This window comes from Catharus ustulatus (assembly GCF_009819885.2).
Source record: "Catharus ustulatus isolate bCatUst1 chromosome Z unlocalized genomic scaffold, bCatUst1.pri.v2 scaffold_29_arrow_ctg1, whole genome shotgun sequence".
In the NCBI taxonomy this organism is placed as follows: Eukaryota; Metazoa; Chordata; class Aves; order Passeriformes; family Turdidae; genus Catharus; species Catharus ustulatus.
The window spans coordinates 1,073,124-1,145,212 of NW_024879446.1; the positions used below are offsets into that span (position 1 = coordinate 1,073,124).

Here is a 72,089-nt window from a genome sequence, read left to right on the forward strand (position 1 = left end):
ACAAGAGAAACAAAAAAATGTGGAGAAGAAGCCAGCAGACCACAAATGAAGTGTTGTGCTCAGGTTCCCAGTGCTGGTCCCTGGTGAAACAGAGATGAGGATATGCCTGGGGGTGCTGTGGCTGAGTGCCTCACACCCCACCTCCCACTCCAGGCACAGAGCAAGGACTGCTGAAGGGCTCCTGTTGCCAGTGAGAATAACAACGAAAGAAAGATAACAGGATCATCCAGGGATTCAGCAGCGGAGGAGAGCTGACATGATATTTATCTGCTGTCTGCAGGAGAGAATCATATTTCTTTTGCACAGATGGATGTGCGCACAATCAACTTCTGAAGAAGCAAAACAAGGGTTTCTGATTTCCACCTAGGCTTACCTAGTGATTACAGTAAAGCCAGAGATAGCTGTACCTGCATCAGAATAATTTTAATTAGCAAAAATTAATTAGTGATCTTATACAGGAGTAACTGCAGGTATAGTGGACTTTCTTAAGGTTAGTTAAGGTCTAGTTAGGATTTAGATTCTGTGAAAACAGTTTGCATGACCTCCAAAATCACTTGCCAATTTCATCCAAACTTGTCAATTAGTTTCCCCATAAGAACTGTGAAAATCTGTGAAAATGTGTGTTTGACAATGAAGGCAGAAACCGTGATAGTATCTCTCCAGCTGCACAACCTTATTCCACTGGATATTGGTGCTTCCATGCAGACAACCACTCTAGGAATTGGAGTTTCTTATGTTCATTGCAAACAACAATTTGTTTGTAGATGCACTTATTATATCTCATTTTAATACTCCCTTACATACCTCTCTTTAACAGCAGGAGTATTGAACAATGGTTAAACAAATTTGGGGCTTTTTTAGTAGATATGCTTTGACTGTGAGGAGTTATTTCTGATGGATGCGTTTTTTCTTCTTATCATCTTATCCCGAAGCTTTCATAAAAGTCTAAAGTCCAGAAACAATCCTGTAAAAGCTATTTATGAACCAACAAAAATCAATATTAATCTGAAAATGCATGTCTTGGGCTTACCTCTCTAGTCCAGGACTTTCACAGAGTAATCATCACGAATACACAGTGGGAAATATGTCCCTGGGGAAATCCTGAGGATGGGTTTTGCTGCAGTCCCAGATTTGGCACGGCCAGTTCCTCCTGTGTATCCTGCCTGTCCCTGCCTCTTCTTCCAACCTGTCCCAAGCCTCCAGACAGCCAGAACATTGTTCTGAATTAAAAGACCCAACATTTCTGTGGCTAAACTCCCCAGACCCTAAGAATCCCTGCTTGTTGCTGACCAGTCCATGCCTTGCACCCAAAGGCTCTCCCACTGCTCCTTATGCTCAGGGGCTATTTCCCTGTGGTGATAAGAACAGAGACATGGCACAGCCCAGGCAGATGCTCCTGGCAGAAGTGCCAGCTTCTCCCCCAGGGCTGGAAGCATGGCTGGCTAGACAGGAAGAAGTGGCCTCTTCCCTCATTGAACCAATGTGTGCCACCAGACTGTGCCAGCTAGCCATGTCTAGGTCAGAGAGGCACTCAGCATTTTGTCCTGGCTAGAAAAGAGCAGCTGAAGAAGAGGGGCTCAGGGGGAAAGGCAGCCAAAGGTGTCCTGGGGATGTAAAGCTGCCAGCTCACTGCCTGTGATGGTGGTGGTGGTGCTGAGCAACACGAACATTCCAGGACAAGGAAAAGCCTGTTGTGTTGGGGCAGTACCTGCTTACTGCAGTTGCCAGAAGAACGTGAATAAATGGCAGTATCTTTTTCTTCATTGATCTGAGCACAGAAGGCCTTCAATGACTCAGTTTTCTCATCAAGAGAACGTTGGTCTGATGAATCATTGCTTGGCTGTTTGCAATATTGAGAGATGTAGGAGGCACTGTTTTGCATGTACGTGATCGAATTAATAGATCAGATCTACACATCCACATCCAACTACAAAAATCACACCAGCGCTTTTGCTGATCACCCACAAACCCACATTTGCCTAAAGCTTTGCTTAACAGATTGTACTATGGGGACATTGTGATTTCTTTTCTGAACAAGACACAGAACTATCAACATCTTTTTGCTGATGTGCTCAAATGTGCTGATCCAGACTGTAGATTAATTGCCCACAATCTTTCAGTCCAAGACTCAAACAAACTTCTTTCATTTTAATACATTTACAGTTTCCACAGCTGAGTTACGTAATATTAATCAAAACTTGGTGTGGACACATTAAAAACAGGCTATGCCTTTTTTGTAAGAGAGGAAGCAATTCACAACTAGAGAACAAATGTCTACATTCTGGGAGATGAATTTGTGGAAACAAACACTAATTTATTGCAATAATCTTAGTCCTAGAGGAAGAATCTATTTCCTTGAGCATATAACTTTCTATTTAAAAGTATTCTTTGATCCATTTGGGTTGCATACTAAAGAAGAGGGTTTTCTCAATTAGGAAAGAAGATATAGCTCTTATAAGTAAGTCCATTTTGCACTTTTCTTATTTGTGTCTGTCTCTGTGTGCATGCAAAACAACCTGTTAACCACCCTGCTTATAAACATTCTGTGATACTAGGGACCCTCTATGTTATTCTATTCTACATTGCAAATTCTTTTCTCATTGTTGTGCATGCCTGTGACCTTTTGCCTTTAGATTCAGCTGAAGTCCTCTGGGAAGTGACAGAAAGAAAAAAAAAAACAAAAAACTTTAACTTGGCTAGTTATAACAGTGGAGAGTCATTAAATCTTGGTGACCAGCTATTCAGTTACAGTCCATTTAATCATACAGCAGCAAAATAATTGGCAATGGTTCAAGGCAAACTAATTATTCCAATCCGAAACTCGGCAGGGTAACAAGTAAACTGTGGATGAGGTGTTGATAGATTTTGCACATCTGACAGGCCTGATCTGTGAGGCTCCTGACAAGGAGACTAATGACAATCCAGGAAGTGTTTTCTCTTCAGAAATGTCAAAAAACGAGGAAAGACTGGGAGCAGAAAAACATCTGCTGGAAGGAGAGGAAAAGACTACTTTCAGGAGGAAAAACAGACCCGAAGAAGAGTGAGCTCTTAACAAGCCTCAAATCTAAACCTTAAGGTTGCATGGCCACAGGGCACAGAGGCAGACTTATGTGTGCATTTTGCTCTTTTTTTTTTAATTATATTTTTCTCCCCTATGTATTGTCTTGCATCAGCCAAAAATTAATTAGGCTTGCTGGCAATCACATGTGTCCTGGGAAAACCATGTGGCAAGCTCAGAGAGCTCTTGGACTTGCAGCTTGGGGAAGGAATTAGCTGTAACACTCTAGGCTGGGAGGCTGGCCTGTGAAATCCCAGCCACAACGGCTGTGGAGTGTCCAAGAGACAGAGCCTGAAATCGCAGCAATGTCGGCTCAGCCCATTGGAACTCCAAAGGCAATATTTGGGTGAGTATTTGCAGGTTTGTGACAGCACAGCCTCTTCCTCTGCAGGAGGTAATCTGTCTGATGAGGCCCTAAAAGGCTCCAGGACACTCTGGGGAAGTAAACATTATTCACTTGTGGAAAAGCATAGTAGTCAGCTAGATATTGTGTTGGTGCAGGGTGGGAATTCAGATATTCCTCACTAAGACCTCAAAAATCAGGAGATCTGCCAAAATGTTTGAGGGATAGCTTTGAGGACAGAATTTCCTGGAATGGAGGTACAAAAGCGTGCCTCCTTTTTATGTGTGGTAGCACTAAAACTTTCCAAAGAGCAGAGAGGGGTTTACTAAAACAATGGAGCAACAAAGTGGAAATTATTCAAGTGGGAGCTGTGAAGAAGTTATCACATCTTGCTCTGTAAGGCAGAACCTGGTGAGCAACTGCAAATCCCAGAAATTGCAACAAAATTTTATCATTAAGAAAAGTGGTTTTGCACTGACCCTTAAACAGAAGTTAAGAGGTAATGACAGAAGCCAAAGCTCGAAGATTATGAGCAAATAATTCAGAATAAAAATTTCAGTGCTTTAGGGAAAAAAACCCTCTCTCTCTACAGGTACTTCTGCGATCTTTAGTGCAGGGGGATAGGCCTATCAAACATGCAAGAAAAAGAAAAATGAAGTTTAAATTGAAGGAATAAGCTATGCACAGGTGTTTATTTAAGTCACCACTAGATATGTACAACAGGTTTGTAATCAGACTACAGTAATTTTACGACCATAAGGCGCACCGGACTATAAGGCACACCTCTGGGAGTCAGCAAATTTCGCAACTTTGTACATTATATAAGGCGCACTGGACTATAAGGCACATTTTTTTTTTGCAGCAAGACTCCGCCCCCCGCTCCCCCTGCGCGGTTGCTGGCCGAGGCCCCGCCTCAACCCGGCAGCCATGGGCCCCCGGGCCTGCCTGTACCTGGCGGGGCTGGGCTATGCCCGCCGCAGCTCGGCGCCTCCTGCCTGGGGCCAGGCTATGCCTGCTGCCGCTCCATGCCACCTCCCCGGGGCCGGACTATGCCTGCCACTGCTTGGCCCCACCTCCCCGGGGCCGGGGCATGCCTGCCGGGGTGGTGTGGGTCTCCGGGCCCGCCTCCACCTGGCAGCCGTGGCCCTGCCGGCTCCCCCCGCAGCTCGTGGTTCACACATCTGAGTTGGCAAATTTCCAAATTTTTGCCCATATATAAGGCGCACCAGACTATAAGGTACACTTCCAGGTTTGGACGAAAATTTTAGTCAAAAGGGTGTGCCTTATTGTCGAGAAATTACTGTACTTGTTTTTCATTCATTGCAATTCTTCTGCAGAAACCAGAGGTGATCAGATTTGAACAGAACTTCAAACTTCCACGGAAAGCAGTGCCTTAGATTAAGTTCTTCATTCTCTGTCTCACTGTTTCTTGAATACCTTCATCAAGAAAAGTCCACCTCTTTACTGGGTACCATGGCTAACTACTCTCATGGTGATTTTTTCCCCTCTGAAATCAGGGAAGGTATCTACAGATGTTCAATTTGTGGTGAGGGTCCTTAAATGAACTCTCTGACACATTTGTTTGTCGTTGTTTCTCAGCATCAAGACCCGGGGGCTGATCTCACCCACAATGACTGATGTAAAGAGGGTACAGAGTACTTCTGTCTTTTCTGTGGGCATTTTTAATTAACCCTTCATCCCCATTCAGCAGCACACCTGCAGCTTCGCCGTGCTTCCACTCTGTAACACAGCAATAATTTGCTGTGTTTGACATCATTTGCCAATTTGAGCTCTGGCTGAATTTTTCCTTTGCTAACTACATTACTGCATGCAGGAGCACTATTTCTATATTTCTTTGTGGTACGCTCGCCTTTTCCATCTCTCTCGTATCTCTCTTTTGCATTAGAGGTCCTTCAGTAACTCACTGTTTACAGGATGTTCTCCTGTTATGACTGTTTCTTTCTTTGATGAAGAGTGTAGGCAAATTTTATGCCTTGAAACTGAAAATATTCCAGTTCTCCTAAGCTCCTTTGCCCTCCAAAGGGCACAGAAAGATTAGTGGCTGGTGCAGCACTGTGCTGTTTTCCCAGTAAATACTGAGTTAGCTGCAAGAGGGACAGCGGCTTGCATGTGCCATTTGAGTGAGCTGCTGATAATTGGATGAAGCCCCTTTTGACAAAGGGGAGGTTTTCTTGCACAAAAGCATGAGAAGAGAGCCTGTCCTGCCCATGCAGGATTTGCTGTGAGTCTGTACACCATTCTTCTAAAAGTTGAGACTGAGAAACAAAGAATCAGAGGGGCATTTCTGAGAGCTGGTCATTCATACCTAAGATAGGCTTAAGGCAAATTTATGGCTGTGGGTGAGCACCTGAGACTTCAAAACATGCAGGAGAAAAAGATCCTTTCCATAGACAATTAGGGAGGAATAGAATTATGAACCTGAGCCTGAGCTACCTGCTGAAGGAACAGAGAAGACCTTTTAATTGCCATACGCAGTGGCCACAGAGACAATGACAGCTGACTAAACCTTGCCTCCTAAGCACAGTTACAGTCCTGCTGCACTGCCTCCACGACAAAGAAAGAGGCTGAGGACACCACTACAAGTGATCTTCACCCCTGTTTGACCCTCCCTACCACTTCACTGGCTTTGGTGATGGCAGAGAAAGAGCCTGCAGATAAAATGTGCTCACAAACCCAGTTTTTTTCCTCCTGCCAGCAGAACTGGCAATCTGGGTATTACTACCCTGAATTTCCTAAAGAATTGAACCTCTGAGGAGATTCACTGGAGCAGGAATTCTGCTGGAACAACACCAACACTTTGTTATTTGTACTGCAGCAGCACTAGGGGCTCAGATGGAGCTCTCTGACCATTCTCAGCTGGTGATACCCATGTCCTGGAAAAGCAGTGAGTGGGAGGATGAGGAGCTGCCCTGCCAGAGTCACACAGTACTTGGAGCTCAAACGTTTCACACAGACCACTGGCAGTGAATCCAAGCAGTGAGGCCTTGCCCAGCAACCTGAATCAAAACCTGGGTCAGAGAGATTCCTCTCACCTGCTATTCCTTCTTTTTCACACCTGCATTTTGCTCTGAGAGCAAACTTTGGCTTCTGGTAGCAGAACACTGAGTCAGCCACATGATCACTTAACTTGGCAGTCCTCAGTACTTACTCAATATTTGACAAGCAGCATTTCATATTATGCTTTCTACAGTTGTTACTTTTGTTTACCTCAATGGCGTAGTATCAATTACATTATTATGTCTTTAAGTAAATTATTAAATAAAATTAAACATTTTGAGGCATCATTCAAGAAGGAGTATTATTTGTCTTCTTGGGAATGTTATTCAAGTATGCAACCACGCAGATTTGCATTAAATTAATCTTATTAACAACCAATATACTATTTATTTGCTAAGAATGTAATAAATTCTGTCATATTACATATCTGAAAATAACTATTATTAACCAGCATGGATAACCTCAGTGAAACAGAATTAAAAATAGGGAATTAGAATAGTTTGTAAGAGCGGAGTCAATAACATTAGATTTAGAATTAATATGAGCTGTAATTTTTAATGGTATGGGAAACAATCACAGAGGAAGACACTTGAATGTCCTGTATAACCTAAAAAATCCACTACCCAAAATCAAAGTAACACTTCAAGGACTCCTTAACAAATACCTTTATCACAGAATCCATGCCACTGAAGGGTGTAAAAAGTTGTTGATCCAGAGGTTGCTGTTTTCCCAACATCAGTAACTGAATTTATAATGGATAAACCGGAACAGGCAAAAGTTACTTGTCCAAAGTCTACGTACATCTTGAACAATCCATAATTATGATAGTCAAGAGAAATCCCATTGGCAGAAGAGGTTAGATTTCTATCTCATTTAAGGCCAAAGGCACTTCATTTTCGAAACTTCTGTTATCTATTTTGTTGTTCATATCAGGTAGACACAAAAGTACATTTGAGTACCACAAATAATGAGGGATGAGCTACAATTATTTCATCCACAAATATTTTAATCAGATAAATGGTTCAATAAATTTTTTTCCCTAAAACAAAAAAGAAACAAAACAAAAAAAAAAACAAACAAAAAAACCCGCAAAAAACTATTTTCTGGATTTCTGAAGAAAATTATTCTACCATACTTAAGTTCTGTTCAACTAAGAGAATTATTTGGACTCCCTCCTCCTGTGGAATTTAGTAGTCCTGTTGTTGGCAGTGTTGAAATGGTTTTGCTAAAAAGAAGAACAACAGGAAAAAACCCTACTAATTTAATACTTTTCCTTGTTTAAAATGCTTCCTAGGAAAGAAACTGGCACAAGATACTTTCTGTGAAGACTAGTGTATGTGGGATTAGACAGAGACAATCAACTGTCTTTTTCCATCCTGGAAATGGAAAAGCAAATGTGTTACACTTTACTTTTCATAAGAACTGAAATTATAATTGCAAATTCCTTTCTTCTAATGAAGTATAGAAATCAGAATCAACTTTGCTACTGATTTCATTAGATCTTATCTATTCACAATGGACTTCTTGTATTAGTTTTTTTAAAGATATGTAAGCAGTAGTTTTGCACTGAGTATTCATAAGTTACTGAATGCTATATACAAATTGTGAAGCCTAACATCAGGAAGAAATACAATTAGAAACAATATTATTTTAATACATTTGATTAATATCTGCTCTTTTACCCAAATCAGCATTCATAATAGCCAAACTTCTGGAGAACAGATATTATTCTAAAAAATTAACTTGAGAAATCAGACTTAAAATGAGAAATAAAATGAATCCTCGCTCAAAAGCATTATAAGATAAATTTTTTAATTTCCTATAAGTACCCCAAAGGAGAAAAGTAAATAAAGCTTCAGGAGAAAGATCATCAAATTTAAAAATGTGTACATATACTACTATCAAAAGGTTCTTTTAATTAACAGCTTGCCAAATGGAAGCCTGCTAAAATAATCCTGTTTGGACCAAGATGTCAAAGAACCAAAAGAGCCTGGTCGGGATCCGAGAGAATGGTGACTTTTCTGGAACTTCGATGCCATCTGCTGTCCGGGTAAAAAGAGTGCAGTGATCCCGTCATCCACGCAGCACTCTGCCATTCCCACATGGAAAACTAACCATGCGCAGGTCCCGCAACTGCCGGCTCCTAACAAAATTACAGCAGAATTAGAAAAAAAAAAACCACCCCCAAAAGCTTCTTGGGACTGGGCAGCTCTCCAGGGAATGGAAAAAAAGAAGGATAAAAGAGGGACGTACGAGAGTAAACTGACACCTCAATTCCGTACAAAGAGGGAATAAGTATTTCAAGAATGAGGGAAGTGGGCACCGATTTCACAGGTTTTGAAAAAGTTTCTCCAACAAGATTCCTTTCAAGACAGTAACCTCTCTGTCCTAAAGTTAGGACAGGTGTCTATCTTTAAACAGACTGCTTACACTGTGAGGATGGGGGACATAAGAAGCTACAACAAAACTGCAAGTACAGATGGTCTAAGATTTACATCTTCATTGCAAATGGCAGGAAACTGACAAATAAAACTCCAGGGATAAAAGATTCCAAAGGACTTTATATCCTTTGAAGGCCCACAAAAGTGATATTTCTAGTCTATTTTACTGGAGCCCAGATTTCTGCTGTGGAAGTTTGGACTTTCACACTTAAAAATTCTGTGACATTCACAAAGCAGTAAGGTTTCTGTGACACTCCCACTTCAGAGAGCAAATGGCAATGTCACCTGGTCGAGAAAAATGAGACAGTGCAGTAAGTGAGCAGTAAGATTTGGGAGTCTCCTACCTGAAGCAGCAATCAGATACTTGAGAAATGAATGGTGAGGCATGAACTAACTATTCCCAACCCAATACAGTCAATATGTGCATATTGGAAAAAACAGCACTTATCATACTGCAATTAAATTTTTACTATAGAGGTGAGCAACATTGGCTTTTATAATTGTTTTCTTTAGGGAATGCAGACATGAATCCTCATGCTAAAACATAATCTCCACTGCAGTCTTGGCTGTGCAACTTTCTGCTCTTTTGGAGGGTCCTTTGCCCTGTCTATTCTCTTCAGCAGGATATCAAGAGTGTCTTCTGCTAAGCTGGAAGTTTCTAATGAGATCCCAGAACACCCTGAACCATGGCAACCAGCTGCAGCAATTGTGCATGGCTCTGTGCTGAATAGCTGGGGCTAATATCACTTGGGCTTCCATACAAAGGACACATCCTCTGCCCTGTTCTCAGCAGGTAGAGGATATTTAATGCATCCTGAGTGCATTGGGTGGCATGTGTTCATGGATAAGCAAGTAATTCATGTGAGCTGTCTGTCTCTTGTGCTTCAGCTGGCAACGTAAAAGCCCCATCTCTTATAAGGAGCAGCACAGCTGAGGACTGTGGTTTTTTGGGTCTTTCACCTCTCAATGTGAAGTGCTGTTGAACATTTACTAGCATTGTTCCGCTGCCAGGTTCTTTCTGTTTTCCCCATTCCTCTTCTCCTCCTTTTTGCAAGTGCGAACATCCATGGAAGCAGGGTCCTTTCAGTCTTTTTGCTAACAGCAACCATGCAACAGCAGTGATTAGGGGAACTAATAATTTGTAACTCCTGATAACTCCTTTAATTTCTCTCCTCAGTGCCAGTTAACTTGGACAACATGACCTCTCCATTGGGTCTCTCTGAAGCTTGGTTAAAGTCTACCTGCTTTGCCTGATCTGATGTTTGCCTTTATGGTCAACTTGAATGACTTTATGCTTAGTTTTTTTAAAGTTCTTATCTCAAGCCAATTATCCCTTTCAGGCCTATTGCACTTCTAATAATCTTATTTGTATGTGACAAATGTAGCAGAAATGAAGTGCCGCTGTAACTACCAATATTTGTAACCTGACATGCAAGTGAACTGCATAAATCCTGAAACAGAATTGCTGTTGTTTGGTCCTCTCCCTGATGTCAGAAAAACACCATTTAGCCAAGAAAGTATGAAGACAAACCCAGCAATACTGATCAAATTTGATTTTCTCCTTCACTGAACCTGTTTTCTGACAAACAATTAGTGAATGACTGTTACTTCTTGTTCTCGCTGACAGTAATCTAATTTCCTCTTTCATTTTAATTTAAAAAAAAAAATTGTGAAGCTCATTTTCAAGTCATTGCACTTTGCAGAGTCTGCCCTGATGGGAGAGGATTGAGCCACATACAGCTAAAATCAAAACTATTAGCTGATCATTTACTTTGGGCAGGATTAGCAGGCAGGACTCTTTGCCCCCAGTCAGGCATCCTACCCACTCCTCCCAACCACTTCCTAAACTTCCAGTTAGAAACTACAGAAAAAGAAAAGAAGAAAAAATTTCAGTCAGTTGGGAGTAAAGAGGAAAACACACGCTACTAAATCCCAAGGAAATCAGCCCTCTGCTTTACTCATATTTGATTTCACTGGTAACCATGGGAAACCAGAGCCAAACCTGGTACCCTATTGTGTACTGCAATCCCTCACTACAATGCAGACAGAGACAGAAGAGCAGTAATGAAAAGGGGCATGTCAGTTTAAGGTGGCTCAGTTACCACTAGAAAAGCTTTACCTGAGAGGTTCAGTAGGGATCCAACCCTAAATATGAAATGACCAGGTGGACTTGGTAACAGCACCCTTGGACACGGTATTTTGCAGGGACCTGGTGTGTACAGCCTGAGCACAAGTCCTGCTGAAAAGCTGGGTGTCAGAAACACAGGAAGTACCAACTGGAGACGTGGCACTGCAATGTGCAATGCAGTCTGGAGCATGATTCTGGGCTTTGGGAGAGAGGGAAGGCTTCTCTGAGTTAAGAGACTGCTGCTACCTAGAAGTTGAGCCTTTTTTCCCCACCAAGGCTGACAGGTAGAGGGAACAATCTGTTCATCTGTTTTACATTTCAGCCTTTCACAACTCTGCAATTATTCTGTCTGCCCTAGCTCAATTGTTTGCTGAACCTTGAAATTTGGCTGGTAAGTAGTGCTCAACTGGAATGTGTGCTACAGCCAACTAAGAATCTATGCAGATCTCAAAGATAGCACCCAGCACGCTTCTCAGCCACCTAATGAAGCAAGGCAGCGCTTCCCTGTGAGCCTGCTGCCCCATTAGCACTTGCTGTGGCAGTTGTGTGCAAATATGTGGGGATGCCTTCCTCAGAAATGACATTGACAACATAAAAGGAAAGTGCAGAACAGGGATGTGTGTGTCTCTGTTTGTGTATGTGTATATCCACTTGGGTGTTAGGAGTGTTCAGGCACAACAGCATCATTTAGTCCAAGTCAAATGAAGCAATCCAAAACATAAAAATAGTCTTGACTACAAAGAGCCATCAAAAAATACTGGATATTCTCATTATGCCCTTTGCACAAATGAAACATTAGCCACATAACTCAAGCCCATCTGAGAAATAATTAGCATTACTTGTATGAATGACAGTCAGTGACAACAAGGTACAGCAGGTAAGGAGCTGACTACAGGAAGAGTAGGAAGAGCAGGTACAGAGAGAGGAGCTCAGCTCAAGAATAAAATCTTTGAGAAATTCTCTGAGGACTCACTGCGAGTTTCCCTTTAATGACAATGTTGCAAAATGTAGGAACATCTTGCAGAAACGTAAGTGTATTCGCTCAAAGTTTACAGGCACTGTTCAGGTGGAAAACAATGTGCCTCTGAAAACTGTAAGAAAGCATATAACTATAAGCAGCACAGACTCCAAACCCTTTGGCAACAATAGTAAGACTTTCTATGAGATCAGCAGTTGAAAATTGCTGAAAGAGACAGGAAAGTGTGTGCAATTGTGTCCTAAATGTATTGACACATCACTAAGAGAACAGAGATGTGTGAAAGTCAAGTGGTTCCACAGGGCAGGTGCAAAGCAAGATGCAGAAGCACAAGCCACACTAGTGAGCAGCTGCGTAGGCTCCAGCTCAAGTTCAAGAAAGATTAAATAAATTCAGAAAAATTGCAGAGAATGACAACTAAAATATTCGTGAGAAAGAAGGCAAAACTACAGAAGTTTGGCATATTTAGTCTCACAAAATGCAAGCCAAGAGTAGTAGAATTACTGTACATGAATACAAATGAATGGTGAAAACCTTAGTGGTCGTGCTGGCCCAAGACCAAACAGGTTTATACTGATCACAAACACATTATACAGTAGACAGAAAGACATTCAGTTTCAGGAGATGCAGTTTCTGACTCATTATAATTAGTTGCAAGAGTCACATGGAGAAAAATGCCCTGAACAAAACAACACCACAAAACCAACAACAAAATCCACAATTTTATTATGTCTTAAGATATTTCTAGGAAATATAGATTCATATTTGATATGCTGGCCCTGTCTCATATTCCTGCATTCTACATTTGAGATACAGCACAGTGTGGGGGACAGAACTAGTGTTCCTGCCACTCCTGGTAGAATTTCTGGTCCCTAGAATGGTTCTCCTGGGGGAATTCATCCTCCCTGGCACCTGCAGCAAGGGAAAAGCCATTAGGGAGATTTCTGGAGGATGTCAGGGATAACACAGATGTTAAATGTACCAACTGAGATTATGCTTGTCTGGGTGTGCTGTTTAGAAGTAAGGAAGAACTGGTCAGGGCACAGCTGTAATGATCCACGCACAGGGGAGTTCAAGATCATGGGCCAGGGTGAGGAGCAGGAAGGCCAACAGCCCTGAATTTTACGACAGAAAGTTGTGGCTTACTCAGGGAAAAGGTAGGTGTAAGGCAGCTCTTATGGGAGCCAATTCTTGAGGGGTTTGAAGAAAAGTCCATGCTGATGCTCAAAGATGAAACACAACCGATATTTTAGGAGACTGGTTTGGCTAAAAAGAGACTTCATGGCAGAGCAATGAAAAAAGAAAAAAAAATTATAAAGCACCGTGGGAGTTAGGAGAGGTTATGAGGTTATGAGGTTATGACAGAGATTATATTATTATTTCTGCTGAGGTGTGCAGAGGTGCTAAGCTAGGGTTCAAGAAGTGCTTCTGCTGTTATGTAATAAGTAAATCCGGTAAAGAAATTATTGACATTGGCAGCAAATGCAGGCAAAAATGAGGTACTTGGTGCCTTCTTCCTCTCAGTCTCCACTGATATAGTTCCCAGGTGTTTTAGCTGAAAGGCAGGGATGAAGAAGTGGAGGAATTCCAGGAAAAGAAGACATTCAGCTCAGAGGTCTCCCAGAAAATTTCACTTTATACAATTCCATTGACCTGAGTGGGATTTGTCAGAAGAGGGTTGAGTGAAGTGGCTGATGACAGTGTGAGGCCGCTATGCCATTTTTAAAAGGTTGTGGAGCTGGGGGAATTTCCTGATGATTTTATGTGCACCTAGAAGGCACCTAATGATTCTATGACTCCCAGGGCTCCATCAGGTCACTCTGGCTGGGGCAGACAACTTCAGGCACATGAGGTAAGGGTTCATTGGGTAATTCCTCGTGTCTCCCTGGAAGGCTGCAGTGCAAAGTCCCACAGACTTTCCCCACACTTCAGCACTTCTGGCCCCAGCCCTCTGGGCTCCCCTAATTCCTCCCACAAGGAGATTTTCATAGAACCTTGGAAATGTTTGGGTTGGAAGAGATCTCTAAGATAATCTAGTTCCATCCCTCCCCTCTATCCCCAAGAGAAAGGATACCATCCACTAAATCAGGCAGCTCTGGGCCCCATAAAGCCTGGTCTTGAACGCTTCCAGGCACAGGGAACACACAGCTTCTCTGGTCCAGTCTATGTCAGGGCTATACTATCACCTGAATTAAGATTTTTCTCCAAATACCTGCCCTCTTTCAGCATAAAGCTATTCTCCCTCATAAAAAATCTCTCTCTAGGTCTCTTGTAGCCTCTTTAGGAAAGTGTGCCAAGGTTTCCCTTCACTTCTCCAGGCTGAATAACCTCAGCTTTCTCAGCCAGTCTCTCCTTAGCCCAGGTGCTTCAGCATTCTGAGCATCTCTGTGGCTTCCTCTGGGCCAGCTCTAAGAGGTGCCCATCTTTCTAGTATTGGAGAATCCAGAGCTGGATGCAGCTCTCCCAGTGGAGTCTCATGAGGGCCCCCATTGCTTTTGGTGCAGCCCAGGGTGTAGTTGGCCTTCTGGACTGCTGCCCACACCACTGGCTCATGTCCACCTTTTATATCCACCAGAATTTCAAAGTCGTTCTCCACAGGGCTTCTCTCAATGAATTCTTCTCCCAGTCTGTCCTCATGTCTGGGATTGCCCCAGGTGCAGCACCTGCCACTTGGACTTGTTGAACCTCACAGGCTTCTTTGGGCCTCATTCTCGAGCTTGCCCAAGTACCCCTGGATGGCCCCATCCTTCAGGTGCATCACTGCAGCTTGGTGTCAGCCACAAACCTGTTGAGGGTAGCCCTGCTCTCCCTGCCCATGTCACCTCTGAAGGTATTGAAGACTCCAGCTCCAGGAATCCTACACCCTTCAAACCCAGGCCTCTCCAAAGGCATGAAAAAAATCCAGGTGGATTACATTGGTCAGTCTTCCCTTGCTGACCATTGCAGTCACTCTATCACAGAGGACCATCAGATAGGCAGGGATAACTTTCCCTTAGTGAAGCCAAGCTGGATACCTTAGAAGATCCCCTTGTTTTCCATGTGCCCTACTACTCCTTCCTTAAGGTTCTGGTCCATGACCTTCCCAGGCACAGAGGTGAGGGTCATTGGTCTGTAGCCCCCTGTGTCTTCTGCCAGTTTTAAAAATAAAAATGATGCTTCCTCTTCTCTAGGGACCAGAGAATTCCCCTGACTGCCATAACTTTTCAAATATGATGGAGAGTGGCTTGGCAACATCAGCCAATTGCCTCAGGACTGTGAGATCTATCTCACTGGGCTCCACAGACTTGTGTCTATTTTCTCTCCTATCCAGGGTGCAGGGAGGTGGGCAAGGATGATCCCTCCCTTATGAAGGGGAATCTAAAGGGTGGTTCCTCAGCACCCACCCAGCTTCATTGGGACACTGTGTCCTGTTTGGGGTCCCAGGCAGATATGACAAACTAGAATGGCTCAGGGGAGGCCACTGGAACTGAAATAATCACCCTGAGAGGAGGGTCGGTGGGGCTGGGGCTGGTTCAACATGGAGCAGAGAACGGTTTGGGGCAGCTCACAGCATGCCCTTGTGCCCATGGGGATGAGATCAAGTGGATGGGGCCAGGGTCTTCCCAGTGAAGCACACTCCCTGGCAGGAGGGCAAGAGATAATGACATCAGCAGAAACTGGAGTAGTTCAGCATACCATTAGAAGGGGGAAAAATGATATAGGATAGTTATGCACTATAGCAGGAGCCAGAGGAGACTGTGGGATCTTCAGAGGTTTTCAAAGGATGGACAAAGCTCTGAGCATCGGATCTAATCCATCCCAGAATCCATTCTTATTCTCCAAGTAAAAGTTCAGGATAAAGCTACCCAACTACAATGTGCCGACTACAATGCTTTAGTGGTCCATGACGTCGGAGATGGTATTGTTTTGCACAAGGTTTTATGCAGAGTAACAGAGTAACTACACCTCCAAGTGAATTCCTGTGGAATCCAGAGGGCTCAGACTCCCCAGCTGTCAGGTTCCACATATGCTAGGAAAGCAATGTACTGTAGCAGCTACATTACTCCACAGCAGATGGCCTGTACAAGCTATGAACACCGTGACAAAAGCTTCGGAGCTTGTTCTCTTTTATCTGGCAGTCAGTACAGAAAGTAAAGCGTTGGAAAGTGCATGCTCAAAATCTAGTAACGCAAAAGTCCCTAGGCAGGTCTCTGTAGAGAGATCTGTTTTAGTGTTCAGTTCCTCACGCCACACTGGATATATCGGTCTGTGTGTATGGCTGGTCAGCTTAGGCCAAATTTGTTTATACGAGCTTTAACTGCATTTTGATTAAATTAAAATACTTTCAGATAACCACAGTGATGACTGCAATATGATTAATGACTCATGCAAAAATTAATGGATCTAATGTACTCATAGTAGGCCCAGCTAGATCTGTAGGATTTGATTCACTATTTTTCAGATAAATATTATTCCTGGAATCGATGTTCCAGATTAACTGCTGGTGATTGCTGACGTCATTTTCCTAGAAGCTTTCTATAGAGCACTCAACAATCCATTCTGCAACTGCTCAGTCCTGTCCTGAAGCTGGGAAGACTCACCCTGTGACAACTTTCAACAGCAATGGGCTGCCGTGGCTGGCTGCAGTATTTGCCATTCTAATGGCTCAGGTAATTATCAGCCTTGGTTTAGAGGATTCAAATGTCTGGCCTTTCAGCTCTGCCACAGGAGGACAATGTACAGCTTCCGGCTCCCATTTGTCTTTGTTATTACAGGACAGGCAGGGACACAGACAGGACAGAAGCTCAAACAAAAAATTAGAATAGTTGGCAAAGAGTCTGCACTCTGAAACACTGTAAAACCCCCCTAGAGCCACGGCAGCCCTTCCTGCTAACAGACACAGACATCAGATAACTGTCTTCAGAGGCATATGTCAAATCCCAAACATTTTTATTCCCTTCCCTTTTAGCTGTCTGGCATTCCGAATAAACCAGTGATTAAATACGAAAACTTTTCATGGGTAAAAATATTTTTTCATTTCCATTTAAACTCTCTTGAAGCATACAGAATTCAATACCTCCCTCTCTTAGGTGACAAGTCATTTCTGCACACACAGATTTAAAGACTTTGATTCCAGTGCCAATCAATAGTATGTGCAGGGCACTGATACTGCTGGGATATGCTTCCAAAGTCACTAGGCATGGTTGTTAATGGCTAAACCTTTCCAAAGCCTGGAAGATGACCTCTTCTCTGAAATGCTTGGGGCAAGGAAGCACTATGCAGCCTGGTACTCAGCTTCAAGTCCCATTTAGCTTTCTTGGCAAACTTCATTTCCTGCAGTTGCAAAATGACCCTGACATGACGGCAAGGGAACCTATAAACAAACAAACAGAGAAACAAACAGATACTGCAAGCTCAGTGCTGTTGTGAAGCTGGACTATGCTCTAGGAATAGCTCCTGGAGGCAGCATGCCTTCCAGACACGCCCTGGACTGAGATTCCCCTCCCACCCCTTGTCCCTTACTTCCTTCATAAATGGTATAAAATAAATTAACAGTGATTTCAAATTAAGAAGTTAATATACTTATAGTTACTGCTCCTAAATCTCTATATAAAGGAAACAAATGAAAGTAAAAGGCTTTGCAACTGAATGAGAACATTTATTATATGTTTAAGGAAAAATTGCAGATTAGAGTCAGCTGAGAAATCTTTTGTGGGTTTCCCCATACTTGGTACTGATCTTACTGATGGAAAATATCTAGATATTCCTAATGCAATTACTACACCCACATAATTAGCATAATAAATATATAAGCCTGTCAAGATGATAGGCTAATGCATTTGCCATGCTGTTATTTTATAGTGAATTCCAAGTATTCTTGGCAGCTGTTTGAGTGTCATTCAGGCTAAAAAATTAACAACAGAAAAGCAATAGCTCTGAAAATAAAAGACTCAAGTGTGAACCTGGCATAAAAGAAATTTTAGTCCCTTTTATCAATAAAGACTGGGTTTCATTTTGATCTCATACTAACTTTCCATCAGTGTGTGTAATAAAACTGAACTTTAGGTCCTTCTCTGCAGACTTCAGTGCTAACATCCATGGCGCCCAGAGGGCTTATGGGAACTCTAATAGGAATTTCCATGCTTCTGAGCTTGCTGCTGAAAATGCACCCGATATTTTCCCTCATCCAAGCCAGTACCACTGCTTCAGTGTGGTGTCTCCAACTCTGAAGCATCCGGGTTCTTTTGATCACCATTTCTTTCCAGACCACGAGGCATGCAGACATAAGAGATTACAGATAAATCCAAAGAAAAGCAAGAGCCAGACCGTCTTCTTCCTGCAGCTAGTAGAGGCTGAAGTGGTTACAACCACCTTGCTGCATGTAACCACTGCCCCCACGGTCACTGCCTAACACCTCACTGTCTAATTAGCTGATTAACCTGCACAGCTGCTCTTTACTATTGTGACAAACTGTGAAGTTGCTTCAGTTTTAGTGCTGCACAATAAATGAGGATGACTGAGGAAGCATGGTAGCAGCTTCATGGCGCAAGTAAACCTCCAAATTATTTCTGTACCAAAAGAAACAATGCTGCCAACAGAGTGCATGAGGAATAAGATTAAGGGTGAATTAATGAGTTACTGCAAACTGGAAGCTAAGCAAGGTTCACCTTCTCCAGAGATGCACTTGCATTTGGTTCAGCCTTCATAAAAGGCCCACTGGTGTTCTCAACTAATTTGTGATACAGGGAAAGCCAGTGAGATATCTGCATGGAGACGTGTGGAACAGTAGAGACCAGTCAAGTCAATGGAAAATATCAGCCTAATGGCAAATAAACACCACAGCCTAGGACACCTTGCATTAATTAATTTCTGTTTCATGTCCACAGCCAGTGGGATAAACCTGCTTTTGAAGCAGTTTTCAGGGATAGGTCCCGTATTGTGAAATAAGTGTGAAGTGCTGCCTTTCATTAAGTGTAAAGTCATGTTACTGGCTGTAGTGACAGTGCTAACTTCCTCAACTATCCATTACCAGCATGTGTTCTATTTGATCCCAAGCCCCTCCAGACTGTGCTGCCCTTCTGGAGCTCTTCTACACATCTACCCATGTAACAACTCTTCCTAACCACCAGCAGCAGCTCAAAAGCTTGCCTCTTCCTTCCATTACATCTGTTATCCAGACTGACAAGCATCTGCCTGGAGTACTGCCCTCTGCATGCCTCCTCCCAGATCAACTCAGCCAAAACAAGTTGCTTTCTATACCTTCAGGGCCTTGTTCAGGCCATTTCTGTTACTGCTCTCTTGTTTTTGAAAAGCCTGCATCCATCTCAAATGGTCTGAAACAGAATGTGCTGCTTTCTTGCAGGCACCATTTCACCTCTTGCTTCCCTAAACAGTTCTTTGGGGTGAGAGTCACCTTCCTATCCTTTATCTGCCATCAGTCCTAGAATCTGGGTAGGACTTGTAAAAATTATGGCAATGTTAATAATGATGGGCAGCCTTAATTGCATACAGGCATGTAAGACAGTGGGATGACCCAGGTAACAAAGAGGGTGTGTGTACTTACTGCATGTTAGTGCAGAGGTTGAATTGACTTAGCAAGAGCACTGACTCGAGTCTTTGCCTTGGTGTTTGCCACTGAAAACCACAGAAACTTTTCCCAAGATAAGCAGACAAACTGCAGTACCATGCCTTCTCTTGTGGCTGGAGAGGACGTGTGCTGCTCACTGATACTGCTACAACAGGTTCTGTAACAATCAGGGTCCTTGAACCCAGGAGTGTGCTCACAGCTGTGAACACGTATGGGGAAAGCGCAGTTCCTGGGGAATCATGGACAATCAAAAAAGAGCTGAGGAGGACAAAGCAATGGAAGCACAAAGCTGGAGTAAGTGCACCAGAGAGATCAATTTACTTGGAAGCAAGAATCCAAAAGTAATCATTGTATGTATCTTCCACCAAAACACCTTCCTAAGTCTTTGGCTTCATTTCACATCTCTCTCAAATCAATCCAACTTTTTTTTCTCTTTGCACAGGAGAGGTTTGTATGCTTACTGAGTCAGCATATAAACTGTTGTAAATGAAATTAGCTAACTGTGATGCTACAGTCTGAACACAGGGCGATTACTCAAAATACTTCAGACACAGAATAAAAAAAAAAACACAACCACCAAGCACTGGCTGTCAAGGAGAAGGACCATGAAACTAAATGGTGAGAGTACTCTGGGGGAGAAATTCCAACCGCCAATTCTGCAACTGCAAGAAAGAACTGGAGAGCCAAGCCATGCCAGATTTTATGGAGCTGAATGGGCTGAGCTAGAGGAAATACCAAGAATCTGTTTATTTATTATATTCCCCATACAGTGAGTTGTCATAACTTCTTGAACCACTCAGAGGAAAAAAAAAAATCACAGCTTTATTTTTTTTCCTCATTCTATTTCAAAACTCAAATAAATGGTCAGGAAAAAACTGCATCCTTAGCTGTTCACAGCCTCTAGAGTTGTTTATTAAGCTCCAGTTATTCTGGGGCTTTTACAAGCAGAGCTAAACAGCCACTGTGCAAATGAACCCTTAGCCCTGGGCAGAACTTCTTCACGCACCAACCAGAAGTCAGAATGAGTAGTTTAACACAATCTGAGCAGAAAAGAGTAGTGAAACTGACACAACCCCTCAGCATGAGGTACTTTAGTTTTCATGTGAAGCTCAGCACTTATATATCTGGACTGCTGAATGAAAAGTTTTAAAAAAAAATCCCTTTTATCTTCAAAGTATAGACCTAGGTATCAGGCGATAGTGAAAGTGAGCAAGCAGCATATTCTAAGTTTTAACCACCCAAGCAAAAAATAGCAAGGGATATTTTCTCTCTCTCTCTTTTTTTTTTTTTTTTTTTAAGGGCTCTCCATGCAGAGCAAGCAAGTTATTCTGTGCTGTCAAGAATGCTGGATTCCTACTAGCAACAGTCAGCAGTTTCTTTTTAGTTGCAAAAGCTGCAGGAGGCTCTGGCTGTCTGGCAGCTGTGTGTCAGAGCATGAGCAGGACGTTGGCAGAAGCAGCACCTCCAGCCCTGTGTGTACGTGTAACACGTCCCCATTCCCTCACTCCTGCAGGGAAAGGGGTCTCCCACTTTCCCTCTGCCAGACAATGCCGTCTGCTGGCTGTGCTGCTGGGAGGAAATGGTGAGGAAACCAAGCCTACTGTAAAAAATGAGTTAGAAGATGGTTCTTATTACAAACATTAAGCTGACAATGTGGCAGGCTAGAAATTCTCCAGCCATTACACAATACTAGGAAATTTGGAGTTTAACTGCAATTAAGTTAGCCTGACATCAGCACCCCCTTTTGCAGAAAGACAGCCTTTATGTAAAAAAATTCCCTGGGAGATCCCACACCTGAAGAAGGAAGAGGTTATGAGGAGATTCCATACCTGATGATGTAAGAGGTTACAAGGTGCAGGGGAAAGGGTCTCTTTTACCAACACAGCTGGCTCAACTTCAAAGTTTATTTGTAGCAGCTCTCCTCTAAGGAGCACTAGGGCAAACACAGCTTAATAACCCATCAAATGTATGCCTCAACTACTAAAACACTAAACTGCAAACTACTAAACTCACCATGAGCCAGCAGTGTGTGCTCGCAGCCCAGAAAGCCAAATGAATCCTGGGCTGCATCCAAAGCAGCATGGCCAGCAGGTCAAAGGAAGCAGTTCTGCCTCTCTTCTCTTGTGACACACACACCAGCAGGCTGCATCTAGCTCTAGGGTCCTCAGGATGAGAAGGACATGGAACTGCTGCAATAAGTCCAGAGGAAGCCACCAAGTTTATCAGGAGCACCTTCCCTGTGAAGTCAGGCTGAGAAAGTTGGTGCTACTCACCCTGAGAAGATGAAGTTCCAGTATCTGAGGGAGCCTACAGAGAAGCCAGAGAGGAACACTTCGTTGGGAACTGCACTGATAGGACAAGGAGAGGTAGGCACAAACTGAAAGAGGGGTGATTTAGGTTGGATATAGGGAAGAAGTTCTTTATTGTGACAATGGTGAGACCTGGAACAGGTTTCCTGGGGAGGCTGTGGATGCCTCAACCCTGGTGGTGTTCAAGGACTGGTTAGATAAAGCAGCCTCGAGCAACCTGGTTTAGTGGGAGGTGTCTCTGCCCATGACAGAGGGCTGGGGACTATGTGATCTTTTATATTCTATGAAACCAGCACTGGGGGAACTTAGGTGCTATAAACCTGCCAGCGTGTATTAATAAACTTGTGTAAAAACTCATAAGCTGTATGTCTGTTTCACTCATTTAAAGAAGGACATTGAGAGGCTGGAGCGTGTCCTGAGAAGGGAAAGGGGCTGGGGAAGGGTCTGGAGCCCCAGGAAGGGCTGAAGGAGCCGGGACAGGGGCTCAGCCTGGAGAAAAGGAGGCTCGAGGGGGCCCTTCTGGCTCTGCACAACTCCCTGACAGGAGGGGACAGACGAGGGGTCGGGCTCTGCTCCAGGGAACTGGGACAGGAGGAGACGGAACGGCCTCAGGCTGGGCCAGGGAGGATTAGGTTGCATATTAGGGAAAATTTCTTCACAGAAAGGGTGAACTGGACATTGGAACGGGATACCCAGGGAGGCTGCAGAGTCACTGCCCCTGGAGGTGTCCAAGCGTCACTCAGGGCCACGGCCTGGCTGACACGGCGCTGTCCGGTCACAGGCCGGACTCGATGACCCCGCAATCGCTCGGTTTCTTCCTTACTCTCTATCTCTCTATCTCTCTCTCTCTATATATATATATTTTTTTGTGATTCTGCATCTCTGCCCGCGCCCCTCCCCCCTCCTCCCCGCCCTCAGGCGCGCTCGCGCCTGCGCCGTGCCGCTCGCCTCAGGCCGCGCATGCGCGCCCCGTCCCCCCCGGCCCGCCCAACCCGGCGCCGCCTCCCTCCCCCCCCTCCTCCTCCTCCTCCTCCCTTTCCCGGCCTCTTCCCCGCCACCTCTTCCCGGGGAAGGGACGAGGGCGGCCGGAGCGCGGCACATACCCGCCGCCATGCAGATCACGCTGAAGACGCTGCAGCAGCAAACCTTCCGCATCGACATCGACCCCGAGGAGACGGTGCGGCCATTCCCGGGCTCCCTCCCCGCGCCCCGTTCCCCCCCACACCCCCCCCACCCCCGGGACGCGGCCGTGGAGAGAGATGCGGGGATCTTCTGTGCCCTCGCCCCCCGGGGAAAAGGAGGGACAGACCCCTCCGGTGGAGGTGGCCAGAGAGTCAGTGAGGGGTTGTGGCCGCGGGGATGATGCGGTGTCCGCCCGGGGCGATTTTGGGGGGTTCGGGACCGGGGGGAGGGGGTGAGCTGAGCCGGGGGTGAGGAGGGACCCCTTTTCCTCGGGATGCTGATGGTTAAGAAGGGCTTCTCATCGCCGAAGGAAAGGGGCTGCCGTGGCCAAACCTCCGGCGGAAGGACTTTTCCCCACTTGTTTTTGAGGAGAACGCCCCGGAGGTGGGAGAGGGAATAGCTCTGAGGTGGAAAGGGGAATAGCCCGGGGAAATAGCCCAGAAGAGGGAAAAGGGAAATAGCCCGGGAGGTGGGAGGAGGTGTAAATATCTCACGTAGTCTGGGGGAGGAGAGGAGCGCTGTAGGAAACGAAAGTTTTTCCTTTCGGGGAGTGGGGTGCCGTGGGTTAGCAGTCAGTGGGGGACAGGTCGCTGCTGGTTTATAATGGGATCGCTGGGAGAAGGCATATTGCGGGAGCATCTTCCTCCTGGGGTGGGGCTGGGGGTGTGCAGCATGGTGGTCCTTCCTATCCTCCCACGGATTCCCACACGGGAAAAGCTGGGAGAGTTGTGGGGCTTTTCTACTGGGGCAGGAGCGTGATCTGCAGAGGGGCTGGTGTTTGCCCCCAGGTGCATCGCTGTGTGCCCAGGTGTGTGCTGTGGAGGTGGCAGAGTGCGGGGAGGGTTTATTGCTCGGCCTCACGGGGCGAGCTGCAGTGATTAATCGGTCTGCACTTAGGAGGGGAGGGAGTGCTGGAGAGACTACTGACCTCGATGGAGCTAGTGTTGTGGTGTGTGATGGGGTTCACAGCAGCCTCGTTCCCCCTCCCCGCTGCCTTTGGATGTGTCTGAAGGTGCTGAGTGAGGAGGAGACATGTTTTGCTTCCAGGTGAATGTTTTCTTCTGGCACACGGGAGCCTGCTGGAAAATCCTCGGGGAAATGCAGCATTCTGAGATGAGAGGAAAGGCCTTAAGTGAGTTGGCAGGGTTGGAAGTTGCCTTGTCACTTGCCTGAGCTGTATGGTCACTCTGATAGCCAAGTCCAGGCACACTTGTGGACTGGATTTGGAAGATCTTTAAAGGCTGGCAGCTCTCCTTTTCTGCAACCTTTCCTGTGACAGGTGGGCAGTGAAGCTCTAGAAACCATGGAACATTGTATCTGCTTTTATAGAGTGTGTTGGTTTACCCTCTTCCATTTTAAGAAAAATGAAGGATAACAGTTGAAAGCTGGAATAAGAGCTCATTTGGGTTACCATTGTGACTGAAGGACATGGCAAATGCCTAGGAGAAGCATGGGTCAGAAACCTTCAAATATTTAAAGCATAAGTCTTTGCTGTTACTGAGAAAACTCTCTTTTCTTTTTTCCTTTTTTTTTTTTTTTCTCTTGCTCTTTGCATTCAGTAAGGTCCTGGGAAGTAAATTCAAGGAGAGGACTGAAGGAATGCTGCCAGTCAAAGCCCTCACCAGTTTATGAGACAGCAGAATGCAATGACTACAAGTTGGATTGTGGGAAATGAGACTGCACCCTCTGTTTATAAATGTAGCTGCTACAGTAGCTCAAAATAAAAATGTTCCTCGTGAGCATAACTTCAGTTTTTGCCCAGGAATGGGTGGTAAGACAGAGGAAATCTGGTAAAATTTGAGGAGAACTGTGTTTTAAAAAGAGCAAGATAAAGACTTGATCCTAGTATTAGCTGCAGAGGTGAAAAATGTGTTTAAATTTCCATGGCACACTTTTAAGAAAATCACAAAGAGATAACTGTAGAAAATGTTAAAAAATCATAGAACTTAGTAAAGAGAAGTTCAGCTTCGAGCCTTTAGTTGCAAACTGAGTCTTAACATCAGAAAATGCTTTGAAGTATGCTGTGTTGGGGAAGTGCCTCAGAAGTGTGTGCTTTGAAGTTCGGGGTCAGATTTTTTGGAATACACAAATTTTAGCTAAGTTCGCTGATTTCTTAGGTTAATTTCCTGAGACCTTGAAACATGTTTCATGGAGTTTGGGATATATTACTTTTAGTCTTTGGACCATGTGTGTGTTTCTCAGAGGTAGGCTTGTTTACTTGGATTTCTGCCCCATGCTGTGACAAGGCCAAAAATCATGTAGTTGCGATAGGCACAGGAAACCTGTTTCTCCAAAGTTGGATTTTGGTTCTGTAAAATTGCTTTTGTGTTCCTAGCAATTTCTCCCCCTGCTCTCAGTACAAAATTAATCTGGAGAGATACTTAATGTTACTGTGCAAGGTAGCATTCTGGCAAGATTTAATGCTTGTAACTGAGAGCTGTTGTTGATAGGAATATTTAAGCCAACCTCCAGTGAGAATTTGAAGCAACATACTTCCTAATAACCAATTAGCCTTTCTAATTAGCTTTTTGCACAAGCAACTGGTCTTTTTTCCCCCTATTAAATCACACAGTTTTAAACTTGCCTTTAATAGTGTGATTCTAGTTTTGGTTTGTGTTTTAAAACGTTGGCCAGCTGAATATTTTGGGTGAGTGAAAACTATGTTCAAAGCTATCTTGCTTAGCAAAGCACTGGGTGAAGACTGTCAGGTACTCTGACAAAAGTAGACGAAAAGATTTAGACCCAGGTCCTATTATTGGGGAAGGCATGTTATCAAATGAAACTTTTTCAAGCCTGGCTGTTTTTCCTTAAGTTTTGTGATGTACCCATCAAGTTCCAGACAGGAGTGGGTTTACCCTTTGTGGTGATTCTGGTGTTCCCAGTGGGGCCAGGGCTTGAGCCTTCAGACTTAACCAGGGTGAATGAAAGCATGTATCCGTCTGCACAAGCTGCTGCTTCTTTTTGTGGGCTCTCTGTGAGAAAGTAAACATGTTAAACATTGTGTTAGGGGCAAATAATAAGCACTGGCTGACACTGATGCGGACCTGTGTAGCCACATCTCTTGTCTGAGGTGACGCTGCTGACACTGTAACCTTCTAAATGTAGCGCTTCTGTTGTAGTTATCACTATGTAGACATGAAGCAGGGTTCTAAAAATCTGAAAACAAACATTCTTAACTTTGAAAGGGAAACGCCAGGCAAAAGTTAAATCTGTTCTGTTTTGTTTTTGGCTCCCCCTGTGCCGTTAACCTAAAAACCTGGTTGTCAAAGTGCAGAGAAGTGTAAGGAATATTCAGGATGTCAGCAGTCTTTCGTCCACAGTCTCTGTGTCACATAATATGGGCTTTCACATTTCACTATCCACCACAGCACTTGAACACCCAGGAAAAGCCAGCTTGTTTTACACCAGGTCAGCAGAACACTTAGTTGTGGAAGTTTGAGCTTCTGCTGTGTTCTGGTGTGTCCTTAGTATGCTTTATTGTTCAATGTGTTCATGGAGCTTTCTGGATGCTAACGTTTACTGTGTCAGAAGAATTAACTTTGTAACAGTTCTGGAAGAATCAGAGACTATTGCTGAGTGAAATGGTGAAAGCTGACTCCAGGGCTTGTAACTTGTGAATGAGGATGAACATACTCCTGACAGCCTCCTCCCTACACGTGTTTCAGTGCAGGTTAATCCTACAGCAGCTGTGGGTAAGAGGATTTTTGTATTTTCCTGGGATTTTATAATTTTAGTTGTTAGAGGAGAAGTGCTCAGTTCAAAACCCAGAAGTACCTAGGTTAAAGATGTTTTTCTGTTTCAGGTCTTGGTATTTTTCCCAAATTGCTCTTTGGGTTGTGCGGTAGGTGTCTTTCTCTTCTTCTGGAGGATTGTTTTGTTGTTCTTGACTTCTTTTAGGATTTTATTGTTATTGGGGGAGGTGTGTGCTTGCGCAGGCAGAGGAGGTGTGAATTTGAAGGGTTTGTACTTGCTGCTTGTGGTTTGATACATGACTCTGCAAAATTGTAACTTCAGAGATCGCTGGAATAAGAACAGCTGCATTTTTTTTCACTGCTTTCATACTTTCTTCGCAGACTGTAGCATTTTGGACGTATGGTCTGTTACAATTCATATCTGTTTAATTAACTCTCTAGGGGCTTTCTGCTACTGCTTTTCTTTGGTGGATAGTCCTTTTTTGTTTCCTGATTACAGTTAGGATTTTCAAGAAAGGAAGTTGTTCTGATTCTTGGCTGAAGAAGGCTAGGCTTTCACATGTTCAAGAATATTTTCCTGATATTCTAGTGTGTGTTTTAAATATAATTACCAAAGAAGTTTGGGCGGGATGATACATTTAAAAAAAATTAATAACAGAAAGGATAAGATAGCATAAATTACTTGATACTAGTTGTATCAAGTATTATTTTGATCATATTGGAATATGTTTTTACATGTTATCCATTTTTCAAATGCCGTGGCTCTGCCCATAATTTTTCAACTATTTTATTGAGAATATTCTCACACAGTTTAACTGTCAGCAAGGAAAAGTTAGCTTTGTACTTTGAATAATTTGGCAATATTATGTACTGTATTTCTCAAAATCTAAACTTTCTTGGGCTTCTTCCTAAGATGGCCAAAATACTGAGGAGTTGAATATAGAGATTGTACATACTTAAGGATGGTCCTACACATATATTTAAGGTCTATTTTTCAGGTATGACTAGAAAACCAAGGTATCTGTCCTTTATGGATAGTAACTGGCTGGAAGGTATTCCATTTGAAAGTTGGTGAAAATGGAGAGAATATTTTAATTGAAAAGAATTAATATGAACAGATGATCCTGCTGCTGTCTGGAGTCCCATTGCTGCCCTTGTGTGTAAATGGCTGTGTTTACTGACAAACATTTCAAAAATATTTTCTTTGGATTCCTGAAATACAGAAAAGGAGGGTATGGCTGGCAATGTTTTCTACCACCAAGGTTTGTGTGTTTGATCACAGTTCCTGTGGGAGGAATGAAACAAATCTCGCTATTTCACAGCACAAGGTGATGTGCAGCATGGCTTACCTAGAACCTGTAAGGATGGCTGTCCTCTGCGTGCTGCCCTGCAGGGAGCACCAAAGGAGCAGGGAAAGGAGAGGGAAAGGCTTGCCGTGGCGGTGAGCACACACTGCTCTCTACACACACTCTGGTCTTTCCCTGTGTTTTTGTGTCAGAGGCACCCCTCCAACTGGCTGGTCAGCACACAGTGTTGGAAAAGGGTTTTTTAAGTGTCTTTTAAGAATTTATCAAAATGACTTGTCAGTTTTATTCATACTCAAACAACTGTGTCATTTTTATACATGTAAATCTGTTTGTGAGGAATATGCAAAAATTGTCTGTCCAAAGCTGCGGGAGGATTTTTGGAGCTAATCAACAAGACCTTGCAAGAGCCACCACTCAGAATGTAAGCTCTCTTTCTAATGCAAGCCTTTGTGGCTTCAGAGGCAGGACTGTCTGTCTTTCTAACTCAGGCTGCAGATAGCTGAAAGCTCTGCTTTAGGTTGAAATTTGTGTTAGTACAAAGCTGCATGAATGTAGCTCTTTTTGTCACCTTTTTGCATCAGAAAACTGGCCCCAGTGTCTGCTCTTTCAGACAGGGCTTAGATCAATTTTGAAATGCAGGCAGAAGTGTGTAGAGACCTGGAAGGTAGCTTTGAGATCAAAAATTATTTCTGTTGATCTATGGTCAGTGCATAGCAACCACTAGACTTATAAATTCCACTTGTATGTAGATGAGCTAGATTTTTTTGTAGAGGTAGTCGCAGAGAAAGTAGATGTGGGGGCTAAATTTGGATTTTTACCTTGACAGTTCCAGGCTATTTTTCTTCAGAGTATGCTGTTTCTTTCTTTGTATGTAAACTTCAGCAGCAGTGAATACAGGAAGTAAATAAAGGAGCTTATGAGTGCTTTATCCTGTCTGTTTTTGAGTGCTGGAGTAATTCTAGATGCCTTGTTTATTTGAGTACAACTGGGTTTTTTTCCAGGCATTTACTAAGCTCATAAACCTGCCTGGATTCACAAGGCCCTTCCTCTCCTGTGGTTCTTCCCAATTACTGTATCTGTTATGCCTTTGAGGCCTGAAGTAGGGCAGTGATCTGTTCATGTAACCATCATGATTGCCTTCTGACTAAATACGAGTGTCCTGTTTAAAAAGACAATGTAAGGGAGCACTGTAAATAGAGTTTTGTGCCAGAAAAAGCCACTTTTATAATTTGTAGAGAGAAGTACCTGGAACCAAATGCATCCTTACCAGTAAAAATACTGTAAAGCTTTGACTTATGAGCTTAGTATTTTCTTATCCTCTGCACGTTTTCAGTAGTAGGCACAATATTTGTCATTAATCAGTTGCTTATCATGGAGTTTGATTAAGGGTAGCAAAACCTGTTGCACTGGCCAGCTTGTTGCTTCATTAGCAGGTTTATTGTCTGATACAACTGCATTGTCCTTGCCTAACTTTGAGCAATGTCTATATAGCAGTATAACATATGGTAAATGCAAGGGCAGTGGGAGGAGAAAACTCAGGAATATTAAGCCTAAAATCTGAACAAGTTTTCAGGCTATGATGCTCTCCCTTAGCAAGGAGGAAAAGAGCATAGCCCCTTTTGTCTTTGTCTAACTATGACTTTTCCCAAAGTCTGGGAAAAACCTGTTAGCCTACTACAGAAAGAGCTGAAGAGTGGTAGAGCATTATAAGGTAGATTAAAGGAAAAATCCCTCTGTGCAGCATTTATTCTCAAAGACAAAGCAGTTCAGCCGTAGTAAAGAACTTTCAGAGCTTGTCTTGGGAACCATCTCTTCACAGTCCTTTAGTTCATTTGATAAGAATTTGCATACAAATCAACAGAAGCACAATGACATTGACAAACACAAAGTTTAACATTAGTACCTGGCTGCCTCATTGAGGGTCAGACTTTGGTAAACTACTTTCAAATGAGCCACATAAGTTAATTGAAATTGGGTTCATTAAAAAGTGAAGCTCTGAAGATCATGGATCGTGATATGTCCGGGGGGAGTAGTGATGCTATTCTGCTTCAAGTGTGCTGGCCACCTGTTCCCAAGGGCAGTGAATTTCTCTGCCTTTGGGAAGAGGTGCCTGGAGCCTGTGGAAAACTCTGACTCTGACATGAAAGAGATCTGCCTAGCTTAGCTCACAAATTCTGGTGAAAATGTTTTACTGATACCGAGGGATGTGGGAAGACTACTCATGCTTGAATTGTAACATCAGTATTAAGAGTGTGCAAATTAACTTGGACTGGAAACTAGGAAGAGACTTCCAATAATCAGAGTAACTTTGTAGCAGTATCACGGTAGATGTAGCAAACAACCTTGTCTGTGAGTCCATCAGATTCCAGATGAAGATTGCGGTGAGGAAGATGGGTCTGTGGCTTGATGTCAGAAGAGATCCTTTCCAGTTTTGTATTCAGTTTCTCCCAACATCTCAAGAAATTCTGCAATTTGTAATTGCCTATGCAATTATATATTAAAACTGATGAAAGTACACTGTTCACTTTTCCATTAGGATTTATAAAATGAGTCACTGAATAAACTGATGATGTTTGCTTCTTCAGCGTTAGCATTTCTATGAGGTAGGAGAAATGAAAATTGGTCTGTGAGAGGGAAAGGAGGAGGGTGTGTGATCAATGGAAGCTGCTTGCCTGGATGGAACCAGTGTGCCATGCTTGCTTAGCTAGCAAAAAGTGATTGCAAGGAACAACTGGCAAACTCAGCACTGGTGATTTCATGAAACCCATTTTTAGATGCCTGTCTGGGATGCAAATGATGACTGGTATTTCTTTGGAAGACCTCAATTTTTCAGTTACGAGTCGATCAGCTCTAGTTCTTTATTAAACAGATTGCATGGCATATATTCTTGAGCACATTGCGTTCAGTTCCTGAGTAGTAGGAAGAGTTTCATGTCTAAATTCATAGGGGACAGAACAAAATCATCTTGACTTGTAAGTGTGCTATTTCTGAATCTTTAGGGTAATGTGTTTGTAGATGAATTGATGCTCATTTTTAATGGTATTGCCATAAAGTACAGGCTCTGTTTATTGTGCTATGAAATTTTATAATGGCACAGGAAAAATGGGTTTTGGTGATGACTGAAATACATTGTGAACTCTAATCAGATTGAATAAAACTAGGAAGCCTGGAGGTTTGGTTTATGGATCTGTATTTATGAGAAAAATAAATCATAATCTCTGGATGATTTCTCATTTAGACAGATCATTGTGCTGGGTGTGCTTCCCCAAAATTAATTTTCACTTAATAACCCATGGCAGTGCTGAAGTCTAGGTTATCAGCAACCTGATTTGCTAGAGGCAAAGTTTAGGTTGTTGCTTTTTTCAGCAGTTCACTGTACCAGCAGCTGGAAGATGCAGCTGTCTTTTCTGAAAAGCATTGAGAGGGCTTCTTTGTATTTTTAATTCCTCCTTGAAAATAGAAGATCTATGGCTTAAATCTAAATGAAGGTGGATCAGACTACTGTCTGACATACAGGTTGTTGCACTGTCATGCATTTTCTCCTCTTAGCAGAATTAATGGCGCAGTTATTTCTTGCTATGCTTTCAGTCATTCTAGTTAGAACTGCAAGAGTAAATTCTGTGCTGCTGGAATGTTACTGCTAAAATGGATGTGTCTAATCTTACGTATTTTTTTTTTTTTATTCTGAGAATTAGTATTGTATCTTCTGTAAATGATGTGTTTTGGGCCTCTTTCATTGGCTAGCCAATGATGAAAGCCAGGAAAACAGGCAAGAACTTTTTATTTTAGCCTGAATGATTCTTGAACTTCTGTCTCTGATAGGAGAATGATGAAATCTGCAGCTGACTGCATTTTCTTGCAAGTTCAAGCTCTAGTAGTTAAGAGTTGGTTTAAATCCTTTTATTTGTTTCATTGAATAGGTGTGATGTGATCTATTAATTGTATTCATTTGAGATATGACAGATTCCCTTATCTAAATCACTATTCTTTCTAAAGCCGTTAAACAATACTCTGAAATATTCTTGAATGTAATCTGGAAACTACTTGACTATTTGGTGTATTTTCAGTTTTAAAGGAGCAACTTGAATGATGTTACAGAATTTTTAATTTGTAATTCAGAACCGCTGGTGTGATGCTGTCAGTTACCATAGTCTATCTTTGGATGGCAAAAGTTTGTGAGTGGGGTGAATGTCCATTTAAATGAGAGACCTAGGTAGATGATCTTCCCCTTTGCAAATGGCAGTGTGTCCCTGGGCGTAGATAGCAAAATACTGTACATTGGCTTACTTATATTAAGCTTAAGTTTCTTTTAGATTTTTGTAAGCTGTCAGCCAGAGAACTGAAGTAATTTGTGTTCCACTTTAGGATATAATCTGTTCTTAAACTGATTGAGGTATGTGCCAAGAATATAGGGAGAAAATAAAGGCCGGTGCTGGAAAGTAACAGCTTTTTCTCCTCGGGACTTTCAGTCTTTTCAAGAATTAAGAAGTTAATGGTGGTCCCTGTATTGGCAAGCTTCAGCCAAAGATTGTCTCTGTTCTTTAGGAGGAAACCTGTAGTTTGCTTTTATGTTCAGAACCATGGTTCTGTAACCTCATGGCGTTATTTACATTGATAACTACTTCACTGAGCCAATAAATACCAAACTCCTTCATGTGGATCTAGTTACTGCATATTAATTAGTATATATCTTTAGTTTCTCCTGACCTAGACCACCACAATAATAAAAATTCTGTCAGCATTAGTATGCAGAGAGGGTTTTTGGATTGTGCAAGTGGACTGTACAGCTGAAGCATAGTCACCTGAATGTCCAACAAAGCTGAAACTGCTTGTGGCTGCTAAGTCAGTTTTCCTAGGTGTAATCCTATGGAACATGTGGTTCCGTGCTCTTGGTGGTCCTCAGCACATGGAAAGATGTGGACCTGTTGGAGCTGGTCCAGAGGAGGCTGTGAAGATGTTCAGAGAGTGCAGCACCTCTCGTATGGAGACAAGCTGAGAAAACTGGGGTTGTTCAGGCTGGAAAGAGAAGGCTCTGGGAACACCTTGGAGAACCTTCCAGTGCCAAACAGAGGCTTATGGGGACAGACTCTTTAGCAGACCTGTTAAGAGTAGATGTAAAGAAGGGATTTTGTACAGTGAGGATGGTGAAACAATGGAACAGATTCCAGGAAAGGTTTTCTTCTCATTTCCCTTGGCCCCATGGTGTAAATGGAAGTTTGCTTACGTCTGGAGATGAATGGTGCCTGCAAAAGGGATGAAAACATAGTCCTGTTTCTTGCAGACTTATGGAAGTGGGAATGTTTTGGGAGGTTTTGGAAGAAGGCAGTTGTTTAAGTCACTTGCAGTACATCAATCACAGCACAGTAATAATAAGGGGAAATACTACACACAGGCGGTCAGCAAAGGCAAATGAATAATTGGATCCTCCTACAGCAAATATCCTAACTCCTTTTCATGGATCCAATTATTGTGTAGTAAATCAACATGTGTGTTCAGTGTGTCCTGACCTAGACTTTTAGCTGTTCAAACATTTACGTTCGAGAGAACACATCTTGGGTTTTGTTCCTTGTGGGGAAAAGACTGTTGTCTGGAATAAAAAAATAGAAAATGAAGTACCTTGATGGATGCAGTGGACATGAAACAAACTTTAATTTTCTCCCTCAAAATAGATTGTACACCTTAGTCACATTGCAATATTTGTTACAAATCTGTGACAAACACGGCAACTGGGTATAAAAGAAGTAGCCTCGAGTCATTATCTTTGAATGATTAGGTACAAGTACATAAGTAAAAAAGGGATTAATTTGTCCTAATGCATGCAGGACTTAAACTGAAGTTGTGTGAAATATTAGACATTATTGTTATTAAAGTTTAGGAAAAAATTCCTTGATTACTTATCTGATAAAGGAGATTGTTCAATAGCAATGTAAGTGACTTCCATCCTTAAAACTGGGGGAGGAATTAACAAGTTATATTTTTAATTTCCAAGAAAGTATGCATTAAAAATAAATGTAAATCCAATGATAAGACAGATTGTTGTAAAGTAAATGCATGAGAATGATGATGCTTTCAGCAAATTACTGTCAAATTTGACTGTCCTCAGAACTTAGGGGTGGCAGTGAGCTGCTCTTAGCTTTGCCATGGGAAAGCAACTGGTTGGAGACTAATTCCAAAACATTTGGCAAGTGCTGGGATGGCATGTATGATACCAAATACCAAAAGCATCCTTTCTTCATCTGCTGGGGAAAAAAAACTGGCTCTCTATTTTTGTTTAGTTCTGCAGCGGGAAGCAATATGTTGCATTCTGTATCCCTGCAGTTTTATGAAAAAGGTTTTTTGAATATTCTGGAAAAAAAACCAACAAACCTTTAGAAGATGGTGTTAGCTTGTAGTAATAAGCTCACAACAGATCAGTTGTCTATTTTCTGTACACTGGGATTGTCTGCAGGAAAGCAAAAAGAATTGACTGTATATGCAGGCAGTTTATCTTAAAATATGACTGCAGATGTGTCAGTACAGCAATGCTTTTACAGGAGCTTGCTTTACCTCCTCAGGGTAGCATTATGGAGAACTTTCTGGAGAACTGAGAATATTCTTTAACATGACAACTAGCAGTGCCACTTGAGTTATTGGTGCTGTGAAAGTGTGGATGATGCATCAGTGGTCCATGCAAGCAAGTAAATGTGTAGGCTTAGAAATGCTATGTGAAGCTCCAGAAGTTGTGGTGGAGGGGGAGGAGTTGAAAGCAATTTATGTAAGAAAGGCATTTTGCACAAGTCCTTGCATATGGGGACTTCAAGGTTGAGTGGTGTCATGGTGATCTTACAAAAAAACCCCCAGGCATTCCCTGAAAAGTGATTGTGATGATGAAAACCTTCAGCTGTGTTTATAGCAGATGTACCCTCTGCATTCAGGGAAAGAACAGGGCAAATGGGTCAAGAGGTAAAAACATTTCTGTTCCCTAGATTTCTTAATTTACTTTTTCACTGTGTTGTACACTCATACTAATAACTTCTCATGGAAAAAATAATTACCTAATTTGATTCAGCTCAGGAGACTATTTGGGCAGGGGACATGGTGCTCTGCAAAGTGGTTACAGTGACATATTCAGAAGACTGATAAACTTGACATAATCAAGGCATGATTGAAACAATTCTTCAGTATATAAAACTTAAGGTATACTTAATTAGATGTGTACTGTGAACTTTGTTTTCATTAAGACTGTTTTTGTGCTTTAGGTGAAGGCACTGAAAGAGAAGATTGAATCAGAAAGGGGGAAAGATGCCTTTCCAGTAGCTGGCCAAAAACTAATTTATGCAGGTAACGAATATTCTGAAGATAACTTATCTGAACCTGTCTTATTTTATGTTGTTGTTTGACTTGGATATGAATGTTAACTTTTCTAAGAATTCTAAGAACTGAAGTACAGTTAGGATAAAAATGCCCACTAACACAAAATCTCGGTGTCAAATGGAACTCTTGATTTTGAATTAGAATGCTTTAGGTTTTAATACATGTGTGTCTGTCATCTTTGCTCTTGTAACATGGTGTCTTGTGGATATGGGTGAAGAAGAAATAGATTTTGTTACAAGAATTCAGGATTTAAGCAGTACAAAGCTGCTGTTCTGGCTTAATTATTTTATTGTTCAATTTATGCTGTGTATAGCTGAAGCATTGCTGTATATACCTCAGAGAATTAAAAACAGGTTATTTTTTTTGGATTAACAGAAGAAACCTACCACCAAATCCTTGCTGTACAAAGGTACTTTCAGTACTTTTAAGCTCTGTCACTAGAAATGTGTATTATGTACTAGTAGAAAGCAGGCTAATGTCAGTTAAAAACATGAAATTAACTTTACATGAGCTTTGTTTTACTTGCCTTGTTCATTCTGGCACTAATACAGAAACCCATTTTTTTGTTCTCACTTCATGTCAGAACTTTGGTGCTATTCCAGTACTCCCTCTAGTGTTTTCTTTCCCTCTAAAACTGAGCTTGAAGGAACTTTGGTGGACTTTTCAGTTTTGTCATGTGCTACTTTGTAAGAAGTATTGTCTTTTTCACTTGCAATAAGTTAAAGCCACTGTTAACAGTGGAGAAATGCTAATGGGAGAGAGGTTGTGAGTCTCTGTGCTTCTACAGCTCCTCTGGACTACTTCTCATATCAAGTTTTGTGTCCCTGATACTTCAGTGGAGGGAGTGAATATCAAGAGGACGAAGGTCAAAGTCTCATGCATAACCAAGAAATGTGAACCAGGCAGAAGGCTTTGTGCAATGTGTGTAACTGCATGGCACTCTTAATATTGTGTTTCTGTGATTGCAAAAATCAAAGATTGCATTAGAGTCTGTGACATAACTTGAGTGTTTTCTGAAGACGGAATGTATGTAAAGCATTGAATAATCTTCACAAGCACTGGGAAATACAGGAAATAAGACTGAGAATGTAATATTATCCAAAGATGGATTCTTTTTTTTTCTTGGACGAGAGGTATGATGATGTGTTGATGACATTTTTATTTTTAATAAAGTTAGCTGTAGAGTTCTTATACTTTGGCAAAGCAAAGTGATACCCCCAGCTGACTTTGATTAGAGAGGCAGATCCATTGTGTTGACATTTGCATTAGGGTGAGGTCTAGAAACCCTAAGAGTGATGTGTTCTGAGAAGACAGGATGTCTGTATATATACTTTCATAAAGTGTGTATATTACATGCACATTAGTTGAAGCCCTCCCTGAAGTGCCTATAAAAAATTGTAAGTAAACTCATGTGGGTTCTGAGTCAGATGCTACAGGTATTGCTATTACTACACTACATGTAATAATCCCTTGACTGTTTGACCTGCAAGACTGGTGGAACCAGTCTTTTGTGTTCTGAATGCCATGAAGTGTATGTGTTTCTTGATTTCCTTGCAATCATCAGGATAAGAATGTGTCCTTCTAGTTGCAGTCCACTAGAGAGGTTGTGAAATAGAGGCAGTCTGTAGCGTATCTTCAGAAAATTAATCTGTTTAAATTGTAAAATATTCCCTGAAAATTCTGCAGTAGATATCAGTGCTATAAAACTCACTGAAATGTAGACTTGATTTGGGCTGCTACCTCTAAGTCAGCTTATTCTAAGAAAAGGCAAAAAGTATGTGACTTATTGTGTTCCTAAGTTCTTGTAGAAGTGATGCAAATCTATTTTGTCGTAATGCCACCTCTGCTTATGAAACATCAGAAGTTGTAGTATAACAAATGTTTCTGGCTTTTCCTGATAGCTTTTTCATCCTTCTGTCAAGGTGGCAAGTTATGGAATAGTTCTAGCCTTGCCTAATGTTTTAGCCTTGCAAATTGTTAAAGTTGCAAGGTCACACACTTGTTATTGGAGGTAGTGCTCTTATCTGAAGAATAAATGGAGGATAAGTAGAAAGGAATTTCTCTTACTATATAAACAGACATAAGTTACTTGGTGAAGCTTTTTGTGTGTTAACGCCTTTCCTCTGTACTACATGTATCTTTGTTAATGATCCAGTGAATCTTTCCAGATTTAATGCTTTTTTTTTTAAATGGTTTTAAAGCATCTTCAACACCTGGGGCAGCAGCCCTCAAGCTATCCACTACTCTGTACATCATATGAGGAAAATTGTAGCTCTACTGCCAACGCTTAATGACCAAACTGCTTTTTATTGGGTTGTTTAACGTTTATAAATCTGCATAAAACATGTTTTCATGAGGAAATCCGAAGATCACCTATTGATTTGCTAAACAACTTCTTAATTTCTGCCTGTTTAATTCCAGGTAAAATCCTTAATGATGAAACTGCTCTTAAAGAATACAAGATAGATGAGAAGAACTTTGTGGTGGTGATGGTAACTAAAGTGAGTAATGATTTCTTTTGAATAGGAAGCTTCATTAATTCTATTTTTTCTTGTGATGAGTGATTGTATATACCCATCCTTAAAATCAGTGGAATTTCATTTTATGCAAGTTCAAGTCAACAGTAAAAAGCTTGTGCAAATAGATAAAAAAATACTGCTTCACAGTCTTGATTTGCTTAGGCTGATTTTTGCTGCTGCTCTGTGCTGAATGTTTGTAGCAAAGAAAAAAATTGCTAATGGCTGATTTTACTGTTTATTCTTTATTGTTTCTCTGGTTTTTTTTCTCTTTTATTATTAAAAGAATGAAGGCAACCTAGGTAGTTTGTTGTTAAATCCTGTGTATGGAACTCTTACAACCTTGCCATGTTGCTTTTCATAGTTCATGGCTTTTTCTTCTGTCAAGCTCAACAGCATAAACCAGTAGAGACAGGATACATCTGGCAGTAAACAAACCTGTGGGTTTTGAAAGACTGCAAGTGCAATTTATAGGGAATGACTGTGACACGTGTTTGAAGTATTTCTTCTCTGAACCACTTGTCAGGCTGCTTCCAGGAATCAAGCCACTGATTTTCCAGGCATTCCAGACCACTGCAATCTGAATAAAACTGGCTTCATCTGTGTTTTGGAATATGAAATTAATTTTGAAGCTAGCGTTCCTCCTCCTGACAAAGAAAACATTTATTCTGTTGCCGTTTATTTCTATCTGGCTGTATTAAACATAATTAAACATGTGGGCTTGTTAAAGATAACTGTTGTTGCTGTCTTCCTGATTGAACAGCTTTCTAGTCTGTGGTTTGCCACAGAGGCATTTATCAGTACAAGAAAACAGATGCAGATGAGATGTCAGAGTCCAGTTTTTCATTTTCTTGAGAGCAGAAGACTCCAGAGAAGTTGTGTGATTGCCACTCCTGGAAGCGTTCAAGAAATGTGTGGCTGTGGCACTTAGGGACACTGTTTAGTGGTGGATGTGGCAGAGCTGGGTTAGAGTCAATAATTTTAGAGGTCTCCTCAACAATTCTGTGATTCTAAACACAGATCTCCATGAAGAAATGCTAAATTCGTTATATTCTTAAAATAAAGGACCTGTAGTTTGGGCATTTCTTCAGTCTTACTATCTTTTTGCTAGTCTTGGAGCTCAATTGCCCTTTCCTGCTTCTATTGTGGGTAAGACATGCCCAGTCACGTAGGCACAGACTGCTAACTTTGTCTGATGTTCAAGTGTTGTTGCATTAAGGGTTTAGGAATCCAGCAGAAAAGAGCCCCCCTTGCATTCCAACTGTGTCAGTGTTTTTTCTTTGAGTGCTGATTAAAATGTTGTTTGCTGTGCTCATCATGTTGGAAGCTGTTCATTCTTAACCTTACCTCTCCTTGCAGACAAAAGGAGGAAGTAAATGTTTTCTTCTTCAACCAGGCAATGTCTGAAAGTGGTGCACCTTGATTGAATAAGTGGTTTTGTTAAAGTTCAGCGATTTCTCTTGGAAAGACAAAGATTGGGGTCAACTTTGTCAGTCCTTGGTGCTATTTCTGTATAATGGGATTAATACTGCACCCAAGAGAAATTCAGGTTTCTGTTAGAGATGTGATGATTTCAGAATTGCATACAAGTATTATTTGCTCTAAATACTCTGCTGTAAATTTGGTAGTCCTTCATTCTGCTGTATCCTTGGTGCTTACTTCAGAACTGAGGTATTTGAGATGTTATTGTGCTCTGAATGCAAAGATTGCATAACTAAAATATGTTTCAGGTGAAGCTTAATTTTTTTTCACATCTTGTTTTCCAGCGAACAGCATTCATAATGACATGTGATTTCTGTCTTAATCTTTTTTTTTCCAGATTTGAGTGGTGAGAAAAGGCTATGCTTGTTCTGCAGATGTTTTTTTGGCAGCTCACGTAGTTTCTTCTGGAAAATGTGCTTTTGTAAAACACAGGATTGTTTTCATAGAATATTTTGGTCTATTTATTGTTTTAGAATATTGGGGTCTGTAAATATTTAGATCTTGGCATTTCACTTTATCCTCAGAGTGTGAGCTCTCAGGTGTGTAAGTACGTCAGTGACGCTCTCAGTTGCTTGTTTAAACACAGTGAAGGGCGTTGGAGATTTAATGTCTTGCAACATTTTAATGTTGTGCTTGATGTTGAGGCAGCAATATCAAACGCAAATAGTCTTAAGAGAATCTAGTGGGTTTTCTGTAGAGAGCCATGGATTTATGGGCTTTGTTCGGTGCCTGAACTCTGTTGTCCTCCCGTAGCCCAAAGCAGCAGCTGGAGCAACTCAGCCATCAAATGCCACTTCCACTGTTGGCTCAACAACTGCAGCTCCCACAGCAGTTGCTGCACCAATCCCTGTTCCTGCCCCTGTGCCAGCTCCTGTCCCTCCACCACCAGCACCAGATGCAGTGGCTTGTGAACCTGCACCTGTGAGTGCTCCGAAAGAGGAGAAGCCAGAAGAAAAACCACCTGAGGCACCACCAGCTGCTGTCAGTCCATCATCAATTGACAGGTATGAGTAAGCCTCCAAAAATGGGTTCCTGTTTCTGTTGCTTCTAGTTTTAAGTCTTTCCATTCTATATAATTTTTCTTCTTTCTTAACTGTAATTTCAGTCTCTGACTCAAGTAAACGTCACTGATTGTAGGAAGCACTCCTCCTTGTTTATGCCTTCTCCTATGGGAGATGTGCTCTTGGTAGTAAACATGTGGAGGGGAGAGTTAAATGGTACAAGACTTGTTAGGCATTTCAGAGTTGCTGTCCTGCCAAGTTTCTTTTCAGACTGAGGATATTTACCTGCAGTGGGGATCTACTGCTCACAAAGCTCTTGAAGTCTTAAGAGGAATGTATCCTGTCCTGTTCATAACCCTCTGATTGTGCTTTGGATCATGTTGATCAGATGGAAACTGTAAATTCCTTACTGCTGTATGACTCCCTTAATATCTGGAAAGAGCTTTTTCTTCTGGAATGTAGTTTATGGTATTCTCTTAATCGTGCAATGCTTTAAAGCTACAAGGTTGGCTTTTTTCCTGAATGTTCCTCAGCTCATCTGCAGGTAACTGTGGGACTTGGGAAAACTTTTCACCTCAATTTTCTACAATTGAGAAAATGAGGTGGAAGTTAAAGGTTTCATCCCTGTTGTATGCTGTTGCCTTTTTTTGTTTAAGTTGCTTAAGTACTGCATGAGATTAAAATGTTGTCAATGGGAATTTATTGGCCCCTGAAGTGCTGCAGAACATCACATCTTCATTTTTCTTACCCTGGGTTTTAATTATTTGTGTGTTATTTCTGGGAATACTGGTGCACAAGGCAGTATTTTTTGAGTGATTGTATTTAAACACCATCGAATACTGATTTGATGATAATGAAGCAAAACGTGGAGTTGCCTAATGTCTTGAAAAACTCATCACAAATTTCTTGCGCTAAATACAAAATTTGATTTAATTTTGCAATTCTGAGAAATTAGTATCTCTTAGAAATGGAATGCAAATGAAGTTTCATTTATCAGTCAAATTAACTTAGTTGTTAAAAATACTAGTGAGTGGTGTGTTTTCTTTGCTTCCTCTGTTCAGTTTGTCCAATAGGTTCAAAGATCAGTCTTCCATGCTGAAATATTGTTTTTCATGTGCAGATTGCAGTTTTGTAAAACTGCAGTAAGGGAGCCTTATTGTACACACTTAACAAAAAGGGAGGAACAAAATAATTTAACATAGACATTGAAGTTATCACCTGCCTTGATTTCAGTGAGCACTGTTTGCTTCTGATTTACTTTAGAAGTTAAATTACTAAGGCAAGATTTATTGACCCAAGGCCAGGCCAACTGGTGTCCTGCTTTGCCTTTGATCTTTTTTTGACTGTAAATCTCAACTACTGACAGATACTAATGAAGCATTCTTGTTGCAACAAATTATTTCTTGCATAGATCTTACAGACATCTCTGTAAGTGCCTTGTTGGATTTTTAGTGGCATCTTCTGAAAATATTCAGATCCATCTGATGATATTTCAGTTGCTGGTAGGAGTTGCCAACTCTGGTAGCCTGATAAATGTGGGGCTCCTGCAGCTCCATGTACTCAAGTCTGTCACATTATCAAGACTGAATATGTATTCCCAAAATATACACACAATATGTATATACCTATAAATATGTCTTACTGCTTAGGTCAGCTCAGGCAGGGAAAATCCCAGCACTTATGCAAGATACATCAGCCACATCCTGTCCCCCTCTGGCTATTCAGGACAAAGCCCACTGCTACAAGTGAATGTGTACAAAACAGAAATGAAAAATATGAATTTCAGTTTTGATAACTGGCCCCTTAGAGTTTGGCAAGTATTTGGTACAAGGGCATGGGGGCTGCCTGAGCCCTGCAGCCCTGTTCCATGCCCTGATACTCAGATTCCCATTGCCTGCACATGCACACAAACACACAAAGGGCTCACCCAGGAACTGGCTGCAGTCCTTGCTTTCAGGCTTTCACTGTGTCTGATCTCAGCAGTTGCTGGTTCCACAGGTGTCTGGATCCCCTTAACTCACAATTCCCTGTCCCTGTGAACACTTGGAATTCCACAAACATGCATGCGTGTAGAACAGAGACACACACACACACCCTGCATTATGAAAAATTTTTAGAAGTAGAATTTAATAAAAAGATGGGATGGATGGGTGGTGAGGTGCACAGCATGACCAGTCAAGTGTTACTTATTTATGACTGGCCCTTTTTCTCCTCTCTTCACTCTCTTGACCTGTACTTTTCTTCTGCATGGTGCCTTTGCTTTCCTTTCTCTGCCTTTGGTTCTTCCTCTAGATTTCCCCCCAACTGTTTTTCCTGGCACCCCACAGTGAGTTGCACCACCTGTGGGCTGTCCTTGAAGGAGTCCTGTTGGCCCACCCTGGGTGTCACCATGAGATCAAGGGGCTGATGCTTTAATTTTGCAGCCCTGGGAATGGGGCACCCTTAGCTGTGGCTGATTAAAACTGGTATTCCTCTGCCTAGTGGTATGCCTCTGTGTTCCTTGCTGTTCATGGAGGTGAGCCTTTAATCCTGTAATTTGACAACTTTGATAATTTGAGATGAAATAATTGCAAATTTCAGCAGTTTATATTCATGGGAAAGTAGTATACTGAGATTTTAATAAGTACTTGCCACTGACTTCCTTGGGTCCTCATTGAGGTCAAACTGGTGACTGTGGGGAAGCAGTTAGTGAGACTGTTTTGTGCTTTTGAAAATCCACCTTGTTCTCCTACCCTTTAAAGCATTCAAGCAAGCAGATGGCTAATCCCTGAGCAGATGGGCAAGAGCCAGACTTCTGGGGGGTAGTGGGTGAAGGTTGGCCTTGATTTAAAAATGCTAGCATTGTAAGTTTGTAAAATCTATTCTCACTGTAGGACCGAAAGAGCTCTTTGGAAAGCTTTGTTGGTTTTTTAGAAACAAAAGGGGCTATTAGAGTTACAGCTGCTGCTGCTTTTTTTTTTCTTGGTGTTTTTTTTTTAATAGGAAGTTTTCCAAAGTTTTGTAATTACCATTGCACTTGTCTTCATCTTACAGTACAACAGGTGATACATCTCGATCAAATCTTTTTGAGGATGCTATAAGTGCACTTGGTAAGTGGAGAGTTTTTTTAATGCAGACATTATTTTGGTGCAGCAGAAACATGATGGATTAGCAGATGTTGACATTTTCTTCTGTATCTGTCATTGTCAAAGTTATAATCATAGTGCTCTTCTCTATGACCTGCAGTTGATATATTGAAACCAGCTTCAAGAACTACTTTACTGAAGAATATTTCCCTTTATATGTTTTTATTGTGCAAAAGGAAGATCCCTTCACTTCTGCTTTTTTCTGCCATTTGCTTTAATTTCTCTTATAACTATTCACTTTGAAGTAGCTTGGATAGAAGAATAGATTCAAATATGTGTGTGCTTTTCACTTTTGCATCCCAGAGTGCAGGGCTGATAAAATGGCTGCCTTTATTATTCACTTGTTCCAGCTTTGAAAGTACTTTGCTTTTTGACGCATTGAGATTAGATAAATTCACCAGATCTGCTGTCTGGGCTGAGAAATGAATGCATCCATGTATTTGCAGTCTATTTAGTTTTATTTTGACAGTTTAAATAATCTTTGTTTCTCAGTGGAATAGTGAGACTAAAGACAACAGGAAGGTCTGCCCCTCATTTATGCCGATTTGGGTAGCTAGGAAATTATTAGACAAACCCACAACTCCTTACTCCTACTGAAATTTTTGGATTGTTCAGGAGTGTTACAAATTCAGGCACAGAAACAAGGAGGAGGTGGGGTTTTTATTCTGTCTTTTGTTTTTAAATGTGAAGCTGCAATTTGGTACAAAGAATTAAACCAAGTAGAGAGTTTCACTTACATTTTGGTGTAGCTGTATTGGAGGCTGTGATTAGGCAGCCCAGGTTGATTTAGAAGCAGCAGTGACATTTTACATGAATTTGTGGTAGCTACTAGATTGAGTCTGTCCAGCTGCAGCTTAGATCTCAGGTGTGACATTCTGTTTTAAATTGTGTGATCCAAAATAGCTGCAAGATACTGATAGCAGGAGACAAAAATGTAACAGAAGAACTAAACTGGCTGAAGTGATTGCTGCTACCAAAGGTGCTTCCTTAACTATTCATAATATCTTAGTGGCTAAGTTGATGTCATCACCAACACTCGGTTGTGTTAACAGTGTTGATCAGCAAGTTAAATGAAACTGATGGTCTTGATTCAAATCTTGTCAAAATTGGGGGAAAAAACCCAAAATATTTCAAGACCATCACCTCACGATCCATTTTATATGGGAACTATTTGGTTGGTGTCTGATGGACTAAACCCATATGTCCCTAAAGTTTTTGGAAATAAGAAGTATTGAGTGTGATTTTCTGGGTAAGCATACTGTAAGTGTTGTCAGGCAAAAAATTTTAAAGGGCAATAGGCATGAACTCTGGTTCTTTTTTTTAAAAAACTGTTCTGAAGGGAATTTGCTTGCACAAATGGATGGAGTATGTTTTCACATCTTAGGCTGGATCCCACACATATTCTAATTGTGGATTCTCATTGTCGAAAATTAATTGACTTGGCTTTGAAAACAGGTTTTCTATGATTTGCTGTTGTTTTCAATTACAGTAATTTCACGACTATAAGGCGCACCCTTTTGACTAAAATTTTCCCCAGAACCTGAAAGTGCGCCTTATAGTCTGGTGCGCCTTATCTGATGGACAAAGTTCAAAAAATTGGCCTACCCGGAAGTGAGAGCTGCGAGCCACGGGGGGAGCCAGCAGGGCCATGGCTGCCACGTGGAGGCGGAGCGGAGTGGCGGCGGGCACTCCCGGCCCCATGGAGACAGGATGGCCCCTACACAGGCACCCCCCGGCCCCGTGGAGGCGGCACGGTCCCTCCAGAGGCACGCCCTGGCCCTGTGGAGGCGGAACCGCCCCTCCAGAGGCGCCCCCTGGCCCTACACAGGCACCCTCCAGCCCCGTCGAGGCGGCACGGAGCGGCGGCGGCCACAGCCTGGCCCCGGTGAGGCGGCACGGATGGGTTGCGGGCATGCCCCGGCCCCGCCGGATACAGACGGGCCTGGGGGCAAATGGCTGCTGGCTTGAGGCGGGGCCTTGGCCAGCAACCACGCGGAGGGAGCTGGGGGCGGAGCCTCGCTGCAAAAAAAAAAAAAAAAAAAAAAAAAAAGTGCGCCTTATAGTCCGGTGCGCCTTATCTGATCTACAAAGTTGCGCATTTTGCCGACTCCCGGGGGGTGCGCCTTATAGTCCAGTGCGCCTTATGGTCATGAAATTATTGTAAATGCAAAAAAGTGATGTGGCTTTGTGTGCTACATGAAGATCTGCATGTCTTGCAGTCCTTGTGCAACCACATCTTTCACAGGGGCAGCCTGAGATATCTTTAGGTCTTTGGATGGGAGTTATTGTGGGGAGTGTGATGAACTGGATTTGAGTTAATCCAGCTTTAAAATGTTACCTGAAAGACAAAAACAAAGAGCAGAATCAATTCAGCATTGAACTTCAAACATTTCCACTAGCACTAGGGACAGTTGGGAATGATTCTGTATCATGACACTGCTGGTGTGCAACTTCTGAATTATTATTCTTGATCTCACTCTTGTACAACTTGTGAAGTGGGCTGCTTGGGGTAGATGCACCTACATTTTCAGTAACTTTGTTTTCCTCCTTTGTCTTATAATTATGCCTTAGGTAGCACCCTATGTGGAGCAAGGCAACTTTTTTGCATTTTTTTCCTGTATCAAATCTCTCATACTGTTCTAGTCTCTACCTTGCTGATATTGAAAAAGCAATACAGAAGTGTTCAAGTAGTAACTAATTACAGTAACAGGTGTTCTGTCTGCTTGGCTGGTTTCTTAGGAGTAGTAAGGGTAAACTATTGCTGTGTAAGTGAGAATGTGAGCAGAAGTAGCAAAATCATTGTGTTGGGACAATTACTGGCTTGGCTTTTTTGCTTCCCTGAAGACATGTATGAAATATGTATCTGTAGAGCAAAGCTTAGGTGTTTTTTTTTTTAATTTCACATTTGAAAAAATGAAGGTAGATGTGAAATAAATTATGTTGTAATTCTGTATGAAGACATGAAGAACTTAACCATTCCTTAAACTCAGGTTGGCACTATTACAGTAAGTTCACGGCTATAAGGCGGACTGGATTATAAGGTGCACTTTCGCGTGTCGGCAAATTTCCGAACTTTTGCCCATATATAAGGCGCACCAGACTGTAAGGCGCACTTTTTTTTGCAGCGAGGATCCACCACCGGCTCCCCCCGTGTGGTTGCTGGCTGAGGCCCCGCCTCCACCCGGCAGCCGTGGCCCTGTGGCCCTGCCTCTACCTGGCAGCTGCGGCCCTGCCAGCTCCTCCCACAGCTCATGCTTCCGGGTTGACAAATTTCTGAACTTTGTCCATATATAAGGCGCACCGGGCTATAAGGCGCACTTTTGGGTTTGGGCGAAAATTTTAGTCAAAAGGGTGCGCCTTATAGTCGTGAAATTACTGTACTTTGAAACCCTGATAATAATAAATACTCAAATTAGTCAAGGCTTTTAAATCTTTATGTGTGGATAATGCACAAGTACCCTTGGGCTAGGGCTGTTTTATTGCTTGTTCTTTATACTGCCCAAAGTCATACAACCACTGATTATTTAGAAGCACATGTTAAGAAACAGGCAGTGGGGTTGTATTAATGTTGGCTTGAGTTAAACACCTTCTCCCTAAGGCAATAAAACATCATGTTTTCTTTGTTTCTTTTAACAATGACTTACTTGCCTTAACAGAGTAGCTCTTGTATTTTTTTCCTTTGTGTTTTCAAAAATATTATTAATCAGTTGGTTTTTATGACAACCATTAATTATTTAACTTTCCTGTCACTGGTAGTTGCAGAGTCCATCAGTAGTAGGATTTCACTGAGGTAAGGAATACCTTTATCCAAGGAAGGAGATGGTATTTTTAAGCCCTGGGTTTGTTTGTATATTTACCCCCTACCCCCAGGAAGATTACCTTGAAGATTTGCGTGATTAGAATGTATAATAGAATAGTTACCTTTCTTTAAAATTGTTATGCTTACTGTCTGCTTTTGAGGCAGGAAAATTAAATGGATTATGAAAAGAGATAATAATCTTCCTTACAGTGACATTAGTGTAGTGAACAGTTGCCCTTAAATTGCTCCATAGGTAGTATGTGTACCTTTTGTCTTGCTTGCTGCAAGTGTGGGACAGTTTTCAACTATTTTTGCTGTAAGAGGCGGGGATTTGATGTGGTGGATGTCTAGTCAAATGTTAAATTGAGATAAGAATTAAATGATAACTTGGTTTCCTGAATCCCCAATGAAGTCTTCAGAGACTTTACTAGATCCAACTTTTAGGTCTTCTGCATGATTTGAGTTGGTCCAAATTAAGTTGATTAAATTACTTTGCTCACCATCACCAACATGTAGCAATATATAGCAATATAATGGTCATCACTAATTGTCATCTATCTAACAACAGCATAGCAGAAAGTCTTTATTTGGAAAATCCTCAATGGTTAATAATTTGACAGGCAGATTTCAAATTAATACATTTCCAAATGTAAGCTGCAGGAGACTTCTCTTGATTACATCAGGAATTGAATATTAGCTGTGAAGATGCCCTTGACCTTAAATGAAAACTTGAAGAGAGAACATTATTTCAATTACAAGTATAGAAGTATCGCAAGTACTGCTTTTGTCAGTAGAAGTTTACATTTTCTTCTTTACCCTCCACTATTTCCAATCAAATTCATGATGAAACCACTGAATGTATTTAGAATTAAAGCCAGAGAACCACAGCATGTTTAATATGAAGTACTCTTTTCAATGAACGACTGAAATCCAAGTAAAAATTACATTTATTCATTAAAATTTTGTGCGTGTGTGTGATTATTTTCTTCTTTTACCCTTAAAATTGTGGTCCTATGACTTCTAGTGACTGGTCAGTCCTATGAGAACATGGTGACTGAGATCATGTCCATGGGCTACGAACGGGAGCAGGTGATTGCAGCACTGAGGGCCAGCTTCAACAATCCTGACAGAGCAGTGGAATACCTTCTGATGGTGAGCACTTACCTTACCTGCACCTTGTTCTTTGAGTTTCTGTTTTCCACACAATACCTTTCATTTTGATTTTGGTGTTATTTTGAGCATTACTCAGTCACTGAGAGTGGCATTTGCCATCTGGAAAGATGAGACTGAAGTTTTTACAGACGTGGTGTTTTCTATAAAACACTGAAGTAATCCCTAACCACCTCTACCACTTCTTTGCTTTCATTTTTTGTTGATTGATATGGGTGTGTCTGTAAAGTATATCCAGTTATAGTGATAGCTTTGACTGCCAGTGGTTGGCTCAGTGGTTTTGTGTCATCTCTTAGTGACAGCATTAGTTGATTTGTTATACTTTTGTATCTATATCATCATGTTCCAGTTCACTGTTTTTGTTAATAAGGCACAGTGTTCTTAATATACTTTCCAAACAGAAGGGTTTGAGAGGGTTTATTTTTGAACAGTGCTTAATTTAACTTCATTTTTCACTTCAGCAGTGTTTTAGATAAAAAACAATTTTCATTTGATAAATAAAGCTTGAAGGTTTAAATGAACTTCATTGGCAGGAGAGGAAATAGAGGAGTAATTTCACTTTAATGAAAACCCTGAGAGTTGTTTTAGGGACTTTTTGGGTTATTTCTTGTTGAATACCTGAATCTGGCAGGTGAATTGTAGCCACCATAGAATCTGTCTTATTTGTTGCTTAATCAGTATTTCCAGTACATTTAATTTTTAGTCTGGCATACAGTTTTTCTCCTAATGAGGTTTTTCCTTTTAGCAGATCTGAACTTTATTAAAATCTCGCAACCAGATATCTTGACCTAATCATTGCAAAATAGATGTGGATTGAATTTCTGATTGATTGATAAGAAATCTGGCATATTTACCCTCCAGTTATAAAACTTTAATTTTGTTGAGTAAGTTTTCCCTCAGTAGTTACAAGTACCAGGCATGCTTCCTGATTACATTAATGTTCCCAAAACTTTGTAATCTTCAGATTTGAAACTGAAAACAAATGTTTGGAGTACAAGAATGTGAAAGGTTCAATTCCCAGCTACCATTAGGCCAAGCACGGGTGAATGCAATAGCTCCCAACTCTTTGTCATAAGTCTGCAAGTTCAAACATTTGTTTTTCATGTTGTAAAAATGTTGAATTTACTGTTCATCTAGTCTGTAAATACACCATGAATTCAGTGCCTCCCCTAAGTGTTGGCAGTCCTATGCAGTGTTCAATTCTTGTGCACTTAGTTTCTGGCATTTCACTCCTCTAGTTTATTTCTGGTCAGGAATTCCAGAATAGAGATAGAATTTCCCTGTGATGGAGCTACATTTCATGTCTGCCAAATGCATTGACTGCTATCAGCAGTTAATTTCTAGTCCTTCAGTAGGTCCTGTACATAAAATGGGTCCCTCTGTTATATAAGATGTCCCTTTATGTTTCATGTTATCCTTTACTGGAAATATGTTTTCTTCTTTCTTCCTCCTGCTGGAAAAGGGAGTAGGGAGGAATGGTGTTGGAGACCGTATTAGATGGCAGACTTTTTTGCTGTCCTTCTAGAAGAATCCTTACAGATGGTCTTTATAACTGTTCTGGGTCTGCTGGGATCTGAAGATGTTCCTTACTGTCCTACTACATCAAAAAGAAAGGGGTTTTTTTGGTTACTGTTGATCTGATCTCTTGATGACATTGTTCTTTGACCCTCTTTCTACATTACTCCCCTGCAAACTATCATGAGTACTATCTTTTATATAATATGAAGAGTATGATTAATACACTGAGATCTGTAAGTTTAACAACACTGTCCAGATTGAAGGAACCTGGGCACGGCAAGGGTAAGGTGTTAGAAAGGGCTTAAACTGTAATTAAAGCACAGCTATTCCTCAGATGAGCCCTGAAGATTCTACTTGTCCGTAGCTCTGTTGGCTAGCTCTTCAGTTTTCATGACTTGATCGTTCAGGGTCATTTAGGATGTAATCCTGTGTCTGTGACCTGTGGTTGTAGAAGGAGCTACCAAAGATAATCTTTATTTTTCTGTGCCCCAGACTCATCTTTGGAGGCATTTACATTTAGATCTCTCTTTCAGCCAAGGATTTCCTAACCTCCATTAAGGAAGGAGTTTTGTCATCTCCTCTTAGTTTGGATATTTTTCAGAAACATTTCTTTAGTGTGAGTACAGTCAAATACTGAACAAAACTCCTGGAGAGGTGGTCAATGTCCTGTGCCTGTCAGTAATTCAGAGGCATTTGGACAATGCCCTTTACAGGTTTTAACTTTTGGTCAACCATGAATTGGTCAGTCAATGGGACTAGATGATCATTTTAAGTACCTCCCAACTGGAACTATTTTATTCTGTGTTCTCTCCAGAAGCTGGACCTGATGTGATTATTACCCTGCAGCGAGCAATGTCAGCTAAAAACCGCTGTACTGCTCAGTTAAACAGTAAACAATTGTTTCATCCGCCATAAGGCAACAGTGGCCTTTTTTGCTATGCAAGCAGTGTTTGCATTCAGAGTGGCTTGTGTGTGGTTTAATACCATGCTTTATACTGTTGTGTAGCTGTGTGAACAATGTCCATACACCTCACTCACGTAGTCTGATTACAGCTGTACACAGTCTCTGTTATTTGGAGAGTGATACTTCAAGCTTGTGTTCAGGAGTTAAGATGATGTTCAAGACGATTAATAATTTCTAAGTAAATTTGTTTGAACTAGTTTACACAGTCCTTCCATTCAAGAGCAAACTTAAAAGTTTAAACAAGCACATGTTGTTTGATCTGGACACAGATTGCAGTGATGACGTATGCCTGTGAATAGGTGAAATCAACTAGTAATTTCATAAGATTAGCCAAGTTGTTACATTATGCTTGGATTGCCAAAAATGACTGATTTGATGGAAAAGGTATTTAATCGGTGCTCTGTAAGCCACTGATAAGGGAGAGTTACCTCAGAATTATACCATGAATGGAGCTCTCCTCCCCCTCAGTGGAGGGAGCAATGTGTAACAAGCTTACTGAGCCAAGTGCAGGTAATGAAGTGTGTGACAGGGAAATCTTGCATTTATTCCCTGAGTGGCTTTAATGAGCACTTGATGATCAGGTGATTTATACCTTGATGTGCTTCTTAATAAACAAGTAAGGCAAAGAGCATTTCTTGAAGCACTGTCCAGTTCTCCCTTTCTGGATGTGCTTTCTATATTAGCGGTGTATTTGTCCTTGTTGTACAGGTGTAATGATGAACATACCATGTGAAGATCATGTTACAGCAGGGCTTTTAATCTACATTACCTGCCAGTGATTTTTATGGTAGGCTTGACAAACCTCTTCATTGCCTGGTTACCCTGTAGTTCTGTAATATTTCCACCCACCCAGTTCTTAATGTTTTCTGGTTCCCCAACACAAGGGTGGCCCTCATTTGGGTAACTTCTCTGGGCTGTTCCAACAGGGTTTGTTGTAATATTCTTTGTGTCTCTCCCATGAGTAAGTTTCTAGACTTCAGAAAGGTTGGTTGAAAGGACAGACTTGGTGCAGGAGTTCAGTGGCAGTGAGGAAGGCAGTGTTTGGGGTAGGTAGCATGAAGGATTTCCATGCTGGAGAAAAGTAGTAGAGTTGAAGTATCATGATTGTATAACCTACATTCTATTTTATTATAAATTGTGTTTTAGCTTTGTCTATTTCAGCCCTCTGAACAGTCAGTTCCTATATAAACTTGCTTGCACATAGTAAATACACAAAAGGCAAGTTAATTTATTTTTTTTAAAACTGATGAAGCTGGGTAACTTACAAACCTTTTCACCTTAAGATACAGTAAATGACAGCTTTTCAATGAGGAAAGAAGTCCCAAGAGCTGTCTGTGTTCTTGCATCTCTTCTTTGCCAACTGTATGGATTATTAATCTTAGTATTTTGTACTGCCTTTGTTGCTGTAATGTCACATTTGCACAATAGTATAGCATAGTGTAACAGTTTTTTTAGTTTAACTTTTTCACTTATATCAAATATCCTTAAACAGGATTCAAAGCATGTATTTTTTATCAAAGTGTGTTTAAAGTGATGCAGGGCATGCCTTTTTATACAAAATGCACATTTTTCCTGCCAAGGAATAAAATTAATCTTTTCACGGTGTTCTCTGTCAGTTATAAATGCATAACTCACAGGATCTTGCCTTGTATTTGCAGTGAAAGCATAAAGTTTTGGGTATTTTCCCCCCCCCTTCATTCTGAAACCCAAATGCTGCACGCAGTTGAAACATATGTTAGCATTCTGTGGTTAATGATGTGACCTGTGGCTTTAGGGGATACCTGGAGATAATCAGGCTGTGGCTGACCCCCCTCAACCACCAAGCACTGGTGCATCTCAGTCTTCAGCAGTGGCAGCAGCAGTAGCAACCATACCCACGACTACTAGCTCACTAGGAGGTAAGAAAGGCTCTGTTTGAGAAAATGTGATAAACAATGTGCACTTAATCTCTTTTTCAGTCAGTTTTAAGTTCCAGGTGCCTGTGAGTTGTTCAGAGGGAATTAGATAAGAGCTGTCAGCATGGAAATTCCAGGTGTGGCACTTTCTTGGGACAAGTGGCTTGTTGTATTGTCAAAAAATGCAGTGAATTTGCACAATTTCTTTAATTCAGTATGCGGGATTCTTAAGTGCAAGACCATGGATATAGAGGGGGAATTGTGTTTTCTCTCACTTAAACTCTGGTTTTCTACGCTGTGACTGACTGGGCACTGTCTACTGTGACTATATTATTGTATTTACCACACAGAAGCTGGGAATATCAAGGGAGAAACCTGAAATCAGGCTATGAAGCATAGCACTAGAGAGACCTTTAAATGACCTAGGACTCCTCACTCAGCAGTACAGCACTTTGACAGTAGTTGGTGCCTGCTAAAGAGAAGGGTATTTATCATGTATTTATCTGTCTTTTAAAGGGAGATAGGTAGATAAATACATTAAAGGAGCCTAATGAAGGGGTAGGAAAGGTCTGTCTTAGGCTGAGTTAGAAATGGTGCTCAAGATACAAGACAGTGGATAGATATGTCTGATTGAGATTAACCAGAGCTGAGGGATCCAGAGGAAAGTGTTGGAGATAAGGACAAGGCTGTTGGATCTTAAGACAAGACTGGGTGAAAAGGAAATGCATTATTTGACCTTAGAATAAAGAAGTTTTGCTTAAAGCTAGAGTGAGGAAGGAAATTCTTTTACTCTTCAGTGAGTGGTGTATTATCCACTTTCATGTCCTATTTCTGTCTATAGTTACAGTGTAGGTATGCCTTTAATTAAGATGCTCAGTAACTTTATAAAAACATATTATTTCACTGATGTTTTTTTCAGGGCATCCACTTGAGTTTTTACGAAATCAGCCTCAGTTCCAGCAGATGAGACAAATTATCCAGCAAAATCCTTCTCTGTTGCCAGCATTGCTACAGCAAATTGGACGGGAAAACCCTCAACTACTGCAGGTGGATCTTAAAACAAGAAAATCATGCTTTCTAATTCTGACTTAACTTTAAAAGAGAGTCATACATTGATGATGTCTGGGCTATATGTTAATATATATACATTATATAATTAATGTATTATTTATAATATTTAATATATTATTATATATATTCCATATGTTTATATGTATCCCATAATGATGTTACAGGATATATGTTATGATGTTATGGGATATATGTTATGTTACTAACAGTTGCAACGTTCTATTGCTGGCTTTTCAGCAGTTGTGCTGCACAGAATGTATTTACTATGACTGATACAAATTTGAGACTTCATAAGAGGGGCAGAGGGGATGAGGAAGAGGGAAGGATCACTGCAGTTGAATTTCCGGTTGAATTGAAACATTAAAATTGCAATTGTTATGGTTAGATTTACCAATTTTTTTCTGTGCATTTTTTACATGTCCCTTTGACTTCTTAATTCTCTGAAAATAAATATTTTTACTTGTCTGTTGGGATACTTAAACATCAGTTGTTTAAATATGTGTTTCTTTTACTGTTCTGTGCAACACAGCAAATAAGCCAGCATCAGGAACATTTTATTCATATGTTGAATGAGCCAGTTCTAGAGTCTCGTCAAGGTTTAAGTGGCAGTGACGATGGTGCCAGCACTGGAGGAATAGGAGATGCTGGGAATGCTCATATGAACTACATTCAAGTAACACCTCAGGAAAAAGAAGCTATAGAAAGGGTGAGCCTTTCTTCTTTGAAATTCTTGTTGCTGTAGGGCATTGACTCCAGTGCATGCTTAAGACATAATTAACTTAAACTTGGCTTAGCTCAGTGGTTCTGCATCGTATTTGGTATTTTCGTACTTGGCATTTCATAGCTACTGTAGCCTTGTTTCAAATCATATCTCTTCTTGCTTTATAGCAGTTGAGTCTAAAATATCTTAAATCAGTCTCACTGAGAAGAGGCAGAGCATTTTAAGCAATCAGAGACCATCCTATCATACTTCATAACGGAATGGGTTTCCCTCAGGAATTATTCAGGAAGTAATTCCTCTTGCAGAAGCCTCAGCCAGTATTGTTCTAAGATCATGCCATGACAGGTTTCCAGGTAAAAGGATCTGGCTGCTTGAGCACTGTGTGCAAAGTATTTGGAAAGTAAGAACACTCATGGATAAGTAGATCAGTTGAAGTCAAAACTTTACCCAGTTATGTGTCTGTTCATGACAGTTAATGAATCATAATTTTCTAAAATACTGGTAAGCATGAAAATATACTCTGAGGAGGTAATATTGCGTTCATAAATAATGTGCAACTGAGTAAATATGAATTTCTGTAGATGGCAATGCCTCTGAGATTTTTCTCAGGAGAAACTGCAAGAATTTTGTCATACTTTGGTAGTGGTTTGGTACCCCGGAGACAAATGTTTTTTCATCTGGCAAAACAAAAGTTTATGTAAGGATCACCTATTTGTATGTAGGTGTCTATTCTCTAGATCTTGAGGAAATTGGCAATTAATAAAATTTATTTGTCCATGTACTTATTCACAGGTCCTCTTTTCTAGTCTGTTGCATTTCCTTTTAAAGCCATTTTATGCAGTAGAGCTTTATTACCTCTACAACTTGTTCTAAAACACAGCAGAGATACATATGCTTTTTTCCATGAAAGACAAACCTTGAAATTTAAGTGTCTTTGTATTGCAGCCAATGCCTTCATGCCACTTGGGGGCCTGAAATAAAATCTAAGAATGGCTGGTAAGGATAATAGGACTCAGTTTTTCTCACAGTTATTTAATCTGCCCCATACATTAAATGCCTTGCAGGTGCTGTGAGGACTTTAAGAAAAATCTTCAAATAGTGGAGTGTACTTGCCTTTGGCAAGAATTCATTTGCTGAATGCCCCTAAGTACTGGCTAAACCGTTGGCACAGTAATAAGTTCTTCTCTTCTCATGCCCTGTTGTCACTATGTTCCAGACATTAATTAATTCCTTGACTTCTGAAAACCAGATTGCTCTCAGCTTACTTGTCTTGGCTGCAGTGTGTAGTTAATTTTTTAAGATAAACAATTGAAAATATGGCTTTATGTGATGTGCTGGACAGCCTACTAAAGATCACAGGCTAGGAGCTTTTGTTCCAGGCAATTTTTTGTTAGAAGTGCTTTGGAGCTTTCTACACTTGTTTAAAATTATCATTGTTTAAGTTGGGTTTTTTCCTGCAGCAGTGCAATGTGCTGTTACTTCATGGTAACACTGTGACTCAGGTCTGTTTTAGACTTACTGTGTCACTAAAGAAGTGACAAGTTTTTTATAGTGCTTCATTAGACTTAATCCAATCACTTTTTCAAGTGAGGATTCTCTTTATTAAAGGCAGAGGCAGCACTTCCTTTTTTACTCATTGCTAAAGTCTGCACTGGGCTATGCAGCAATGTGATTTTCCAGAAGGCAGTAATTGCTTACCTGACATCTAAGACACTAGACATACAAATAAACCTAACATGCAAAATGTACTTCCTAAATATGTTTCTTTTCTTCAGTTAAAGGCATTAGGATTTCCTGAAGGACTTGTGATACAGGCATATTTCGCTTGTGAGAAGAATGAAAACCTGGCTGCCAACTTTCTTCTACAGCAGAACTTCGACGAAGACTGAGAGAATTCTTTTTCTATTTCACACCTCACACCAGTGCATTACACTAACTCTGTTCACTGGATTGTCTAGGATATTTGGGCTTATATTCATAATGCTTGGTGTATGCCATATAGGGGGTGGGTGGAAGGGAGAACATGGGAAACAAAGCAAAGAAAGCAACAACTTTTAACTGTCTGTTTTAAATCAGCAGATGGCAGAAAATCGCACAGTGTTAAAAAAATATATATACAACCAAAAATTCAGCTTCTGCAGATAATTAGTTCCTTCTATAAACTGTAGGTTAACTTTTTCTAGGTTTTCACTCTTACTGTACTAGTTCCAGAAATGTAGTGTAATGCACTGCTTCATGTTCCTTTCCACGTAGTATTGACATTAGAAGTTCCTTCCCACTTAGTATTGGCATATTTCATGGCAACACTGGATAGCAACTTTGTGAAATCTAAAAGATCAGAGCAAATGTAATCCTGAATGCCAAAATAGGGGTATTTGGGTTTTTTGCTTCATCTGTGTTAAAGTAGTGCAAGAAGCACAGTATTTTTGTCTAATGCTGAAGTAGAACAGTGTTGGCTTTTTTCTTTTTTTCCAATGAAAACCTATTGCAGTTAAAAGTGTCCTGATTATTCAGAAACACCACCCCCTCCTTTGTCCCCCTGAAATGATCTGAGAAACTATATACATACAGAAAAAAATTATTATCCTGTTTACATATTTTCTCTTTGGGAAAAAAAAAAGATAGATATCTAATTACTGTTCTCTTAATGTTATCTTGCAGTAAAAGTTTTAAAAGCAATAGATTGCATGTTTGGTTTTGTTATATGCACTCTAGTGAATTGAATATTCTTTTTCTGCCAGCAAACAAAATGCAAGCTTCATTTTTGTCTGCTGAAATGAGATTTTATCAAATCAAATTTCACCTTCCCAACTTCGTTGAACCAGCTTTTATAGTACAGCTATAAGTGTTCTGTTGCTTTTGAGTATATTGTAGTGTTCAAGCTATTTCTGTTAAGTAAGGACTTTTGGGGATTTATTCACTTTATAAGGAAGAGAAGTTCAAAACTCGAGATATCAAGCAAACTGTCAATTTATTCCAGTGTAAAAAAATTGACACTCGAAATTTTCTATTGAAAAATAAACTCTGGTTACAGAGTTTCAAATCTTACTCCTCCATACCTACTTATCATTTATTTTGTTTAGTCATCATAAAATGTTAAACTTTTCTTTTTTAATACACAATTACTTTTAGAGGTAATTTTGCCCATCATTGCAATAGTAGGAATAAAGACAAATGCAAATTTAATCTAAAGCTGTTCTGTGCAACATTACCTGAACGCAACATGGGGATAGTTTGATTTTTTTCTACTGTTGTAGTCCAATTGCCTGGATTACAAATTTACCTCTACAGTAACCAGGAAAAAATATTGTTAGTGGTACAGCACTGAAGTCCTGTACAACTAATGATACTAATGATTTTAATGATTTAGTGGTACAACTGAAAAATTTTCTGCTGAGTTTATCAGTGGATTAACTGCTTAACTACTACTTAAGCTCAAAGTACAAGTCAAGTGTCTTGAAAAAAGAGCTAAAAAGACTGAAACGTTTATATTACGTTTCTTCATTGATTGGCCATAGTCTGTAAAAATATTATCTGCACAAAACAATGAAATGTTTTAAAGCCTTTTACTTTTTTTTTCTATTCTTATACATCTGTGATATTTTTCCGGATAGTATTTTAATTATTCAGATTTTATTCTTTCAAAATTTCTTAGTTGTATGTTGTCTAAGTGATCAGTAGCACAACCCAAATCTATGAGTAGGAGATGTGATACTGCTAAATAGGAAATGAATATTTCATAATGTTTTCATTTTAGAGAAGTTAACATTAATACCTGAGTCAGCTAGTAGCCTTCATCTAAATAGGATTCTCAGTTTTTCTGTGAACTGGGAGAGATGGATTTTGATTTAACATTGCACGCCAAAAGGGGCTGTTTTTAATCTGTAAAAGGACCAGCTGTCAGGTACTTGAAAAACACCAAATTGATACAAGGACTTCTTGAATGTACTTTTACTACATAGCTAATACCTAACTAAGACAAAAGCTTTTAGTTTGTGGGAGTCTTCTGTACTGATCAAACTGCTATGAGAAATAACCATTCCTTCTCTAGGAGGGTGGAGAGTAAAGCAAGAATGTCTGGGTGTTTCAGTCCACTCCCTCCAATTTTGATTTTGAAATGTTTACTTATTATAAATGTGTTTGAATTAAAGTCTGTTGAGCTTGTTCTTTGTTAAAAAAAAAAAAATCAGAAAAAAAAGCTAGTAGCTTTGTTCATTTGTAACTTTGTATGCTGAGTGACTGAGGGATTTATGGCTGCTGTGTTTGAAGCCTTACTAGTCATGCTGTTCCCGTTTTCTCCAGCAGTGAAACAGTGTTTTTGTGACTTCTGATGAACAACAGGTGTCTGACCTTACATGCTAGCAAAAACTGTTACCTGTCCAATAGCGGGATACTTGCCAGGGCGAATCATGTCTCTCTTTGTAGTAGCTGCCAAAAGGGAAGAATACATGGAATTCATGTGGTGATGAGGAGGTGTGACCTGAGCAAGCTGCCTAGGTATGTTGTGCCTCGTTTTCTACCAAGTACTACCGGGAGTTGTCTGCACAGAGTGCTTCTCAGCTTCTCTGCTGCACATCTCTTAGGGATTTGGGGATCAGTTTCCTCAGGGCTTTCTGAACAGTAGCTGAGAAAATAAAGTATTTCTTCCTAAGTTTTGGTACTGTAGTCCTTACCTTTGTTGTAAAACTTCTGAATATCTGCTTAGACAAAAGCTATTTATGATGCACTTTTAATTGGGATTAAAAAGTTACTCTGAAGTCATATTAATTCTGTAGTTGTCTGTTCTTAAGTCCTCTCTACGGCTGCATTTTAATGTTGTGGTTAATTTACCTTATCCAGAGCTGTCTGATGAGTCCAGCTAAAATCCAAGCAATTTGACTGATTAAATTCCTTGTTCTTACCCCACACTATCAGAATTTTTTAGGAATGTGAGATACTCACTCATGAAGTCAGATTGTGACTCTCATTTTGGAATGCTGGGTTGAGCTTCAGTTCAAGAACATGCATGAGTGAACCAAGCAAAAACAAAGCCAAGTCCTCAAATAATGCATGCAGATCTGTCACCCGTGGTTTCATTGGATATTTCATTTGGTTTTATAGAGTTTTGAAGGCAGCCACATCTTTCTTTTTTTCTGATTTCTCTTACACAAAACTAACCTAGAATTTCTGCACTTGAAAATACTCTCTTGTTCAATGGAAACAATAAAGTGGGAGTGGGGAGTACACCTTTGTCAGTAACCTTTATAGATCTTCTTCCCTGCCTGCTTTGAGATGCCAGCATACCATCCTTCAAAAACATTATTTTGACACAGCTATAACCAACCACAACTATGTGGTTATGAAGCCACAACTTACAAAATTTCATTTCTTCACTAAATCATCCAGAAAAGCAGATTTATACCACCTGTGATTAGAGGATGTATGGGAAAAATTTAAGTACTCAGTTACCACAGAATACATGACGGATCAATGCTGCTGATGCCTGTATCTGCAGACTGTAGCTGATGTCAAGTGCCAGTTCTGTATTCATACATTTCTTCATAGAATATATGGCCTATGGATGTGGGGAGGGGGGGCGGGAAATGGTCATGAAACTTCTTGGTTTCTGTCAGGACTCAATTTCTTTCCTCCTGTGCAAGAGAAATAAATGTTAAACATGCAGAGTTTAACTCCAGTTCTAGTCAAAGCATGTTTTCATGAAGACACCAGCATCTCTGGCATTTCCTGTCCAAAATGCAGTGAAACTAATAAAGACAAATATGTGCTCTTCAATAATGGTAGTAGTCTGGAATAAGTAATAGAGGTAGATTCCGAAAATCTTCCCTCTGCTTCATTCCTTTGCTTTGGCATTTTCTTTCATGAACTGTTACAAAGCATTATCTGCTATGTTCTTCTATTTGCCGAAAGTCTGGTACTGAAAACAGTCCTTAAGGTTTTGTGCTGTGTGTGCCTCGTGCAGTTGTTCCTCAAAGACCTGGAGTGGAAAGTGTCTTTCAAAATTGGTATCTATCTATTTTTATATGACTCCACACATAAATGTGAATACTCTGTGGTGCTGAGGGCAAGGAACAACATCCTTGAAATTCTTGTTGCCTGAGATAAGCGATTTCAGATGTGATAGACGAGGAGTAACCCGATACACCAGCAGGCAGCTGTTTGCCATCCCAGGAGAAGGGTTGGTTGCTGTCCTTGTAATGTGAAGCTTTTGACTTTAAATGTACAGCAGCCACAGATGAAAAAATAAGGCAATATCTCCCACGTGTCTGTGTGGCAGTATCTGTAGAATTGTTCAAAGTCTTGTCAAAGTCAGACACATATTTTTAATTATACCCTTGAATAAAGCTTGTTTCTCCTCACCCCCACTTCCTTGTCTTTACGTTAAATCTCTTTTTTTTTTCCCCCTCCCTTCTTTCTTTTCATTATTCAAGAAAGAATGCCAGCTGCAAAGGGACCACTACCAGCTTCTGTTAGAGGATGGAAGAACAGGATTTCAGAATAGGAAAAGGGCCAAGATATAGTCTTCAGGGTGGGATATGAAACAGGACAATAAAAGCGATGAACACCTGGGATAGAGACCTCTGTAGGGAGGTTGAAGTGAGGAGTCTGGACCTGGTAGTATGTGTGAAAGGAAATGTCTGGGAGAGGTAGATGTGTGATGAAGGAATGGAATGGTATGGCAGGGCCAAATGGGGAGTCGGAATGAGGAAACCTTGGGTGGGACTCTGCATGTATAAATAAGAGATGGATGGAGTATTTGGGAACAGAACTAATCTTTATAAGGGCTCTCAAAGACAAATAAATTACTTGTTTCTTTTAGCTTATCCAGTAGCTTTTTGTGTAGTACTTTGGTCCTAAAACCAGTTCTGAGTGAGGTGATAAAGAGGTTACAAAACATCAAGGGCAGTAAAAAGAAGCAAACCAGTTTGTACCTGGGCATATATCTCACAGATGTGATACAGTACTCTTGGGCAGTCTGACTGCACTGAGGTCCTCCTGCTTAAAGGTGGAGAGGAAAAAATTAGAATTAAATTTTTATTTCTATGAGTCTCTGTATTGCTTGAAGTGAGAGAAACGACCTGCCTAAAAGCATGCATTTCATATTAACAAACATGCTGCTTTCTTCCCTTGTCTCCATGCTAAAATATCAAATTACCCTTTGACAAGGGGCAGGATTGTGCAGGACACTGTTGGAGCAATGCTGCAGAGTCCATTTGGACAAGTGTTCCTGATGGGATTGTGCCTTTTGAGCATGAATGTTATTTGTGATCCATGAGTGTCCTAAAATCTTAACTGTGGCCTGTGGAAAGCTGAAAAAAGCTGAGAACATTCAACCTTAGAAATGCAGCAGCATTAAGATGAGAAGCTACTAGAATATATTAAATATGACTGCAAGTCAAGAAAGTTGTAATTTTTTTTCAGGTGCAGTAAGAAATTGTTGCCAAATGTCTTCATAGCCCTATTTTTCACATTTCACTGAATTTGCAGTAAGTGGCTCTCTGGCATACAAACAGAAACAAGGCAGAATACACAAAAAGTAATTTTCTAAATCTAATTGAAGTGTACCTAATTTGCCTTCAAAACCTGTGGCAAATGGTAATTCCTGGATCTCAGTTTGCCATGAACAACAGTGATTTTTCTCCCAGGCAGGGGCAGCAGGATGGAGAGCTGTTACTGCTGAAATCAACTCTTTGCTGTGGCCACCTGTGGGAGAGGCTTGTAAATTCATCCACTGCTCTTGGCAAGAGGGAACCTTATGATCCCAGCTCAGAATTTGATTTGCTCCAGGGTTTGGAAATGTTTGGAAATGACCTGATGCTTTCCAGATTTATCAAAGTGTGGCCTTTGTCACTTGTGAGTCCTGCCCTGCTTAAGGGGGAGGGTAGCTGGGAGCTAAGAGGGCAGGTGAGGAGAACAGGGATGATATAGCCAGTTTTTGGGAAGAGTCACATAATTTAAATATTCTGATCCAAAATGTGGCTGGTAGTTGAAGCCATGCACTTGATTCATGTAGTGTTCATGCTTTTAGAGGAGAGAAACACCTTGTTGGAAAGTAAATGGCAAGAAAAATAGGTTTGCCGAATGGGGCTGTTTCTAGTGCAGAAATCTGGTGGTTTATATTTGGATTTTGAAAGTGAAGCCACTGATGCTGCGGTTTTGCTTCCTTACTGCACAGCTAAAGGTTGTGGTGTCTTTCGAATGCTGTGTTATTCCCTAATAAGCCTTATCCTGCCCTAATAATACATTCTGAATGGCTCAGGTGTAAGTGATGAGGCCTGTGCTTACATAAATAGGTGTCTCTGTGGTAAGATGTTATTTGCACGATTGTGGTTTGTAGGTGGAGAAGCTGCAAGCCTGTCATCAAATTACTTGTTCCAGTTGAAAAAAACTCACTCTGTGTGGCTGTCAGATCATCATCGTCATAGCTTGCATGGAGCAATTAGTTTTAATTTACAAGAGACTGGATTTTTGTCCCTTTTCTTCTCCCTGGGAGTTTTGCTCTGTGGTGAGTGTGCTGGTTTTGTCTGGGATGGAGATAATTTTGCTGTAAGAAAATTATGGTAGGAGGATGTAGTTTGGATTTGTGCTGTGAGCAGTGTTGATAACATAAGTATGTTTTAGTTATTGCTGTGCAGTGTTTGCACAACAATACCTTTCTCTTCTCCTCTCATCACCTGGGCAGCGAGGAGCTGAGAGTGCTCAAGACATTGGGAGGGGACACAGCCAGCGTAGCTGATCCCAGCTGACCCAAGGGGTATTCCAGACTGTGTGATATCGTGGGCAGCTTAGGAAGTGGTGGGGATACAAAGGGAGGGCAGGGAATGCACACTTTAAAGGGGTTTGTCTTCCCAAGTGATGGAGCCAAGCTTCCATGGGGATGGCTGCACACCTGTCTGCCCATGGGAGGTGGTGAATGGATTGTTTGATTTGCTTTGTTTGTGTGAGTGGATTTTGCTGTCCTTATGAGGCTGTCTTTATCCCAACCCAGGAGTTTTTAAAGTTTTTTACGCTTCTGACTCTGACCCCCATCCCACTGCTCAGGGGAGTGAGCAAGTGGCTGTGTGGGGGTAAGTTGCTGACTGGAGTTGAGCTGTGGAAGTGAGGAGAAGACAAGTCATTTAGAACACTGGGACAAATTTCAGTTTCCTGTATACTTACTTTTTCCTGGATTCTGCTAATACCCAGCCCAGTGTGTTTGTGGACACCCCTATGCTCTGGAAGAGGCTGCAATTTTTTCTTTGCTGGGAACAGAAGCAGGGTCATCATTATATACTCGCCTTTTTCAGGTGGAAATACAGGTTGCTTGGTTTTAATCCTGCTCTCCCTTCACCTCTGACCCCAGGCACAGTGTTGGTCGTCCTGTTTAACACTCAGATTTTGCAATTGGGAATTGAGCTGCACTGGGGAGATGGAGAATGAGCAGCTCAGGTGTCAAATTAAATTAGCATTTAGAGAAGTGTAGGCAGAGTTAACACAGAGCTGACCAGGTATCTTGCATGGTTGGCTGGCAAAGTAACTGGGAGAAACAGAGAGAAGAGGGAAGAAAGTGATTCATTCTGCACTTGGGGAAAGAGAAGAGGCAATCCTTGCAAGTCTGGAGAGTTCCGTGGGGAGTTTTGTAGTGCTGAAATCCCAGGTCTGGGAATCTGAACAACACACCAGTGAGGTGTCTGAAGAAGGGAGATACTTGAAGAAACCCTGAGGGGTTTATAGATACACAAAAGTATATATTGCTGGCAATATTAGAGTTGGGCTTAAGTACAGTAATTTCACGACTATAAGGAGCACCCTTTTGACTAAAATTTTGGCCTGAACCCAGAAGTGCACCTTATAGTCCGGTGCGCCTTATATAATGGACAAAGCTCAGAAATTTGCCAATCCAGAAGTGTGAGCCGCAATGAGGGGGCGGTGCTGTGGGAGTCACAAGAGGGGGGCGGGAGCGGGCAGCCACGGCTGGCAGGAGCAGAGCGGGGAGGGAGGCGGCTGGCGGCCACAGATTCCGTTACTAATTCATTACTTTGTTGCACACGGCACGGATACTCGCTGCAAAAAAAAGTGTACCTTATAATCTCGGGCGCCTTATATAATGTACAAAGTTGTGAAATTTGCCAACTCATGGAGGTGCGCTTTATAATCCGGTGTGCCCTATAGTCATGAATTACTGTAATTCCAGCTCAGAGCTGTGTCACTTTTGCCATGCAGACTTGGAGTGTGCCAGGATCTTGATGGAGGCTGTTATCTCAAATCTGCATACGAATATCTGAGCTGGATGTAGAGGTGGGAAAGGCAGTCATGTGAGTTTGGTCCTGTGCTTGACCACTAGTGCGCTTGTCAGATATTTGCAGTTTAAACAGTGTTAACACTAGTAATTTCACTTGGAAAAAGTCATGATTGTGAAGGTGATAGGATGAAGGTTTTGGAAAGATTTCCCATTCTGGTGTTTTGTAGAACTAAACATAACCTTATTTGCATCCTCTATCCTAAGATTTTCTGATCTATTCTTTCAATTTTGCAGTTTTAAATGAGCTGGAGTGAAATTTTCCATGCTCGATGTGTGCCTGTGATTTTTGGGCTATTTTTGAGATTTTTTTTTTTAATTTTTTTGGTTTGGGTTTTTTTGGTTGTGGGTTTTTTAGGTTGTGGGGTTTTTTTTGGTGGGGGGGTGATTGTTTGTTTTTAGAGTTTCAGATAATAACCGATTTTACTGTTTTAGAAAGTAGATTTGGGAGCAAGGAGAATACATAACTTTTAAAAATTTCTATTCCCTTTCACTGGGCAGAGGCACTAGGTATCTAGATGTATTGGATTTGGTTTCTATTTTTCCCACATATGTGCATAAGGTCAGGAAAAGGAAAAATGATGAGGGTTGATTTTAAAATTTTTTTTTCTCTTTGGTTTCCAGTGCTAAGTGCCCAGACAGAGTTTCTGTGATGCTGAAAGTTTTGGCTATATCCCTTGTGCACATGCCAACAAATCTAAAACCTTGCATGTAGCAAGTTAATGCTTCTGGTCTTGTGCATAAACATTTATCTGACCTGTTCTGAATATCCTGATTTTACTGTTCCTGCACAGGAGCCCTGTCACAGCTGATGACTCCTGTGGCAGCTTAGAGGGTGTGGAATCTGTAGGCTTGGAGTTTGAACCACTGCAAAGGAAGAGAGCAGAGTGAATCAGACTTTGGTGAAAAAAGCATTTTTTGAGCCACTTGGGGACAAAACAAAGGCAGCTAAAACTCTGTTCTGCTCCTTCAATAACTTCCATTTACAAGTTTGTAAAACTTGAGCTCTCCATCAGTACCATTGTTAATAATTTCAATTTTTTTCACACTTTTTTTGCTGATGTATTTTTTTTTTTGAGATGTCCTAATTCAGTTTGTCTCATCTCATGGTCCTGCCTGCAGGTCCTGTGCAGATCACAGGGTATGAATCACCAAGCTGTGGCACATTGAACTCTGGAAACAGGTCCTCAGAATCTGGAACATCCTGTCCTCTGCTGTCAGCAAGTGTCTGTGAAGGCTCCTAACAAAGTTTGTGTCATCTTGTTCGTATTCCACTTGAAGGACAATGTCCTGTAAGCGTTATTAGCTGCTGCTTTAGATGGAGTGGAAAGGTTGTGTGGCTTTGACCATCATCTGTGCACCACAAAGGGGTGAAATCTGATTGGGTTCTTTTCATATGGGTGGCCCTGACTTCATGGTCAGCTTGGCAGAGGGATGCACTGTTCACACAGGATTTTTTCAGGTTTCAGTGATGTCTAAGCTTTTCTGAGTAATGGAGGACATCTTTATTAACAGAATGAAATAAAATTTGAGTCACGTATTGGAGCAGGTTGTACTGTCTCCATCTTTGGAGGTTTCCAAGTCCAGCCTGGTTGAAGCCCTGAATTTTCTGATATAATCCTGTGGCTCCCTTAGGATGACTGAAGATCTCCAGAGGTCCCTGGCCTATCCACGTCCTCAAAATTAATTATTTTTGTCATGCAGCCTTACCATTCCAGTGAAGATTTATCTTCTGTGAAAGCTTAGCCTCAATTTCCATATCTTGCCCTTCCTTTTATTTTTTTTCAGTGTAGAAGCTAAACACCATTAGAATACTGAATTCTGCCACCTTCTCTTCATATTTTAAACAGACCTATAGAAATTTATAAAACAAGCTTGTCTGACATTGCTAGCTCTTTAAAAATCCATCAGTGGTGTCATGATAAATTAGGCCGAAATTTCTTCCTTTCTTAGGTTCTGATAGGCAAAGAAAAGAATTTGCAGAATCAGGAAGAGTTAGCTGACTTATCCAATGATAAATTAGAAAGAAGGATTTTCTGAGTCAGCATATAAAATAAATGCCCTGGATTATTTACCGTGAAATTTTCTGATGTTCTTTATTGTTATGGAAGCAGCTGCCCATTTGTTTATTTCAAAAACACTGATTCCATAGTGGTCTTACTTCATTCCTCACCCCTTCCAGCTAAAAGCATCTATTAGTGTTTGTGAAAAAATTTCAAGAGGCAAAAGTCCTTCCCAAAAAAACCCTAATTGCATGGCTATTTTTTTTTAATGCATTTTAAAACATTACCCAGATGAAAAAGAATATAGGTTTTTAAAACTGTAGACTGAATAGAAAATGTGACTTGAAAGTCCTTATTTTTTCATGTCAACCATACAGCTCCAACCATACAGCTCAGGGATCCTGTTCAGTCTTCCAGGGCTGGGAAGAAGTGAGTAGAACAAATCTTAAATACCAAACAGATTTCAGTGTCCCAGGCTTTTCTTGGTTTCCTGCTATTTCACCCTGGGGCTGCTGTGGTGGATCAGTAGGATGGGTTTGTTTACTTTATTGGGATAAATTTGTTGGGGCACCTAAGTCCAGCTGTTAATATTGGTGATTAAGGGAGAAGTAGCACCCTGGCATTTCTAAACAGAACTAATTTTCTTTGTTATGAAGTTTTATCTTTGGGTGGAAGTCAGCAAGGAGTGGAAATCTCTCCTACTACTTTTAACAGCTGGTATTGAAACTTTAGCAACAAAATTGGTCTTTCACCACTAACAAATGTGCTGTGACTATTTCTGTCGCATCTTCTCATGTTTTGTGCTTTAGAACTTGCACATTTCAACTGTCTGCAACAAAAAATGAGGTTCTTGCTATCCTGAACCAGTCTGTCACACCACAAGGTGCAAACCAGTCGTGTTTATCAAGACTTTTAGGAGCCAGAAGGTCAAAGCTACCCTTCATCCATTAAAATAATACATTTAGCTTCTTGGGACATGCTTGCTAAAATATCCCCCTGGTCCTTCAAGGCAGAGCTGCTTTGGTCTCCGTGCCACTGAAGCACTTTGTTCCCTGATACATGACAACGTGGAAGCTTCTCTGAGGATTTGTCACCTGGTAATGTCTGAAGAATTAAGAGCAGGTTGGGGGTGGGAGGAGGAATTCCCACTTTGGAGTGACAGGGCAGGCCCCACAGCACCAGATGAAGCACCCAAAATTCTCTTTCACCTCAAAGGACCCCCCTCACCATCAGCCCATGAGTTACCAATGCACCTTTCAGCTGAGAGGAGACAGGGGGGTAGGAAGGAGCATGTGCTTCCCCATCCTGTCTCCCTTCTAATGGCACAGGCTGAGTTGTCTCAAACCTGCACGGCCCTGAGCTCCTTTCTGAGAGCTAAAAGGGTCTTGACAAACCAATGAACAGTGCTTACTGCAGTGTGCGTGGAAAGAAATATCCTGGCCAAGAGGGCACTTTGCTCCTGAGTGGAGGCCTGCATTTCGAGTGCCTGCTTGCCCACTGTCTGTCCAAATCTGAGCCTGAGCAGACTGAAAAACAATCCTTTTGATGCCTGGAAATAACCTGAGAGGCTGAAAATTAACTTGCCTGCTTTTTAGACTTTTGTAGGCTATAATGTAGTGGCTTGTTTCCATGGTGCTTGTTTTCTGCATGGCTCTCTGGTTCTATTAGCAAATTAAAAACCTTGGATGTGCTTTCTTTCCTTCCATCCTGGACCCAGTGTTGAAGATCACCTTTGAAGCAATTACTCTGATAATAAATGGAGTCTCCATGGTGACTTGCAGGTGTGAGTGATGTAATGAGGCAAGAAGGATGTTTTTCTCAAACTCCCTGCTCAAAATAACCCAGGTGGCCCCCAAATCACCTCTCTGTTTCTTTGTGGTCTAGTCTTGTGAGAAAGAAAGTGGTGCCTACGTAAAAGTGGGGGTATGATTCACCTCACCTGGTCCAAGACACTGTAAAAAAAGGACATTGTTAGGCTGGACCTCCTCTGCCCCCTGGAAATGTCCTGTGATCATAATGGGAATCTTGCTCACAGGATGAACAATCTGTTCTTCCACCTGAAAGATGAACCATTACCTGCATGACACTCGCCAAAGTGGCGCTTTTTGTGAGACAAAAAACTTGAATGTAGGTTTGAGCATTATGTTTCATACAAAGCCGGAGGGCTTTCAGTGCCCAAATGACAGCAAATTCTTTATGTGGGTCTTGGTGAGGGTTTGGTTTCTTCAGAAAGTTTTCACTTCTCTGGAAAACTTTTGTTGACAGTGGGATGCTCAAACTGAATTTTTTGGCAGCTGGGTCATTTGTCGTTGGCTCAGCACTGGTGGCTTTAGTCACTTATGGCAAGACAAAATATAGGAAAAAAATGTAGGTAGGAATTGGCTGTATGGGAGCTTTGACTGACAAACCCTGCCAGGAAGTTTATTGAGTGACAGAAATAATAAAAGCCTGTTTTCCATGTGGGTTTGTGGCTCTTGATGTACATTGACCCCTCACAGAACTTCTCTCTATGTTGACATTCTTATAAAATGTTTTGGTTTTTTTTCCCACCACCCATGTGAATTTTTTCATTTCTAACTGCATAGGGAGGAGTTTGCAGGACAGTCTGCTTCTATTCAGTGTGACAAATCTGGTTTTGGCTGCTTGACCCCCTACGGGTGCTAAACCTCTGTCCCAGCTGAATCTGTTAAACAGGTTTGGGGAGCGTAAAGAGATCTGTGTGACCACAACATTCCTCAATATATCAGTGCCATTGATACAACTTCTGAGAAAACGAGGTTCTCTTCAAACACCTGATGGAAAACCTCAAACCTTAGGAATTGAGCTCCAAATTCTCAGTGGCATCTGTTCCCTCTGTGTTATTTTGGACACCTCCACACTGAATGCCTGAGCCCATCCGAAATTCAGATTAATAGTCATTGCTGAACTGTTCTTTTATTTGCTGATGGATATCTCAGCTGCTACAGTTTTCCCAAGTGCCTTTCCAAGTAGGCCTTTCCTAAGAGGCCTTTATTATTTTTTAAGTTTTGAAGACACAGTGACCTTCATGCCAAAGCAGGGAATAATTTGTACTGAATAACTACACTTCAGATTTTTAAAATTTGTGATTTAAAAAAAAAAAAATAAAAAATTCCAGGTTTCCCTAAAGGGGGCTTAAGGAAGGGCTGGAAAGGGACTTTCCTTAAGGACATGGAGGGAGAAGAGAAGGAGGAATGGCTTTGAGGTGAAAGAGTTCAAGAGGAACTGAAACAAAGACAGTGAGCCCTGGAAATTCCACTTCTCTTGTACACCTCTTTCCAAAGCGAGAGCCCTGTAAGGAAGACTGAGAGCAAATAAGATTCAATCACTGTACTGAGGGCTAACAAAAGGAACTACTAATTTTCCTTTTGCAGTAGAAAAAGAAAGGATTTTGTCAGGGCCAGAGCATCTGCTGATGTAAATTGTCAGTTTTACTGGTCATGGGTTCATATCCCATTAACCCAGCTGGGAATTTGTCCCTGGGAGACAGTTTAATGATTTACACCATCAACATGGAGGCAGGTGAAAAAGCAACATTAAAAAAGCAATATGCTTAGGTTGATATATGGGGCATTAAAGGCCTACATTAAAAAAAAGTAAATTAGAAGAAGCTTTTACTTTATTGCTAGTTTGGAAATGGGTTTCTAGCAGTGTGATGGTCAGGTGGCCTTTTAAAATCTGAGGCTTTTTGTTTGTAATTACTGGCTTTACAGATGAAATAAAGTTAAAAATAGCACAGACTAGTGCCCTGCTCCTGCAAATGCTCAAGTGCTCTTGTAAGTAGGACCTTGGAGTTCAAAGGGGTCTAAGGTCCTTATGTGAGCAATGTGAAATGCAGAATTTATGTTTTTCAATTCTCTGCTTTCCCGAGTTGTTTTCTTCTGGTGCAACTTGGGGTGCTTCGTTTTGAAAACCAGACCAAGGGCGTCTGGAAATTCCTCGGGTAATCTAATTACCTGCTAATAAACAGCTTTTATTCTTTTGCTTTCCGCGCCCCCCCCTGCCCAACCTTCCCATTCTCCCCCGCCCCCTCCTTGGCTCCATGGGATAGATTTCTTTGCCTTTTTTAAAATCTTTCTTTCTTTTTTTTTTTTTCTCTTTTCTTTCTTTTTTTTCTTCCCCTGAGTGTTTGTGAAAGACTGAAATTAACCTCTGGCCAGGTGACAGGCAGCCTGGTCAGGCATCAAGTCAGAGATGTGACGGCATGTTGCTCATCTCCTAGGTGTGTCCCAAAAATGTGGGGGTTAGTGAAACTCCCTAACGCTATGTTTTTTGGGAGCTAGCATTCCTGTATCCCAGGCTGGGGAGCATGGGGGAACAGCTCCACCTAGATGCACACGGCTTTCAAAACTTCCCACTTATTCATGCACTTTAGGCAAACAAATTACCATTCATTGGCTCTAAATTATATATTCTCTTCGTTAATCTGTGTTCTCTCTTCTGTTGGTTATTGTTTTCTTGTTCCTCATCCTTATCCACATTTTTCTGTGTCTTTTCATTATCTTTCTTTCACAGGCAGGGAGTTTCCAGTGTATATTGGATTGCCTTTGATTGTCCTTTCTTTATCTTCTGGTCACTCCAGCATGTCCTTGGAGGGCTATAAATTCTGGATTCCAGGTGTCCAGGGTTTAGCTCCCCCAGGCTTTTTTCACTGAAGCTTATCAAAGTAAGTTCAGCAAAACTTAAAAAGTTTCAGTGATCTCATAAAACCACTCTAAAAATAACAATCAGTGAGAAAAAGCTAAAGTGGAAAATTACACTGTTTAACTGCTTGTGGATAAAATACACTGCTAATGATTAAGTGCAACAATTACAGTAATTTCGCGACCATAAGGCGCACTGGATTATAAGGCGCACCTCCGGGAGTCGGCAAATTTCACAACTTTGTACATTATATAAGGCGCACCAGACCATAAGGCGCACTTTTTTTTTGCAGCGAAGATCCCTGCCACGTGCAACAAAATAACGAATTAGTAATGGAATCTGTGGCTGCCGGCCGCCTCCCTCCCCACGTGGCTCCTGCCGGCCACAGCCACCCGCTTCCACCCCGCCTCGCGACTCGGCGCTCCTGCAGCACCGCCCCCCACTGCGGTTCGCACTTCCGGGTTGGCAAATTTCACAACTTTGTCCATATATAAGGCACACCAGACTATAAG

At 41.2% G+C, this 72,089-nt stretch overlaps 1 protein-coding gene across 1 annotated transcript; it reads left to right on the forward strand.

Moving 5' to 3' along the window:
• The first annotated feature begins 22,830 nt into the window (after positions 1-22,830).
• On the forward strand, positions 22,831-59,397 carry RAD23B (RAD23 homolog B, nucleotide excision repair protein). Its single transcript, XM_033086541.2, has 10 exons — positions 22,831-23,017; positions 35,260-35,341; positions 37,796-37,875; positions 40,126-40,376; positions 43,407-43,462; positions 48,322-48,449; positions 52,724-52,847; positions 53,764-53,891; positions 54,445-54,621; positions 56,412-59,397. The coding sequence occupies exons 1-10, from the start codon at positions 22,952-22,954 to the stop codon at positions 56,523-56,525; spliced, it is 1,206 nt and encodes a 401-aa protein (XP_032942432.1). The 5' UTR covers positions 22,831-22,951; the 3' UTR covers positions 56,526-59,397.
• Positions 59,398-72,089: the final 12,692 nt, after the last annotated feature.

Coding starts and splice junctions, on each gene's coding strand:
- RAD23B (XM_033086541.2), top strand. CDS start 22,952: ATGCAGATCACGCTGAAGACGCTGCAGCAGCAAACCTTCCGCATCGAC. Junction 35,342..37,795: donor CCAAAAACTAATTTATGCAG/GTAACGAATATT, acceptor GTTTAATTCCAG/GTAAAATCCTTAATGATGAA. Junction 54,622..56,411: donor AAAAAGAAGCTATAGAAAGG/GTGAGCCTTTCT, acceptor TCTTTTCTTCAG/TTAAAGGCATTAGGATTTCC.